General features: G+C 58.4%; 2 protein-coding genes across 2 annotated transcripts; both read right to left on the reverse strand.

Annotated features, from left to right (window-relative positions):
• Positions 1 to 5,375: 5,375 nt before the first annotated feature.
• On the reverse strand, positions 5,376 to 11,104 carry TNFRSF12A (TNF receptor superfamily member 12A). Its single transcript, XM_073346460.1, is given in 6 exon segments — positions 5,376 to 6,650; positions 7,817 to 7,871; positions 8,244 to 8,256; positions 8,258 to 8,376; positions 8,638 to 8,739; positions 10,926 to 11,104. Coding segments are annotated over 5 exon segments (360 nt in total). The 5' UTR covers positions 10,999 to 11,104; the 3' UTR covers positions 5,376 to 6,650; positions 7,817 to 7,818.
• A 1,381-nt stretch (positions 11,105 to 12,485) lies between these two features.
• LOC140913707 (complement factor B) lies at positions 12,486 to 26,357 on the reverse strand. Its single transcript, XM_073350507.1, has 19 exons — positions 26,290 to 26,357; positions 25,686 to 25,863; positions 24,950 to 25,150; positions 24,473 to 24,658; positions 24,105 to 24,278; positions 23,761 to 23,841; positions 22,678 to 22,772; positions 21,500 to 21,626; positions 20,264 to 20,383; positions 19,918 to 19,998; positions 19,602 to 19,742; positions 19,255 to 19,379; positions 19,044 to 19,167; positions 18,749 to 18,893; positions 18,356 to 18,441; positions 18,145 to 18,275; positions 14,167 to 14,254; positions 13,559 to 13,608; positions 12,486 to 12,762 (listed from the first exon to the last, which is right to left on the reverse strand). Exons 2-19 carry the CDS (start codon positions 25,738 to 25,740, stop codon positions 12,640 to 12,642), a joined length of 2,133 nt encoding a protein of 710 aa, XP_073206608.1. The 5' UTR covers positions 25,741 to 25,863; positions 26,290 to 26,357; the 3' UTR covers positions 12,486 to 12,639.
• Positions 26,358 to 69,257: the final 42,900 nt, after the last annotated feature.

The raw sequence follows: 69,257 nt of genomic DNA on the forward strand, positions 1-69,257 counted from the left end.
GAGTTGGGTACCAGGACTCCTGGGTTCTCTCCCCGGCTCTGGGCGGGGACTGGAGGCTCGTGGTTAGAGTGGGGGCAGGGCTGGGAGCCTGGACAGGCTGTGGAAAGCGGGGGGCTGAGAATGCCCCTTCATGGCTCTAGATCACTGGAGTTTTTCCACTTGCTGTTTCCAGCCAATTGGCAAATCCCCCCATGAGACTCGCTTGTCACAGTAACACAGACTAATGGAACCCAGGCGTCCGGGCTCCCAGCCCCCGCTGCTTTAGCCACTAGCCCCCACTTCCCTCCCAGAACTGGGACGGAACCCAGGCGTCCTGAGATCCCAGGGCAGTGATGCCAGGCTGTCACACGCTGCAGGTCGATCCGAGTCAGAGACACGGAGTGATAATGACCCCCCCTTCCCTCCCTGCCCCAGCCAGCCAGGCCCTGCCCCATGCTCTGTTCCTCACCCCCCTGAGCCAGCCAGGCCCTGCCCCATGCCCTGTTCCCCATCCCCCAGGCCAGCCAGGCCCTGCCCCATGCCCTGTTCCCCATCCCCCAGGCCAGCCAGGCCCTGCCCCCTGGCCCATCCTGCCCCCCTGAGCCAGCCAGGCCCTGCCCTGGGGCTGGGTGGGAGCCGGCGCTCCCTGGAGGGGAACAGCCCCTTATGGCCTGTCTCTACACGCCTGCAAAGCGGGGCGATCTCCGCTGTACCCCGCGCCCCATGTCTGGGCTGGCGGCTCAGATGCAAACATGTTTTGTACCCGTGCAGGGCTCTGCCTATGTCCTGGGAACTCGCCAGCGGCTCTGCCTGGCATCGCTAATTAGGAGCCGGGGGGTGGAGGGGTGGGGGGGCTGAGCTGTGTGTCTGGGGCCCAGACTGTCTGACCTTTAAAATCCTCTCTTCTGCTCGGCTCCCGTCCGGCTCCTCGTCTACGTCGTTCCTCCAGCCCCCCCGGGAGCCCTCTGGGGCGCTGACAGGTCATTAAAGCTGGACGGCTTTGAATTTAGCTTTTTCTCAGGAGATGCAGCCATCTCTGGGGTGGGTCAGGGGCTGGTTACACAAGGAGCCCCAGCCTGGCGCTGATCTGTGGGCCCTCCACAGTGGGTGGGGCCGGGCCCACGGGGACCCCTGGCCTGGACTGAGTTGCAGCCACCTCTGGGGAGGGACGCCGGGGGCTGGTGTCCTGGGGTCCCTGGGCGATGCTCTGACCTGCTCCCCAGGAAGCCAGGCAGGACTCTGGGGAAGTCGCCTTTCTGTGAGCAGCCTGTCTGCAGGACACACAGCTCACCCGGCTTCCACCTTCCTGGGTCTGACCGCGGAGCATTCAGCCTCCTCTGCCCCTCCGTGCGCTTCCCCCCAGCGAGTCTACTCAGGTGGGGCTCCTGGGGAAGCCAGAGGGTCCTGCCCCCCAACTCCGCAGTCAGACGTGACTCTCAGCCAGCCAGGGAAACAGAAGGTTTGTTAGACGACAGGAACATGGTCTAACACAGAGCTTGTAGGTGCAGAGAACAGGACCCCTCAGCTGGGTCCATTTTGGGGGGCAGTGAGCCAGACAACCCCCTCTGCCCTTCACTCCATGTCCCAGCCAGCCCCAAACTGAAACTCCCTCCAGCCCCTCCTCCTCTGGGCTTTGTCCCTTTCCTGGGCCAGGAGGTCACCGGATTCCTTTGTTCTCCAACCCTTTAGCTCTCACCTTGCAGGGGGAAGGGCCCAGGCCATCAGTGGCCAGGAGACAGGGTGTTGGCCATTTATATACCCTGGACCTTTGCTCTGCAACAATCACACCCCCTTATCCCACCACCTAGAGAGTTCAGAAATGCCTAGGGGAAACTGAGGCACCCCTACAGTATTCAGAGGAAATATTAAGAACAGTCCCACTTCATCACAGCTGGGCACATGGGGACCCCTGGCCTGGGCTGAGATGCAGCCACCTCTGGTGAGCGATGCGGGTGGGCTGCTTGTTGAGGGTTTTTTCTGTCCCGTTCCCACCCACTCCTCTCCTGCTATATCTGTCCCTCCATCTGGCTGGGTTTATAGCTCCCAGCATAGGATACGGCGTTCTGTCCTCTCCGCCCCTCTGCCAGATTGTGTCCCCAGTTCTGCCCCCCCGCACCCCTGTTGCTGCCCCCATCCCACCTGGGGAGATGAGGCGTCTGTTGCTGGAACCCAGGAGTCCGGGGATCTTGGGCCCAAGCCCAGTGCTGGAATGATGGAGCAGATCCCCCCCGCAAGGCCGCCACTGAGCGAAACACAAGACTCAAGCCGTGACCCAGCGCTGGGCGAGGGGTTCCCACGTGCCCCCCCCCCAGGGGCCTGTCCCGGTGCCGGGCGAGGGGTCCCCGTGAGCCCCCCCCCAGGGGCCTGTCCCAGGGCCGGGCGAGGGGTCCCCGTGAGCCCCCCCCCAGGGGCCTGTCCCAGGGCCGGGCGAGGGGTCCCCGTGAGCCCCCCCCAGGGGACTGTCCCAGGGCCGGGCGAGGGGTCCCCGTGAGCCTCCCCCACAGGGGCCTGTCCCAGGGCCGGGCGAGGGGTCCCCGTGAGCCCCCCCCCACAGGGGCCTGTCCCAGGGCCGGGCGAGGGGTCCCCGTGAGCCCCCCCCAGGGGACTGTCCCAGGGCCGGGCGAGGGGTCCCCGTGAGCCTCCCCCACAGGGGCCTGTCCCAGGGCCGGGCGAGGGGTCCCCGTGAGCCCCCCCCCACAGGGGCCTGTCCCAGGGCCGGGCGAGGGGTCCCCGTGTGCCCAGCCCCCCCCACAGGGGACTGTCCCAGGGCCGGGCGAGGGGTCCCCGTGAGCCCCCCCCCCCAGGGGACTGTCCCAGGGCCGGGCGAGGGGTCCCCGTGAGCCCCCCCCCAGGGGACTGTCCCAGGGCCGGGTGAGGGGTCCCCGTGAGCCCCCCCCCACAGGGGCCTGTCCCAGGGCCGGGCGAGGGGTCCCCGTGAGCCCCCCCCAGGGGACTGTCCCAGGGCCGGGGGGGGTCCCCGTGTGGAGCGAAGGGGAGCAGAAGCTGAAGGACCAGTTGGGGCGAAGCCGGGGCCTTGCAGTAACAGAAAGCGGCCACAGGATGGCGACAGAACCCAGAACGTGCGAACAGAAGAGGGGGTGATTGGCGAACAGTCCTGACCTGTAGCCCTGTGCACAGCTCCTGAACCCAGGCGTCCGGGCTCCCAGCCCCGCCCCCCGCTCTAACCCACCAGCCTCTAGTCCCCTCTCAGAGCCGGGGAGAGAACCCAGGCGTCCGGGCTCCCAGCCCCCCCTTGCTCTCACTCACTCGCCCCCGTTCCCCTCTCAGACCTGGGGAGAGAACCCAGGAGTCCTGGCTCCTAGCCCCCCTCCCCTCCCAGACCTGGGGAGAGAACCCAGGAGTCCTGGCTCCTAGCCCCACCCCCTCTAACCCACTAGCTCCCGCTCCCCTCCCAGACCTGGGGAGAGAACCCAGGAGTCCCGGCTCCTAGCCCCCCTCCCCTCCCAGACCTGGGGAGAGAACCCAGGAGTCCTGGCTCCTAGCCCCACCCCCTCTAACCCACTAGCCCCTGTTCCCCTCCCAGACCTGGGGAGAGAACCCAGGAGTCCCGGCTCCTAGCCCCCCTCCCCTCCCAGACCTGGGGAGAGAACCCAGGAGTCCTGGCTCCTAGCCCCACCCCCTCTAACCCACTAGCCCCCGTTCCCCTCCCAGACCTGGGGAGAGAACCCAGGAGTCCCGGCTCCTAGCCCCCCTCCCCTCCCAGACCTGGGGAGAGAACCCAGGAGTCCTGGCTCCTAGCCCCACCCCCTCTAACCCACTAGCCCCCGTTCCCCTCCCAGACCTGGGGAGAGAACCCAGGAGTCCCGGCTCCTAGCCCCCCTCCCCTCCCAGACCTGGGGAGAGAACCCAGGAGTCCTGGCTCCTAGCCCCACCCCCTCTAACCCACTAGCCCCCGTTCCCCTCCCAGACCTGGGGAGAGAACCCAGGAGTCCTGGCCCCCAGCCCTCCGGGCTTTCTGTGCCCAGCGACTCTGGGCTCCCAGACCCCCCCCCGCCGCTGACTCATCCCCGCTTCACAGAAGCCCTGAACTTAAGAATTTCCCTTTGGCAAAGGCCCTGCCCGCGCCCAGTCCAGGGAGTTAACCCTTTCTGAGCCGACCCTCTGGGCATGGGTCCTGGCCCCCCAGCTGCCCCCACCTCTGGGCGGGGCGGGGGAGATCTGGGCTGAATCCATCTCAGCTGGGGAGCCAGGACGCCTGGGTTCTTTGCAGGGGGAGTGGGCTCTGGTGGTTAGAGGGGGGGGGACTGGGAGCCAGGACTCCTGGGTTCTCACCCCAGCTCTGGGAGGGGGGTGGGGTCCGGTGGTTAGAGCAGCGGGGGCTGGGAGCCCGGACGCCTGGGTTCTGTCCCTGGCCGGAGTGCCGCTGTTTCTATAAATAGCCCCTTTTCTCGGGCTGCCTCCTGCCTTCGCCCGGGCGGGGTTTCTCTGGGTTGCGCCAGGCCGGTGCATTCCTGCGGCGTGACGCGCGGCTCGGGCCGGCGGCCCCCACTTCCCTGCTCCGCCTCCCACCTCCTGCCTGGCACGGGCCGAGTCCTGCTGCGAGCTTCCGCCGGCAGTGCCGCTGCCGGGGGTCTCCCCAGAGCGCTACGAGCGGCCCCCCCAGCACCCAGGGGTCTCCCCAGAGCACTGCCCCCCCCAGCAGGGGGCTCCAGCCCCAGGACGCTCCCTGCACCAGTGACCAGCCAAGGTGCTGTTAACTTCCCCGCAGCAGTGCCCTCAGCTTCTTGGCTCCGGCTGGCTGTGGTCCTGGACTCCCAGGGCGGCTGAGTCACTGGAGGGGGAGGCTGGGGGGTGAAGCAATGGGTCAGGAATGCAGGAGCTGCTGGGGTGAAAGTGAGCAGGGGGGTGAGTCAGAGGTGGGGGGATGGGAAGGAATGAATGCAAAGTAGAAAGCGAGGGAGTGAGGCAGAGACTGAAAGGGAAGAGAGAGGGAACGGGAAAAAGAGGGAAAAGACTGAAAGAGAGGACAGGAATGAGAAAGCAAGGAAGAAAGATGGGGAATGAGAAACAAAGGGAAAGAATTACAGTTTTTCCATGAGGGGCAGAAGGGAATGAGAAAATGAAGCAAAGGAAGAGAGGGAATGGGGAAAGGGGAAGAATTAAAGAAGGGAGCCACTGAGAGAAAGGGAACAAGGCAAAGAAGAGGGAAAGGGAGGAAGGGAAAGAGACAGGAAGGAGAGAAAGAAAGAGGAAAAGGAGGAAGAGGAAGAAAGGGGTGAGAAATGGAGGGGCAGGAGGAGGAGGAAATGAAAGGGAAGAGACAAAGCCCCCACCCCCTGCCCCCAGGGAAGAGACCCCACAGAGAGCTGGGAGAGGGGACATGGGCTGTGTCCCCTCTACGGGGCACCGGCTCGGATCCATTTCCAAGCTCAACGTTCAATTTAAAAATTACGATTTTATTGTAATTCTCTTGAAACCACAAAGTCTGATTCCTTCAGCGCCAGCCAGTTTCCTACTAGAGCCGCAGGTTAAACTCTGTTAGTGCGAAGGACATAAATAGACACATGGGGACGGGGGGCAGCGGGGGGCTGGGAATTTAGGTGGATGCCACAAAAATGGCAGCTCCCAACCCTGTCACTTCGGTGGTCCTGCCACCCTTGGAGCAGCTCGTGGAAGACAGCAGGTGACTTATTCAGAGCTAGAAAAGGACCCCACCCCTGGGATACAGCCCTGGGCCCCCCCCGGAGCTGGGGAGAGAACCCAGGCATCCTGGCTCCCAGCCCCCACCCTGCTTTGAGAATTTAAACTTTTCTCCGACACATTTACACTGTCCCTATATACAGAGAATTCACTCACATTCCAGGGCACAAACTGGTATCTCCGGGGTTGGGGAAAAGGGGGACGCGGGGGGGGGGGGCAGGGATAATAGCCTGGAGAGGAAAAATGCCCCTCCCAGAAATACTGACCCCTTTGGATTTGTGTGCACACACCCACACACACACCCACACACACACAGGTTTTGAGGTACCATTGGTTGACCCCCCACCCCGAGATTAAAATGTTCCTTAGAGTTACTTTACAGGGCCAGGGGCCTGGAATAGAGTGTCCAATTTTGGGGGGCACTGATCTGGGGGGCAGTTCTACCCAAGATTTAAAGGCACCCCAAATCTCACTGGCATTCTCCCAAAGGGACCCCAGATTCCTATACAGCAGCTCAAAATCTGAGGTTTGGGGTCACAGAGATCCACTAAATTTCAGAGGGACCCCAGTTTGCTTGACAGGGAACCTCCAAGATGTGAGCTTTGGGGTCTCGGGGAGGATCCCCTGTAATCTGAGGCAGATCCTTCCTTCCTAAGTCAGGGAAGTGCAAATTTCCATGATTCCGGAGAGGCCCCAATATGGGGCATTAATGGGGAAACCTCCAGCCCCCCATCTCAAGGGCTGGGGCGGGCAGTATTTCAAGTGGACACCCCCCCAATTTTTGCTAGCAACGCGACATGTGAGGGGAAAATTTGGGGGTCTCCAGAATCCCCACCAGAGCTGTGCAAAATAGAACATCCCCTCCCAATTCCAAGAGTCCTTTTTGGGGTGCGGTGAAAATCAGTGTTTGGGGGGGATGTCAGTCAAAGGCTGCTGACGGGGCCCCTGCAGCGACCCAAGAGTTAACGGCTCCAATTCTGCCCCGTGGGTGCCCAGACCGGATGCGTCACCTGCCAGAGAGAGAACGAATAAACCAACCGACTTGCCAGGGCAGAGCCACACAGCTGGGCTGGCGGGGCTGAGGGTCAGGAGTGAGGGGCACCGGCAGAGCTGGGGGGGTTCAGGGCGGGGCTAGCAGGGGGCTGCGGGTCGGGAGTGAGGGGCACCGGCAGAGCTGGGGGGCAGGGCTGGGCTGGCGGGGCTGCGGGTCAGGAGTGAGGGGCACCGGCAGAGCTGGGGGGGTTCAGGACGGGGCTAGCAGGGGCTGCGGGTCGGGAGTGAGGGGCACCGGCAGAGCTGGGGGGGCAGGGCGGGGCTAGCAGGGGCTGCGGGTCGGGAGTGAGGGGCACCAGCAGGGCTGGGGGCAGGGCTGGGCTAGCAGGGGCTGCAGGTCAGGAGTGAGGGGCACCGGCAGAGCTGTGGGGGCTCAGGGCCGGGCTAGCAGGGGCTGCGGGTCAGGAGTGAGGGGCACCGGCAGAGCTGGGGGGGCTCAGGGCTGGGCTAGCGGGGGGCTGCGGGTCAGGAGTGAGGGGCACCGGCAGAGCTGGGGGGGCGCAGGACTGGGCTAGCAGGGGCTGCAGGTCGGGAGTGAGGGGCACCGGCCGAGCTGGGGGGGGGCAGGGCTGGGCTAGCAGGGGCTGCAGGTCGGGAGTGAGGGGCACCAGCAGAGTTGGGGGTGCTCAGGGCTGGGCTAGCGGGGGGCTGCAGGTCGGGAGTGAGGGGCACCGGCAGAGCTGTGGGGGCTCAGGGCCGGGCTAGCAGGGGCTGCGGGTCAGGAGTGAGGGGCACCGGCAGAGCTGGGGGGGCTCAGGGCTGGGCTAGCGGGGGGCTGCGGGTCAGGAGTGAGGGGCACCGGCAGAGCTGGGGGGGCGCAGGACTGGGCTAGCAGGGGCTGCAGGTCGGGAGTGAGGGGCACCGGCCGAGCTGGGGGGGGGCAGGGCTGGGCTAGCAGGGGCTGCAGGTCGGGAGTGAGGGGCACCAGCAGAGTTGGGGGAGCCCAGGGCTGGGCTGGCAGGGGGCTGCAGGTCGGGAGTGAGGGGCACCGGCAGAGCTGGGGGGCAGGGCTGGTTAGCAGGGGCTGCGGGTTGGGAGCGAGGGGCACCGGCAGAGCTGGGGGGCAGGGCTGGGTTAGCAGGGGCTGCAGGTTGGGAGCGAGGGCACCATGGATGTCTCTTACCATCAATCTATCAGTGACTCTTCGCCCGAGTGGCCTCCAGTCTCTTCTATGGGGGCTGGAAAGGAGATGTAGTGAGAGTTACTGGGGGTGTCAGGGGGGAGGTGGGGTGGGAGTCTGCAGAGGTTGGGGGGGAAGTTTGGGGGGTTCTGGGAGGCACATGGGCAGAATCAGGGTGATGGGGGCAGGTGGAGAGGGGGATTGGGTCTGGGATTTGGGGGAGAGAAAGATCTGGGGGGCAGGGGATGGGGTGGATGTGGGGGGCACAGGATGGGGGTTCAGGGAGTTTGGGGGCATGGGGTGGTTCTGGGATTCAGGGAGAGGAAGAGCTGGCAGGCTGGGGATGGGGTGGATGTGAGGGGCATGGGATGGGGGTTCAGGGACTTTCGGGGCACGGGGTGGCTCTGGGATTCAGGGGTGGGTTACTCACTGGTGAATTTCTCCTCTCTTGCGGCAGTGGGCCCATAGCAGGGCCCCCCCCACCAGGCCAAGCACAGCGACTCCCCCCACAGTGCCCCCGACGGCCAGCCACAGCCGGGCGTCCTGGGACTGGGGCTCACCACCTGGGGGCAGACAGGAGAGAGCTGGGTTAATGGGGGGGGAGAGGAAAAGGGGCTTCCCAGCACCCCCACTGGCCCCCGAGTCACCCCAGAGCAGCTGCCACCCAGAGCCCCCCCCAAGAATTGCCCTCCACTCAGCCCCGCACCCCGACACCCCCTCCCACCATCCTTGAGACCCTCCTCCTGCCCCCCAGATCCCCCCACCACCTTGGCCGAGCCCCAGTGCATTGTGGGTGTTGGGGGGCGGGTAGGGCGGGGACGTACATGTGGCACAGAAATCATTCTTGGTGCGCCGGAGGCAGATGGTGCAATCCATGCACTTGTCCAGGTCGGGGCTCCAGGACTGGCCCCCCGGGCAGGAGGCACCTGCGGGGTGGGAAGAAGGGAACAAGGGACCAGGGGACGGAAGAATGAATAAACCCGAGTGAAAGAGGGGACCGAGGGAAGGAAAAATCAGAGACAGGAAAGAAAACGAAAGAAGGAAACAGGGAATGGAAGGAGAGAGATGAAAGAGGGAAACAATGAATGAAGGTGAAAGGCAAAGGAAGGAATAAACCAAAGAATGAATGACCCGGCAGAAAAGGAGGAATAGGCCCCCCCGAGCAGGAGAAAGACGGGGTGGGGTCGAGAAGGGAAAGGAGGAATGGGAAAGGAAGGAAGGGGAGAAATGGAAGGAGAGAGGCGGAGGGCAGCGAGGGAAGGAGAGAAGAGAGAGAACAGAAAAAGTTAAAACTGTGGAAAGTAAAAAACCTGACCAGGGACCCTGTAACGTCGACGCCCCCAGGCTCCTGCCCCCCCAGGCTCTGATCCCCCCCCACATGACAAGGGGCCTATTTCCAGTGGGTGTACGTCAGGGGCAGATGGAGCCGGGGGTCACATTTCACCCCGACTCATGGGGAAGGAATGAACCCCGAAACCCAACCCGGCGGTGCCAGGCTAGCAGGGCAGGGGGCTGCGGGTCGGGAGTGAGGGGCACCGGCAGAGGGTGGGGGGGATCTTCTGGAGAGGTCACTTCGGGGGGAGGGTGGGGGAGAAGAAATGGGGGATTCATGGGGCAGACACTGAGGGAGGGGCTCGGAGCTGGGGGGCCAAAGGAGGATGGGGCAGAGTATTTTGGAGACATGGGGGGTCCGATCTTGGGGACGGCGGATGTGAGGGGGTGTACGGGGCGGGCCTGGGAGGATTTGGGGGGGGGGAGCAGCAGAATTATTCTGGGGCAGGGAACTGGGGGGGCAGCGGATCCTGGGGGTCAGGGCGGCCGTGGGGGATGGTGGGGTGCAAGGGGCAGAATGTTTTGGGGGGCTGCAGCGAAAGGGATTTGGGGGGCCGCAGAGTTGGGGGAGGGGCTGGGGCAGATCCCCCCCCCCGGACAATCCAGAATTGCTCAACAGCCCCGCCCCCTGTGACGTCACGTCACGAGCCTGGTGACTCACCCCCGCCCCCCCCCCGGCATATCCCATGAATGAAATCACCCGCCGCGCTAGGGTTCGTGTCCCCGAGCCCCGCCCCCTGCCGCGCACGTGGGGGGGGGGGCTGCACGGAATCTGGGGGTCTCCAGGCCCCGCCCCCTTCCTTACTTCCCGCCTCCTGGAAGGGGAGGATTTTGGGGGGCTGCGCCTCGGCTTCTGCTCCATGAACCCCGGGTTCCCCAACCCCCCAATACTCCCGCTCCCCCATCAGCGACCCCCCAATATTCCCCCTCCCCCACATCGCACCCCGGGGTCCTTCCAGACTGCGCCCCCACCCGCAAGCGGTGGGCAATGGGGAGGCGGGGAGGGGGCGTGGCCACATGGTCCCATTCATTAGAAAGGAACACGTGGGTCTAAGCCGCCCCCCCCCCGGTACCAAACCAGCCTCCCCGCCCCGCAGCCAATCACACAACCCCCCTCCCCCGCCAACCAAACATCCCCCCCCGCCCCGGGAACCAGCCCCCCCCCCCAACTCCCCAGCCAGTCACCCCCCCCCCGCCCCGCCAGCCACCCCCCCCGCCAGCCAGTCACACCCCCCCCCGCCCCGGGAACCAACCCCCCCCCCGCCAGCCACCCCCCCCACCCCGCCCCGGGAACCAGCCCCCCCCCCGCCAGCCAGTCACACCCCCCCCCGCCCCGGGAACCAGCCCCCCCCCCCCGCCAGCCAGTCACACCCCCCCCGCCCCGGGAACCAGCCCCCCCCCCGCCAGCCAGTCACCCCCCCCGCCCCGGGAACCAGCCAGTCACCCCCCCTGCCAGCCAGTCACCCCCCCCCCCGCCCCGGGAACCAGCCCCCCCCCCAACTCCCCAGCCAGTCACCCCCCCCGCCAGCCAGTCACCCCCCCCCGCCCCGGGAACCAGCCAGTCACCCCCCCCCCGCCCCGGGAACCAGCCCCCCCCCCGCCCCGCCAGTCACCCCCCCCCCCGCCCCGGGAACCAGCCCCAACCTCCCTGCCCGCAAGGACACACCTGACCCCACCAGCACGTCCCAACCCAGCTCCCAGAGCCCCCGTAGCCCCCCGGCCCTGTGCAGTCCCCCCCCCCGGGACCCCGCTCAGACCCGCAGGCCGGGACCCCCCTCACCTCCGGCCGGCTCGCCCCAGGCGCCCCCCAGAAACACGAGCAGCACCATGGCGAGGCCCCCCCAAGTCTCCATCGCTGGCGGCGGGTCCGGCGAGCGGGGTCTGAGCCGGTGACTCGACTCCCCAAACTTTAAACCCTTCCTGGCTCAGCCCGGAGAGACGCCCCCGCGGATCCGTCCCGGCAAGGAGGGGGGCGGAGCCGGGGAGTGGCTGGGAGCCAGGACTCCTTGGGTTCTCTCCGGCTCTGGGAGGGGAGTGGGGTCCAGTGGGTGGGGTGGGGGGGCAGGGAGCCAGGACTCCTGGGTTCTCTCCGGCTCTGGGAGGGGAGTGGGGTCCAGTGGGTGGGGTGGGGTGGGGTGGGGCGGGGAGCCAGGACTCCTGGGTTCTCTCCCCCGCTCTGGGAGGGGAGTGGGGTGGGGGGGGTTGGGGAGCCAGGACTCCTGGGTTCTCTCCCGGCTCTGGGAGGGGAGTGGGGTCCAGTGAGTGGGGTGGGGGGCGGGGAGCCAGGACTCCTGGGTTCTCTCCCCCGCTCTGGGAGGGGAGTGGGGTGGGGGGGGTTGGGGAGCCAGGACTCCTGGGTTCTCTCCCGGCTCTGGGAGGGGAGTGGGGTCCAGTGGGTGGGGTGGGGGGCGGGGAGCCAGGACTCCTGGGTTCTCTCCCCCGCTCTGGGAGGGGAGTGGGGTGGGGGGGTTGGGGAGCCAGGACTCCTGGGTTCTCTCCGGCTCTGGGAGGGGAGTGGGGTCCAGTGGGTGGGGTGGGGTGGGGTGGGGGGGCGGGGAGCCAGGACTCCTGGGTTCTCTCCCCCGCTCTGGGAGGGGAGTGGGGTGGGGGGGGGTTGGGGAGCCAGGACTCCTGGGTTCTCTCCCGGCTCTGGGAGGGGAGTGGGGTCCAGTGGGTGGGGTGGGGGGCGGGGAGCCAGGACTCCTGGGTTCTCTCCCCCGCTCTGGGAGGGGAGTGGGGTGGGGGGGGGTTGGGGAGCCAGGACTCCTGGGTTCTCTCCCCCGCTCTGGGAGGGGAGTGGGGTGGGGGGGGTTGGGGAGCCAGGACTCCTGGGTTCTCTCCCGGCTCTGGGAGGGGAGTGGGGTCCAGTGGGTGGGGTGGGGGGCGGGGAGCCAGGACTCCTGGGTTCTCTCCCCCGCTCTGGGAGGGGAGTGGGGTGGGGGGGGTTGGGGAGCCAGGACTCCTGGGTTCTCTCCCCCGCTCTGGGAGGGGAGTGGGGTCCAGTGGGTGGGGGGGCGGGGAGCCAGGACTCCTGGGTTCTCTCCCCCGCTCTGGGAGGGGAGTGGGGTGGGGGGGGCGGGGAGCCAGGACTCCTGGGTTCTCTCCCCCGCTCTGGGAGGGGAGTGGAGTGGGGGGGTGGGGAGCCAGGACTCCTGGGTTCTCTCCCCCGCTCTGGGAGGGGAGTGGGGTGGGGGGGGCGGGGAGCCAGGACTCCTGGGTTCTCTCCCCCGCTCTGGGAGGGGAGTGGGGTGGGGGGGCGGGGAGCCAGGACTCCTGGGTTCTCTCCCCCGCTCTGGGAGGGGAGTGGAGACAGCACTTTAATTCAGGACAGGAGGTGAGATGGTTTCAAAGATCCCAGACGCTTTATTAGTTCCAGGCACAAAGACCGTGAGGCGCCGGGGGCCCAGCTGTGCCAGGCTCGGACGCCTGGGTTCTAGCATGTCCCAAGGGGGGCAGCCCTTCTCGGGGGAAGGGTGCCCGGCCCTGCGGGGGAGTCACTCGAATCCCAGCTCCGGGACCTTCCTCCTGATCCAGCCCATGAGCCGCGGGACGCTGGTGTAAGCCCCGAGGGCGCTCCCGTCGCACTGCTGGGTGGAGCCATGGCTCACGATGCCAACCTGCGGGGCAAAGACAGAGCTGGGCCACCCCGCTCCCGCCCCCCCGCCCTGCCCCCCCGCCCTGCCGGTGCCCCCCGCTCCCGACCCGCAGCCCCTGCCCCCCAGCCCTGCCGGTGCCCCCCGCTCCCGACCCGCAGCCCCTGCCAGCCCTGCCCCCCCGCCCTGCCGGTGCCCCTCACTCCCGACCCGCAGCCCCCTGCCAGCCGAGCCCTGCCCCCCAGCCCTGCCCGTGCCCCTCACTCCCGACCCGCAGCCCCCTGCCAGCCCAGCCCTGCCCCCCAGCCCTGCCCGTGCCCCTCACTCCCGACCCGCAGCCCCCTGCCAGCCCAGCCCTGCCCCCCAGCCCTGCCCGTGCCCCTCACTCCCGACCCGCAGCCCCCTGCCAGCCCAGCCCTGCCCCCCAGCCCTGCTGGTGCCCCTCACTCCCGACCCGCAGCCCCCTGCCAGCCCAGCCCTGCCCCCCAGCTCTGCCGGTGCCCCCCACTCATAGCATCATAGAATCTCAGGGTTGAAGGGACCCCAGGAGGTATCTAGTCCAACCCCCTGCTCAAAGCAGGACCAACCCCAACTAAATCATCCCAGCCAGGGCTTTGTCAAGCCCGACCTGACTCCTTTCGGAAGGTCTTTAATCGCCCTCTGGTGGTGAATGTGTGTATTACATTTTGTCGTCTTGTGTCCACACTCCTGAGAACAGGCTGGTATTCGGGGGGGCCGAAGGGCTCGATCCGGCCCCCCGCCCTCCCCCGTGTCTGTCGGACCATCCCTGGGAGGGTCCGTCGGTCTGGGAGCGTCTCACCTGTATCCAGTGCTGGTTTCGCTTCACCACGAAGGGTCCCCCGGAATCACCTGGGGGGCAGGGGGATGGGACAGGAGGGTTTAAATCCGGGGGGTGGGGAGCCGGAGCGCAGGAAAGGGGGAGCGAAAGAAGAGGAGCAAGAAAGGAATGGGAGAACGGAGGAAGAAAGGAGAGAACCACGGAGGGGAGAGGTGAATGCGCCAAGGAGCAAAGGAAGGAGGGACCCAAGGAGGGAAAGAGTGAAGGGAGCCGGCCCGAGTGGAGGAACGAAGAGGCTGAATCCAGCGGGGAGGAGGGCAGAGAATGGAAGACCAGAGGGATGAAGCGAAGCGTGAAAGAGAGAAGGAAGGAGGGAAGAAAAGAGAGAAGGGGGGGGATGAATCAAGGAATGGAAGAAAGACAAGGAATGCAGGGGAGAAGGGCGAGGGAAGGAAGGAGGGAGCAGACGGAGGGATGAGGGGGGAATGAATGCAAGGATGCAGTGTGAACGCAGGGCCTGACCAGCAGACGACGGGAGGAGGAGAGGAGTGGAGGGCCCGGCTGCAGAGGGTGTGGGGGGGAGGCTGTGGGGGGAAGCCAGAGGGGGGGGAGCGGGGGGGGGTGCTCACCCTGGCAGGCGTCTTGACCCTTCTCTCCTACGGCACAAAACATGTCGGAGGTGATATTTTTCAGCGCCTGCTGGCAGCGCGAGCGGCTCTGCAACCAGACAGCGGGGCAGGGGAGTGAGGGGTTAATAGACCCCACCGTCCCCAGGGTGTGCGTGTGTGCCCCCTGCCGGCCGGGACGGGCCCCGCTCTGCCCCCTGCCGGCCGGGACGGGCCCCGCTCTGCCCCCCGCCGCCCCCTGCCGGCTGGGACGGGCCCCGCTCTGCCCCCTGCCGGCCGGGACGGGCCCCGCTCTGCCCCCCGCCGCCCCCTGCCGGCCGGGACGGGCCCCGCTCTGCCCCCCGCCGCCCCCTGGCCGGGACGGGCCCCGCTCTGCCCCCCGCGCCCCCTGCCGGCCGGGACGGGCCCCGCTCTGCCCCCCCTGGCCCCCTGCCGGCCGGGACGGGCCCCGCTCTGCCCCCTGCCGGCCGGGACGGGCCCCGCTCTGCCCCCCGCCGCCCCCTGCCGGCCGGGACGGGCCCCGCTCCGCCCCCCGCCGCCCCCTGCCGGCCGGGACGGGCCCCGCTCTGCCCCCCGCCGCCCCCTGCCGGCCGGGACGGGCCCCGCTCTGCCCCCCTGGCCCCCTGCCGGCCGGGACGGGCCCCGCTCTGCCCCCTGCCGGCCGGGACGGGCCCCGCTCTGCCCCCCTGGCCCCCTGCCGGCCGGGACGGGCCCCGCTCTGCCCCCTGCCGGCCGGGACGGGCCCCGCTCTGCCCCCTGCCGGCCGGGACGGGCCCCACTCTGCCCCCCTGGCCCCCTGCCGGCCGGGACGGGCCCCGCTCTGCCCCCCTGCCGGCCGGGACGGGCCCCGCTCTGCCCCCCGCCGCCCCCTGCCGGCCGGGACGGGCCCCACTCTGCCCCCCTGGCCCCCTGCCGGCCGGGACGGGCCCCGCTCTGCCCCCCGCCGCCCCCTGCCGGCCGGGACGGGCCCCACTCTGCCCCCCTGGCCCCCTGCCGGCCGGGACGGGCCCCGCTCTGCCCCCGCCGCCCCCTGCCGGCCGGGACGGGCCCCACTCTGCCCCCCGCCGCCCCCTGCCGGCCGGGACGGGCCCCGCTCTGCCCCCCGCGCCCCCTGCCGGCCGGGACGGGCCCCGCTCTGCCCCCTGCCGGCCGGGACGGGCCCCGCTCTGCCCCCCGCCGCCCCCTGCCGGCCGGGACGGCCCCGCTCTGCCCCCCGCCGCCCCCTGCCGGCCGGGACGGGCCCCACTCTGCCCCCGCCGCCCCCTGCCGGCCGGGACGGGCCCCACTCTGCCCCCCGCCGCCCCCTGCCAGCCGGGACGGGCCCCGCTCTGCCCCCCGCGCCCCCTGCCGGCCGGGACGGGCCCCGCTCTGCCCCCTGCCGGCCGGGACGGGCACCGCTCTGCCCCCCGCCGCCCCCTGCCGGCCGGGACGGGCCCCGCTCTGCCCCCCTGGCCCCCTGCCGGCCGGGACGGGCCCCGCTCTGCCCCCCGCCGCCCCCTGCCGGCCGGGACGGGCCCCGCTCTGCCCCCCCGCCGCCCCCCTGCCGGCCGGGACGGGCCCCGCTCTGCCCCCCCGCCGCCCCCTGCCGGCCGGGAGGGGCCCCGCTCTGCCCCCCCGCCGCCCCCCTGCCGGCCGGGACGGGCCCCGCTCTGCCCCCCCGCCGCCCCCTGCCGGCCGGGACGGGCCCCGCTCTGCCCCCCGCGCCCCCTGCCGGCCGGGACGGGCCCCGCTCTGCCCCCCCGCCGCCCCCTGCCGGCCGGGAGGGGCCCCGCTCTGCCCCCCCGCCGCCCCCTGCCGGCCGGGACGGGCCCCGCTCTGCCCCCCGCGCCCCCTGCCGGCCGGGACGGGCCCCGCTCTGCCCCCCTGGCCCCCTGCCGGCCGGGACGGGCCCCGCTCTGCCCCCCCGCGCCCCCTGCCGGCCGGGACGGGCCCCGCTCTGCCCCCTGCTGGCCGGGACGGGCCCCGCTCTGCCCCCCCCGCGGCCCCCTGCCGGCGGGGACGGGCCCCACTCTGCCCCCCTGGCCCCCTGCCGGCCGGGACGGGCCCCGCTCTGCCCCCCTGGCCCCCTGCCGGCCGGGACGGGCCCCGCTCTGCCCCCCGCGCCCCCTGCCAGCCGGGACGGGCCCCGCTCTGCCCCCCGCGCCCCCTGCCGGCCGGGACAGGCCCCGCTCTGCCCCCCCACGGCCCCCTGCTGGCGGGGACGGGCCCCGCTCTGCCCCCCGCGCCCCCCTGCCAGCCGGGACGGGCCCCGCTCTGCCCCCCCCGCGGCCCCCTGCTGGCGGGGACGGGCCCTGCTCTGCCCCCCGCGCCCCCTGCCAGCCGGGACGGGCCCCGCTCTGCCCCCCTGGCCCCCTGCCAGCAGGGACTGGCCCCGCTCTGCCCCCCCGCGGCCCCCTGCTGGCGGGGACGGGCCCCACTCTGCCCCCCTGGCCCCCTGCCGGCCGGGACGGGCCCCGCTCTGCCCCCCGTGCCCCCTGCCGGCCGGGACGGGCCCCGCTCTGCCCCCCCGCCGCCCCCTGCTGGCGGGGACAGGCCCCACTCTGCCCCCCGCGCCCCCTGCCGGCCGGGACGGGCCCCGCTCTGCCCCCCGCGCCCCCTGCCGGCCGGGACGGGCCCCGCTCTGCCCCCCCCGCGGCCCCCTGCTGGCGGGGACGGGCCCCGCTCTGCCCCCCCGCGGCCCCCTGCTGGCGGGGACGGGCCCCGCTCTGCCCCCACCACGGCCCCCTGCTGGCGGGGACGGGCCCCGCTCTGCCCCCCGCGCCGCCTGCCAGCTGGGACGGGCCCCGCTCTGCCCCCCTGGCCCCCTGCCAGCAGGGACGGGCCCCGCTCTGCCCCCCCGCGGCCCCCTGCTGGCGGGGACGGGCCCCACTCTGCCCCCCTAGCCTCCTGCCGGCCGGGACGGGCCCCGCTCTGCCCCCCGTGCCCCCTGCCGGCCGGGACGGGCCCCGCTCTGCCCCCCCCGCCGCCCCCTGCTGGCGGGGACAGGCCCCACTCTGCCCCCCGCGCCCCCCTGCCGGCCGGGACGGGCCCCGCTCTGCCCCCCCGCGGCCCCCTGCTGGCGGGGACGGGCCCCGCTCTGCCCCCCCGTGGCCCCCTGCTGGCGGGGACGGGCCCCGCTCTGCCCCCCGTGCCCCCTGCCGGCCGGGACGGGCCCCGCTCTGCCCCCCGCGCTCCCTGCCGGCCGGGACGGGCCCCGCTCTGCCCCCCTGGCCCCCTGCCGGCCGGGAGGGGCCCCGCTCTGCCCCCCGCTCCCCCTGCCGGCCGGGACGGGCCCCACTCTGCCCCCGTGCCCCCTGCCGGCCGGGACGGGCCCCGCTCTGCCCCCTGCCGGCCGGGATGGGCCCCGCTCTGCCCCCCTGGCCCCCTGCCGGCCGGGACGGGCCCCGCTCTGCCCCCCGCGCCCCCTGCCGGCCGGGACGGGCCCCACTCTGCTCCCCTGGCCCCCTGCCGGCCGGGACAGGCCCCGCTCTGCCCCCCGCGCCCCCTGCCGGCGGGGACGGGCCCCCGCTCTGCCCCCCGCGCCCCCTGCCGGCGGGGACGGGCCCCGCTCTGCCCCCCGCGCCCCCTGCCGGCGGGGACGGGCCCCGCTCTGCCCCCCCGTGGCCCCCTGCTGGCGGGGACGGGCCCCGCTCTGCCCCCCCATGGCCCCAGCCGGCCGGGACGGGCCCCGCTCTGCTCCCCGCCGCCCCCTGCCGGCCGGGACGGGCCCCGCTCTGCTCCCCGCCGCCCCCTGCCGGCCGGGACGGGCCCCGCTCTGCCCCCCCGCCGCCCCCTGCCGGCCGGGACGGGCCCCGCTCTGCCCCCCTGGCCCCCTGCCGGCCGGGACGGGCCCCCGCTCTGCCCCCCCGCCGCCCCCTGCCGGCCGGGACAGGCCCCGCTCTGCCCCCCCGCGGCCCCCTGCTGGCGGGGACGGGCCCTGCTCTGTGCGCCTGCCCCCTGCTGGCCATGTTGTGTGTGGCCCCCCGGGGGTGCTGCCCATACCTGGATCACCACCTCGGCCTGCTGCAGCATGCTGGTCCCCTGGGGCCGGCTGGCCGTCTTCCCCCAGCCGGTGATGACACCCCGGATTTCTCTCTCCTCCTGCTCCCCGCCGTGCCCCGTCAGGATCCCGCCTGCGGGGAGCCACAGGTCAGGGGGCCAGGCTGACCCCGGGCTTCCTTCCCTCCTGCCACCCACAGCCTCCCCTGCTGACCTTGGTACACGCACGTCTCCTCCCAGCTGGCCGCTGGCAGGTCCAGGATGTGGCTCATCTCCGCGCTGCAGGGGAGACAGACAGGCCTGGGAGGGCACCACAGAGTCAGTCACTGCTCCCCTTCCGGAGCCGGGGGGAGAACCCAAGAGTCCTGGCTCCCAGCCCCCCTGCTCTAACCCACCAGACCCCACTCCCCTCCCAGAGCCAGGTGGAGAACCCAGGAGTCCTGGCTCCCAGCTCCCCCTGCTCTAACCCACCAGACCCCACTCCTCTCCCAGAGCTGGGGGGAGAACCCAGGAGTCCTGGCTCCCAGCCCCCCTTGCTCTAACCCACTAGACCCCATTCCCCTCCCAGAACCAGGTGGAGAACCCAGGAGTCCGGCGGCCGTCTCACCGCATTTTGGGGGTGAAGGCCAGAGGGCGGGTGAGGCTGAGCAGCGCGATGTCGAAGCTGAAATCCGAGAACCCTTTGTACCCCTCGTGGACGATGATTTGCCCCACAGGGAGGCCCAGGGAATCCTTTTGGAGGGTGGTCAGCCCTGGGGTCACAGACATGCCTGTCAGCCCCCCACAGCATGGCGACCCCTGCCCAGCCCCCTGCCACCTCACCCAGCCCCCCGCCTGCTCCCCAGGGCAGAGCACCCCCTGCCGAGGCCCTTGACCCCGGGCGCCCCCAGCGTCAGTCTCACCTACAAGCACAGTCACTTGCTCCGGGGCCATGGCTCGCCCGGCCTCGGCGTCCCAGACGTTGTGGGCCGCGGTCAGGATCCAGGAGGGGGCTACGATCGAGCCCCCTCCCCTATTGTGTTGATTCTGGTGAGGGGGGGGAAAGAAGGCTCAGTGGAGGGGGTGGGAAGACCGGGCGGCCTGGGGGGGAGGGGACCAGGAGGGGCCTCCTACCTTGTCTTTGAACTTCAGAGACACCTGCCAGGGCCACTGCTTCTCCTCCGCCTGCTCCCCACGGAAAACCCGCCCGATGAGCCGGCTCCGCCCCACGCCCCGCACCCCACAGCTGAGTCCTTCGCCTGGAGACACAGAGGCAGGGGCTGAGGGGGGCTGGAGGGATCCCCCTCCCCTCCCAGGGCTGGGAGAGAACCCAGGAGTCCTGGCTCCCAGCCCCCTGCTCTAACCCACCAGCCCCCACTCCCCTCCCAGAGCCAGGGAGAGAACCCAGGTGTCCTGGCTCCCAGCCCTCCCCTCCCTGGTCTACCCACTCCCCTGCCACAGCCGGAGTGCCCCCCACTCACCCAAGCCCCGCACCAGCTGGGTGAGGGCCCCCAGGTCTCCGTAGTTCTGCAGGTAGAAGGATCTTTGGGTTCCTGGCTCCTTCGTGGCGATTCGCTCCATCTGCTCCTTGTGGGCATCCCCGACCCCCAGAGCGAAGATATCTGGGGTGAGTGGGGTGGAGGGGGTCACTAGGGAGTGCCCTCTAGGGACAAGGCCCCACGCCCCATTCCCTGCCCCCCTGAGCCAGCCAGGCCCTGCCCTCTGGCTGGATGGGAGCCGGCGCCCCCTAGAGGGGCCAGGCCCCACACCCCGTTCCCTGTTACCACGTCCACTTACCCAGGTTCTGGTCCGGGTTGGGGATGGCCGCCTGGATTCGCTCTGACACCCTGGCTGGGTCCAGCCCCACATTGTGTCTCCCTGGTGGGGCAGGAAGAGGAACCTGAGCCAAGATGCCCCCAATGGGGTGGGAGTGGGGGGCTGGGCTGGGATCCTATCCCTGGGCACTAGCCCTTGGGTTGCTGGGGGTGCCAGGGAGAGTGGGGGGCTGAGGGGGCATGGGGGTCCCTGGGGGTCCTAGGGCGGGGATGTCTGGGGGGACCCCCAGAGGCAGGAAGGTCTATGGCGGTGTTCACCCCAAATGTGTGCCCTGGGGAGGTTTCTGCCCCATGGGGGGGTGTCTCACCGCTTGTGATCAGAACCACGATGTGTTTCCTGGCGCTGGTTCTGGGCGGCGCCGTCTGGATCAGGGACAGAACCTGTCCCAGCGCCGCCCCCACGTTGGTGCCTCGCTGGGTGAAGCTGCCTGCGGGTGGGAGACGACAAGTCCGTCACCACAACAACACAACCCACACAACCCTGTCACCCCCCGCAGTCCAGTGTAACCCTCCAGCAACACGACACACCACAAGCCCGTCACCACAACAACACAACCCACACAACCCTGTCACCCCCGCAGTCCAGTGTAACCCTCCAGCAACACGACACACCACAAGCCCGTCACCACAACAACACAACCCACACAACCCTGTCACCCCGCAGTCCAGTGTAACCCTCCAGCAACACAACACCCCACAAGCCCGTCACCACAACAACACAACCCACACAACCCTGTCACCCCCGCAGTCCAGTGTAACCCTCCAGCAACACGACACACCACAAGCCCGTCACCACAACAACACAACCCACACAACCCTGTCACCCCCGCAGTCCAGTGTAACCCTCCAGCAACACGACACACCACAAGCCCGTCACCACAACAACACAACCCACACAACCCTGTCACCCCCGCAGTCCAGTGTAACCCTCCAGCAACACAACACCCCACAAGCCCGTCACCACGACACACAACCCAGCGGGCAGCAACCCCATCACCACAGCACATTGAGACAACTCCCCTCCACAACACTGCACAACAGCACAGTGAGAGCGCCCTCACCACCCGGCAACACAACAACACCAGGGCAAACCCGTTACCCTGACAACACAACACACAGTGATGACCCTGTAAACAGAACACAACACACAAGGTCAAGACCATCGTCACAATACAACATCCCTGTCGCCACAGGAAGATGACACAACCCAACATGCAATAACAAAATGACAACCCTGTCAACCTAAAACAACGCACAAGGACGATCCCGTCACCACAACACAATGACACAACACAGCTTACCACACCAGCACAACACTGAGAACACAACAGAACACAACAGACCACAACACACATCAACCCCATCACCGCAGCATGACTAACCAACATACAACAACCTCATCACCACAATGACATGACATGATGCAACAACACAATGACAACCCCATCACCACCACACAGCTACACAGCAGGAACTGCATCACACAGCCACACAAGTTAACCCACAACATAGAACACAACCCAGTGCCAGGACCCACAACTCACTTGTGTTCTGGAACTGCTCCCAGGCCGCCCCCACTTCTGCGGGACTCTGGGTCAGAACCGATACCAGCTGGGCAGAGCTGGCGAATGCCACCACTGTGAACCAGACTTTGTCAGAGACCCGGGTGGCCTGCGAGAGCCCCAGTGTTAGGGTGTCAGGGAGGAAGGGCTGGGCTAGCGGGGGGGCTGCGGGTCGGGAGTGAGGGGCACCGGCAGAGCTGGGGTGGGGCAGGGCTGGGCGAGGAGGGGGCTGCGGGTCGGGAGTGAGGGGCACCGGCAGAGCTGGGGGGGGGCAGGGCTGGGGTAGCAGGGGGCTGTGAGTCGGGAGTGAGGGGCACCGGCGGAGCTGGGGGGGGCAGGGCTGGGGTAGCAGGGGCTGCGAGTCGGGAGTGAGGGGCACCGGCGGAGCTGGGGGGGGCAGGGCTGGGGTAGCAGGGGGCTGCGAGTCGGGAGTGAGGGGCACCGGCGGAGCTGGGGGGGGCAGGGCTGGGGTAGCAGGGGGCTGTGAGTCGGGAGTGAGGGGCACCGGCGGAGCTGGGGGGGGGCAGGGCTGGGGTAGCAGGGGGCTGGGAGTCGGGAGTGAGGGGCACCGGCGGAGCTGGGGGGGGGCAGGGCTGGGGTAGCAGGGGGCTGCGAGTCGGGAGTGAGGGGCACCGGCGGAGCTGGGGGGGGCAGGGCTGGGGTAGCAGGGGGCTGCGGGTCGGGAGTGAGGGGCACCGGCAGAGCTGGGGGGGGCAGGGCTGGGCTGGCAGGGGGCTGTGAGTCAGGAGTGAGGGGCACCGGCGGAGCTGGGGGGGGCAGGGCTGGGGTAGCAGGGGGCTGTGAGTCGGGAGTGAGGGGCACCGGCGGAGCTGGGGGGGGCAGGGCTGGGGTAGCAGGGGGCTGCGAGTCGGGAGTGAGGGGCACCGGCAGAGCTGGGGGGGGCAGGGCTGGGGTAGCAGGGGGCTGCGGGTCGGGAGTGAGGGGCACCGGCAGAGCTGAGGGGGGCAGGGCTGGGGTAGCAGGGGGCTGTGAGTCGGGAGTGAGGGGCACCGGCAGAGCTGGGTGGGGGCAGGGCTGGGCTGGCAGGGGGCTGCGGGTCGGGAGTGAGGGGCACCGGCAGAGCTGGGGGGGCAGGGCTGGGGTAGCAGGGGGCTGTGAGTCGGGAGTGAGGGGCATCGGCAGCACTGGCCTCTGCTTACCTGCTCCATGACGGCGATGATGAATTCCCCACTCATTTTCACATTCTCTGCCCCAACGCTGCCCGATGCGTGCACGACAAAGTATATGTTGGTGCCTGGGGGTGGGGGTGAGTTAGACAAAGACAGGAAAGGAGCCTCCCCCACAGCCCTCAGGGTCCCCAGCCCCCCCACCCCCTGCCATGGCCTTGGGCAACCCTGGCTGGGACGAGACGGCTAGAGGGAAAAAAGGGGTTTTGAGATCAACAGTCAGGGACAACCCGCTAATCTGCATGGGAGCTACCCCTGCTGTCTGCCTGTCCATCCATCCATCCATCCATCCATCCATCCATCCATCCATCCATCCATCCATCCATCCATCCCCCATGTGATCCACCCATCTCATCCATCCCCCCTGCCTTATATCCATCCATCCATCCATCCATCCATCCATCCATCCATCCATCCATCCATCCATCCATCCATTTCCCCTGCCATCATCCATCCATCTCCCCGCCATCCATCCCATCCATCCGTCTGTCCATCCGTCCATTCTCCCATCCATCCCTCTATTCCCTCACTGCCTCTCCCTCATCCACTGTCCTGATCCAGAAGACTAGAGCCCTGCACGGATACAAAAATCTCTCTGCTTCCAATCTGTGGAGCGCCACGGATTTGCAGGGTGCTCCTTACTGGGGCCAGGCTGTGGCTCTGGGGCACCCACCCCCCGGAGCCCGGGCGGGCCGCTGTGGGGAGGCTGGGGCCCTCCACCTGCCCTGGGCAGGGCCCCGAGCAGTCCCCAGCTAGTGTCCGTGCCCCCCAGGTCCCCTGCCTAGGGCAGGTGGAGGGTCTGTGCTGTGGTTCCTCACAGCTGCCCGCCTGGCTCTTACCGTCAGAGCCCTGCGCTGCTCTCCGCAGAACTGGTCTGTGGACGGAAAGCGGAGACCCGCGGATTCACAGGGCTCTGTCAATGCCTGTGGGATGCCCAAGTGGATCTTTGGGGCTGGGCTTGGGCCCCCCAGTCCTTGGGGCTCCTGGCTGAGCATGTTGGGGGTGGGGAGCAGGGGCCGGTGCCCCCAGGATGGGGGGCAACACGCTGACCCTGACCTGTTTGTGCATGCGCCGTGATTTCTTCCGACATGTCCAGGTGCTTGGCCACAGAGCTCACGTTGTCGTAGGCGTAGCGGCCTGGGGGTTCAGAGCTGGTCAGCAGGGGGGTACGGATGGGGGTGGGGTGCAGGGAGACCCCCATGGGATGCGGGGGCCTGGACAGCCACCCCAATGGGGTACAGTACAGACCATCCCTTGGGAACCACGGGAGTGGGCCCAGCGCTGGGTGGCTGGAAGGGGGTTGGATGGATGCAGACATGGGGCGGATGGAAAGACAGACACACAAGGGACAGAAGGACCCCCGGGTCAGGGGGACAGCTGGGGCTCGGCGTGCGACTCACCCTCACACCGTGGCTCCTCCCCCGACCACTGGCCCGAGTTCTGGCAGACGCGGCGGGGAGAGCCCCGCAGCACCAGCTCCTGGAGGCAGGTGAATCTCACGGCTCGGCCTGGCTCGAAGACGTGGCCCTGGCGATGCCCCCCAAGGGGGATGCCTGGCCAGGGGCACAGGGAGTCTGCAGGGAGACAGACCCCAGCTGCATTAACCACCCGGGGTAGGGGCTGCATGGTCGGGAGTCCCCACAGAGTGGGGATAGATGGGAATGGGCGATTCCCGCTCCCACTGCTCTAACCACCAGCCCCCACTCCCCGCCCAGAGCCCGGAGAACCCAGGCGTCCTGGCTCCCAGCCCCCGCCCAGTCCCACTCACCCTCGGGGTCGCACGCGGCCGTGCGGCCGCTCCACTCGCCGTTGGCCAGGCAGGTGCGGTGGGCTGCGCCGAAGAGCCGGTGCCCGGGCTGGCAGTGGAAGGTGATCGTGTCCCCGACCCGGTACTTGTTCTGCCGAGGCTGATGCCACCCGTTCTCGAAGGTGATGTAGCCAGTGCAGGTGTAGGCTGCAGCGGAGAGAGGGGAGGCGCAGGACTCCTGGGTTCTCAGAGCGGAGGGGGGTCGAGTGCGTCAGAGCAGGCGGGGCTGGGAGCTAGGACTCCTGGGTTCTCTCCCCGGCTCTGGGAGGGGAGTGGGGGCTGGGAGCCAGACGCCTGGGTTCTCTCCCCGGCTCTGGGAGGGGAGTGGGGGCTGGGAGCCAGGATGCCTGGGTTCTCTCCCCGGCTCTGGGAGGGGAATGGGAGTCTAGTGGTTAGAGCAGTGGAGGCTTGGAGCCAGGACTCCTGGGTTCTACTCACTGATGCAGGAGGGTCTCTGGGCTGACTCGAAGGCATTCCTCAGAGGTGACCACTTCCCGCTAGACTGACAGACCCTCCAGCTCACAGGGTAGGCGTAGCTGTTCGGGGGGCAGCGATACTCCAGGATGCTGCCATTGGTTCGGATCTTGGGGTACACAACCTCACCCCCTTGGATACCTTCCGCATCCCCACAAACTGCATCTGGGAGAGAAAAAGCAGGGGGCTGCGGGTCGGGAGTGGGGGGCACCTGCAGGGCTGGGGGGGCAGGGCTGGGCTGGCAGGGGGCTGCGGGTCGGGAGTGGGGGGCACCTGCAGGGCTGGGGGGGCAGGGCTGGGCTAGCAGGGGGCTGCGGGTCGGGAGTGGGGGGCACCTGCAGGGCTGCGGGGGCAGGGCCGGGCTAGCAGGGGGCTGCAGGTCGGGAGTGAGGGGCACCTGCAGGGCTGCGGGGGCAGGGCCGGGCTAGCAGGGGGCTGCAGGTCGGGAGTGGGGGGCACCTGCAGGGTTGGGGGGGCAGGGCTGGGCTGGCAGGGGGCTGTGGGTTGGGAGTGAGGGGCACCGGTAGAGCTGGGGGGGCAGGGCTGGGCTAGCAGGGGGCTGCGGGTCGGGAGTGAGGGGCACCGGTAGAGCTGGGGGGGCAGGGCTGGGCTAGCAGGGGGCTGCGGGTCGGGAGTGAGGGGCAGTGTCAGAGTTAAGGAGGGCCCAGGCCCCCGGGGAGGTGGAGGAGGAATTTCTTACCACACAGGCCGTGTCGGAGGAGGAGGAGGAGGAGGAGGAAGGGGACGTGTTCCATGGCCCCAGAGTCTTTGGGGGGTCTGAGCAGTGGGGAGAACGGAGGCTCCTTTCCAAGCTGGGCAGGAAGGTGGAGTGGGGGGAGGAGCGTGGGAGCTGATATTTTGGTCTCTGAAACCTCTAGCTGGAAAGAGGAACTGGCATGTGGTTCCCAGAATATGATGCTGCTTTATCCCTCCCCAAGCTAGGAGAGAACCCAGGAGTCCTGCCTCCCAACCCCCCCACCCCCACTCTACCCACTAGACCCCACTCCCCTCCCCAGGCTGGGTTAGAACCCCGGTGTCCTGCCTCCCAGTCCCTTCTAACCCACCAGACCTCACCCCCCTCCCAGAGCTGGGGAGAGAACCCAGGAGTCCTGGCTTTCTCTGCACCCTCGATCTTGGCTACCCTCCCCCTTTTCCCCACTTCCTCTGTCTCTGAAACAGAAAAACTGAGTCAGAAAACCTGGTCTCCCCCTCCCTTGAGCCAGCCAGTCCCCCGGTCTGGGGCCAGATTGAATCCCATGCTGCCCAGATGGGACAGGCCCCGTGATCCACCCGCCCCCCCGTACCTGGCTGGAGCTAAGCTCAGAGCTGATGGGGCTGGGGTTGGATTCTGTCGGCTGATCTCCTCTCTCTCTATATCTAAACACACACACACACACCGTGTGTGGAGGGAGGTGCCCGGCCTGAGCCCAGCCCCACCTAGATATCGATTTTATGGGCACACTAACCATCCTGCTACACATCCTGTACTCCTGGGTTCTCTGCCCAGCTCTGGGAGGGGAGTGGGGGCTGGTGGGTTAGAGCAGGGGGCTGGGAGCCAGGACTCCTGGGTTCTCTGCCCAGCTCTGGGAGGGGAGTGGGGGCTGGTGGGTTAGAGCAGGGGGGACTGGGACTCCTGGGTTCTATCCCCGGCTCTGGGACGAGTGTGGGGACGAATGGTTAGAGCTGGGGGGCCTTGGAGCCAGGAATTGTGGGTCCTATCCGAGCTCTGGGAGGGAAGCAGGGTCCAGGGGTTAGAGCAGCAGGGGCTGGGAGCCAGGACTCCGGGGTTCTCATATCTGTGCAGGGGGCTGGGTGCAGCTGCACGGGAGTTGATGAGTTGATATTTTGAGTTGATATTTTGGGAGCTGGTTCCCTGCACGGGGTTTCACTTCATGTTTCCTTTTTGCTGTCCTGCTCTGGGCGTTGGGGGTTCAGAGAAATCACAGCCCCTCAGGTGACCAAAAAAGGGAAGGGGGGGTGGGGTGGAGGCAGCTGGCTGGAGGGAGGAACTCTCATCGATCAGAAGAGAGGATAGCGGGGTTGAGACACAGAGAAAGAAAGAGAGAAAAAGACGCCGGAGTAGGTAGGCTCTGGGGGGTCAGGGCAGAGGGCCCAGCTACCTCAGCGCCCTCCCCAGCCCCAGCCATGAGGGGCTAAGTAGGGGCTGGTCCCTTGCGGGCAGCAGAGGGGATGGATCACTAGACCTGATGTGGGGCGGGCAGGGGCAGGGTGGGAGGATGGGAATTGGGGAGCATGAGGCGGGGTGTGAGGTGTAGAGACAACAGAGGAGCTGAGCTGAGGAATGGGAAAGCAGGGAAGAAAGAAATGAACGTGGGAAAGAAAGCCAGGAAAGAGGGAATGAGAGAAAGGGAACAAGACAGACAAGGGAGTGAGAAGGAAGGAAAGGAAGCAAGGAGGGAGCAATGAGTGAACTTTAGGGGCCCTGCTCCCAGCTATAGCTCTAATCCTCCCTCCCCACAACCCCGCAGATGGCTGCCGTTGTTGCTGCCCTGGCCCGTCTCCACCCGGCACTGGCCATCCTGGGCAGTGATGCCCAATGCCACAGCCTGGCCCCCTGGTATTTCCTCCTGGGCCTCCGCCTCGTTGCTCTCTTTGTGGCTGATGGACCGTGGGCTTCGGTGAAACCAGACCTGGCCTGTAACTGGACCTCGGTCAATGGGGACTCCCAACCGTTCTGTGCCGCCCTGTGCTACAACCAGCACTTCCGAGCCCCCATCTCCTCATTCTGGGGCTTCGCCTTCCTCGCCACCCTGCTCCCCATGGGCCTCATGCTGCTGATTCATGCCCAGTTCAGCCGACGGGCTGCGGCCAGAGGGGACAAGGAGTCAGCAGGACCAACTGATGCAACCAATATGGCCGCCAAACCCAACATGGCTGCCAAAACCAAGCTGGCTGGAGAGCCCAATATGGCCACTGGAGCCAACTGGGTTGACATAATTAATATGGACTCTGAGTCCCAACGGGCTGGCCAGTCCAAGATGGCCACTCCAGGAGCTAAGATGGCTGCCAGCTCAGCCTGGCGCTCCCCAGCATTTGGTTTATGCGTGGTGCTGCTCCTGGCTATTGAGCTGGGCTTCTTGTGGGCTATGCTGGCCCTACAGTTACCCTTGGTGTCAGGGGCCTACTTCCAGTGCCGCCCTGGGGCTCCCCCCTGCCCCCTGGCCCTGGAGTGTGTCCTGTCGGGGCAGGCAGACAAGAAGATGGCGCTGGTGACTCTGGCCTTCACAGCCTGTGTCAATATAGCCTCCTGTCTTGCCTATGGGATCATGAGGCTGGGGAGGGCGGCCCAGTGCCAGGGGAGATAGGGGTGAGGGAATGAGTGTGGGAAGAAGGGGAGTAGGGAGTGGGGGGAAGAGGGACTGGTGTCACGGAGTCCCTGGGCGATGCTCTGGAGCTGCTCCCCATGAAGCCAGTCAGGACTCTGGGGCAGTCGCCTTTCTGTGAGCAGCCTGTCTGCAGGACACACAGCTCACACAGCTTCCACCTTCCTGGGTCTGACCTCGGAGCCTTCAGCATCCTCTGCCCCTCCGTGCGCTTCCCCCAGCGAGTCCGCTCAGGTGGGGCTCCTGGGGAAGCCAGAGGGTCCTGCACCCCAACTTCGCATTCAGACGGGACTCTCAGCCAGCCAGGAAAACAGAAGGTTTATTAGATGACAGGAACATGGTCTAACACAGAGCTTGTAGGTGCAGAGAACAGGACCTCTCAGCTGGGTCCATTTTGGGGGGCAGTGAGCCAGACAACCACGTCTGCACTTCACTCCATGTCCCAGCCAGCCCCAAACTGACTCCCCCTCCAGCCCCCCTCCTCTGGGCTTTGTCCCTTTCCCGGGCCAGGTGGTCACCTGATTCCTTTGTTCTCCAACCCTTTAGCTCTCACCTTGCAGGGGGGAAGGTCCAGGCCATCAGTTGCCAGGAAACAGGGTGTCGGCCATTCCCTGTGTCCAGACTCCTGCACACACCGGCCCTCTAGGGCTCTGCAATGATCATACACCCTTACCCCACCACCTAGATACTTAAGAACTGCCTAGGGGAAACTGAGGCACCCCCACACTATTCAGAGGAAACATTAAGAAGAGTCCCACTTCGTCACAAGGGGAAACTGAGGCACCCCCACAATATTCAGAGGAAACATTAAGAACAGGCCCACTTCGTCACATCTCTCCCCCCTTCGAGATCGAACTGAGCGGGGTCACTTTACCCGGTGACCTGGGGAAGTTCGAAGCCACCAATGTTCCCATGGATGCCCCAGCATCTCTCCCATTCCTTGGTAGGAGTTACACCAGGCCCTTCCAGTTTCACGCCCTCCCTTAGGTCGGGGGTGGTCGATAGCACTAGCAGGCTGCATGTGGGAAGGTTTCTGCAGCCCATGCCCTTTGGCCACCCCAAAACCCCAGGGGGTCAAACTGGGATTGGGTTTTCTCCCAGAGCTCCAGTCTGGAGGGCTGCAATTCGGGCTCTCTTGGTTAAGGGCCCCCATCTTGACCTGGGCCACATACTGTTCACTTACAGAACTAGAATGGAGACATCCCTTTCTCCACAACCTTGTCTCCCCAACAAGCTGGCCAAACACAGCCACTTGGTTATAGGACGGTATACCTTTCTTAACAGCTTTCACTCCATCTGAGACCTTCTCAAAGCTATCCACACTGGATCTTTCAACAGGAAAGTCAGTGGATCCATTCACAACAGAAAATTTCTGGCTGTTAGGAACTGAAACTTTCTTGATTAAATCATTTTCACACCCTTCAGTTGCAGTAAACTGCTTGCAAAGACTCCATGAGGATTCCTTTCCCTAGGGCTTTTCTATGCAACAATTCACCCCTCACAGAAATTCTGCTCTTACCCTCTTTACCTAGGGCTTGCTCTAGGGGAACACTTTCCTGAGCAACAACAGACTCTTTCTGGGTCTCCCTTACATCCAGAATCACCTCTGGCCCATCAGGCGGATTCCTACACAATCTCCTTTCAGGCAAACTTACAGACTTCCTAGATAAAAGGTTAGAAGCATTCTCCTTCCCTTTGCCACACACAAGTTCAGGAATCTTTTCCTCCTTGCTACAGGTTTCCACACCCTCAGTAGGTAACACAATCACACACTTTCATGCTCTCCTTGTGCCCTGGCTAGGATCTCACCCTGATTAGACAGAGTTGCTCCACCCTTTCCAACAACACACTAGCAACAGGCAAAATACAAGCACCAGAATTGTCTGGTCTCGGGGATTTTACATAGACCCTAACTGGATGCGACCTAGTTACAGGGCCATTCTCCCGAGCAGACACAAACTTAGGACCCTTCCCTTCCTGGGCTTTAGCTGAATCCAGAACCAGCTCTGAGACAACTGCACGACCCTCAACCATCACAGGCTGAAAGGCCCCTTCTGTCTGCTCCACAGACCAAGAAGAGCCGGACACACTTTCTCCTTTACCAGACACACAGGTTGGGATCTCATTCCCTTTGTCCCAGCACACAAGGCTGGTCACAGACAACTGCTTGGAGATCAGGGTAGCTCCCTCCATAGGCAAGTCAATACCCCTGACAGACAGAGACCCATTTCCTTCACTGTCCCAATTCTCCACCCAGCTAACAGGTAAGGTCCAGGGACTCTCATCTTCCACTCTCCTCGCCTTCCCACCCTGCTGATTGGACACAGCCATCAGATCACAAGGCTGCCTAGGCTCATCCAAACTTTCCTTACCAAGCACCTTGCCACTCCCCACAGATCCCCTGCCCTGCCTGTGTCTCCCCCCACTCAGCTGGGGTCTCAGCTCCCACTGTGCTCAGCACTGCCCTTGCTGTCCCAGTGGGAGCAGGCCACTGCTTTCCTCAATGCATCAGAGCCAGCGAGAGTCCCCACTCTGGTGTGCAAGGGGGCAGGGAGCATCTCTCTGTCCCACCCAGCCCCAGGGGTCTGGTCACAGGCAGGCAGGTAGCCTGAGCCTAGCCGCTCCTCCCCCCTGCCAGCCAGGTCATCTGCATTTTCACTGACCATTTCCCTCTGCACGGATTGGTTCCCTGGATTCAAATTCAAACCCTTGGCAAAAAGAAAAGGAGTACTTGTGGCACCTTAGAGACTAACCAATTTATTTGAGCATGAGCGCCTGGATCGTGTCCCAAAGAGACACAGTCACCCCACAACAGGGTCTCGCAGCTGGTGTCCTGGGGCACCCCAACGACAAGCCAGCCCCACCCCTCCTGGGTCTGCACAGGGATCTGGGCCATAGGCAGGGCGAGGGGCTTCGTCCCTGGGACCCTCACCCAGCTCACCCAGCCCCTCAGCCTCTGAGGCTGCACCACCCAGGGCCTGACACCAGTTCTCTCTGTCCCAGGATCTCGCCACCCCAGGAATGTCTCCCCATTGACCATCACCTTCCGCTCCCCCGGGGGTCCGAGGGGCCTGGCCCCAGGAAACTCCACACAGACATAGAGGTTGGGACCAGGAGTGGGAGCGTGTCCACCTCCCCACCCATCGGGCTGATGGAGTCTGTGGCCTTGGGACCCAGCAAGGGAGCTAGACACCGGGGCTTTTCCGCAGGGTCCCCCTGGTTCAAATCTCCTGCCTGCTCAAAGGCAGTGAGGTGGCATCCACCCCCCCACCCTTAACCAGGGGCAGCGATTTAGTCTCGAGGTTCCCTGTGGAACTGGCCCCCCGGGGTCTATCCCCACTCACCCCGGGGAGGTCCCCTAGGCCTCTCCGCTCCCCCACCGCCAGTTCATGCTGCTGCTGCTTCTGCAGCTCTTTCTCGGGCTCTCGCTGTCTCTCACAGTCCTCTTGCTCTCTCGGACTCAGCTCCAATCCCGTCCGTCTCCGATCCCCCGATGGGGAACCCGATCGTGAAGACCCCCGTCTGGTCGGAGGAGTCTTGGGGATGCCTGGCTCCCACTCCAGCTGCTCCCAGATCCTGCGATAGCCCCATTTGAGTCAGGAATCTGTTCCTTAGAGCGGTCATCCTCCTCCAGCTGCACGATTAACTCTGCTTTGGTGAACTTTCCAACGCTCAACCCTCTCTTTCTGTACAGGGTTACAATGTCCTTCTTAAGGAGACGGTGACAGACCATCACTCCGCTCCTCCCAAGTTGTTGTGGACTCACAGGCCCGTGTGTTCTCAGCTCCCCACGGTTTCCAGGGAGAACCCCTAGTGTGCCAGCCCTTCTCGAGGTCACCACCTCTTTGCCAGGGTCGAGCTGCAGACTCCTCCGCCCCTTGGACTGGTCGCTGCAATCCCCAGGGGAACCCTGTTACTGCAAAAGTCCTTCTCTCTCCCCGCGCCAAGCTGCAGGCTCCTCCGCCCCTGAGACTGCTCACTGCAGTCCCCAGGGGGACCCCATTACTGCACAGTCCTTCTCGCTGGTCACACACTCCCAGGGGTTAACCGCCCCCCGAAACCGCTCCTCTCTGAGCCTTCAGCAGGCCTGGTCCTCGGCAATCCCCCTTCGTGTTACTGCTCCCCAGTCACTTACTGCAGGAAGCGCCATCCACGGGGTGCAGTACATCCCACCGCTGCCACCAGTTGTCACGGAGTCCCTGGGCGATGCTCTGGAACTGCTCCCCATGAAGCCAGTCAGGACTCTGGGGCAGTCGCCTTTCTGTGAGCAGCCTGTCTTCAGGACACACAGCTCACACAGCTTCCACCTTCCTGGGTCTGACCTCGGAGCATTCAGCATCCTCTGCCCCTCCGTGCGCTTCCCCCAGCGAGTCCGCTCAGGCGGGGCTCCTGGGGAAGCCAGAGGGTCCTGCACCCCAACTTCGCATTCAGACGTGACTCTCAGCCAGCCAGTAAAACAGAAGGTTTATTAGACGACAGGAACATGGTCTAAAACAGAGCTTGCAGGTGCAGAGAACGGGACCCCTCAGCTGGGTCCATTTTGGGGGCAGTGAGCCAGACAACCACCTCTGCACTTCACTCCATGTCCCAGCCAGCCCCAAACTGAAACTCCCTCCAGCCCCTCCTCCTCTGGGCTTTGTTCCTTTCCCGGGCCAGGTGGTCACCTGATTCCTTTGTTCTCCAACCCTTTAGCTCTCACCTGGCAGGGGGGAAGGGCCCAGGCCATCAGTTGCCAGGAAACAGGGTGTCGGCCATTCTCTGTGTCCAGACTCCTGCACACACCGGCCCTCTAGGGCTCTGCAATGATCATACACCCTTACCCCACCCCCTAGATACTTAAGAACTGCCTAGGGGAAACTGAGGCACCCCCACACTATTCAGAGGAAACATTAAGAAGAGTCCCACTTCGTCACAAGGGGAAACTGAGGCACCCCCACAATATTCAGAGGAAACATTAAGAACAGGCCCACTTCGTCACAACTGGTTGAAAGATTCAACATGGCTGCCCAGCCCAAACTGGATGGTGTATCCATGACAACTGTCCAGCCCAAGCTGGTTGACGTATCCATGGTGGCTGCCCAGCCCAAAGTGATTGGCGTATCCAAGATGGCCGCCCTGCTCAAGGTGATTGGCGTATCCAAGATGGCGGCCCTGCTCAAGGTGATTGGCATTATCCAGGATGGCAGGGAAGGGGAAGGAAAGGAGGGAACCTGTAGAATCATGGAATATTGAGCAGACCCCTCTCACAGAGCAGAGACCCCCATCTATCTACCATCAGTGACATGGGTGTGGGCATGACACAGAGGGAACCTGGACTGACCTTATGGGAGGGGTGAACAAATTCCTCTCCCCTCCCACAATGCACCTCTGCTACTGTGTATGCTCAAAGATGGCCAAGAATGCAGCCACCTCTGGAGTGGGGCATGGGGGCTGGTTATAAGGGGACTCCTCACCTGGTGCTCAGATGTGGTCTTCTCTGGGGTGAGGTGCAGCGGCTGTTTATATGGGGACCCCTCGCCCAGCACTGAGATGCGATCACTTCTGGGGAGGGGTGTAGAGGCTGTTTATATGGGGACCCCTTGCCCGGTGATGAGGTCAGCACTGACTACTAGGGGAGAGCACCCGTACTGAGCCTCCCAGTACAAATTCCTTTCAGAATTGGGTCCTATAGGGCTGATTTGTTGTGGTTCAAACATTTATCAAACTGCTTATTTTGACAACTGGTTTATAAAAGTTATGATTGTCCCAATATGCTCAAAGTTCAACTTAAATACGAGAGACTGTGGAATGGGAGCTGGGGCGGGGGAGGGATGGGAGCCCAGACTCCTGTGGGAGGGGAGTGGGGTCTAGTGGGTTAGAGCAGGGGGCAGGAGCCAGGACTCCTGGGTTCCTTCTAGCTGCAGAGGAAGCTGTGAAGTGCTGGCAAGTTTCCCTTTGGTGGATTGTGTTTTGAGGTCACAACATGGACTGGGGCACAAGGTGGGTGGGGGGCGGAGGCAACTGGCTCGTGTTGTGACTCTCCCAGAAGGAAGGAAGGAAATAAGAGAGGGAGGACGAACAGAGAGAGAGAAAGAGAGACTCAATGAGCGGAACAGGTACTGGGACACAGGCTGCAAGGGTGGGCGGTGGCTGGAAATCCAGCAGGGGGCGTTGTGAGCTGCTGTCACAGTGTTGCGCCCCCCAGGTTGGCGTAAGAGGGTTGGGGTGCTGGGTGTGCGTATCATGGCCCGGGCAAGGGGATGGGGAGCTGGAAAAGTCAGGAGAGAACTCCTTGTCTGGGTGGGGCCAGATGCGGTTGGACTGGTTCTGGATTGAGTCAGAGCTGCAGGAGAAGTGGGAGAGTGAAAGGGAATGTGGGATGGACTAGGGTGACATGGAGAAAGGAAAATGGGAATAAGAAAGAAATAAAGAAAGAGGGAACAAGGGAAAGAAAGAAAACATGAGAATGGGGAAAGAAAGAAAGAAAGAAAGAAAGAAAGAAAGAAAGAAAGAAAGAAAGAGGGAGAGTCAGAAAGAAAAAAGAAAGAAGGAAGGAAAGAGAAACAGAATGAGGGAATCAGAGAGAAAAAAAAACAAAGAAAAGAAAGAAAGGTCTGAACAAGGAGATAAGAAAGAAAGAAAGAAAGAGTAAGGCGAAGAAAGAAAGAATGAATGAAAGAAAATGAGGGAATAAGGGAGAGAAAGAAAAAAGAGAATGAGGGAATGAGGAAGAGACAGACAGAAAGAATGAATGAAAGAAATGAAGGAATTATGGAAAGAAAAAGAAAGAAGGAAGGAAAGAGAAACAGAATGAGGGAATCAGAGAGAAAAAAACAAAGGAAAGAAAGAACGGTCTGAACAAGGGGATAAGAAAGAAAGAAAGAAAGAAAGAAAGAAAGAAAGAAAGAAAGAAAGACAAGGATGAGAGAATGAGAAAAAAATAAATAAAATGGAAGGAGAGAAAGGGGAACCAGGGAATGAGAAAGAAGGAAAACAGGGAAAACGAACACAAGACAAAGAAGGAGTGAGTGGATGAGAAAAGAGAGAGAAAGGAAGAGTGGCATGAGGGAACAGGAAAGAAAGAAAAAAGAAACCAAGGGGAGCAGAAAAAGCAAGGAAAGAAAGGAATGAGAAAGACGAGGAAGGAAAGATTGAGTGAAAGAGGGGAATAGGAAGGAAGAAGATGAGGGACCGAGGACGGGGAAGAGCGAGGGAGCCAGACAGGCAGTGGAGGGTGCTCTGGCCTCTCTCTCTCCACAGATGGCGGCCATTTTTTCTGGCGTCTCACGGCTCTTCCAGCCGGCCTTGGGGTGCCTCTCGGTGGAAACCAGCTGCCAAGGCCTGACACCCTGGTACTTCCTCATTGGCCTGCGCCTGGTGACTCTGGTCCTGGCCAGTGGGCCCTGGGACTCGGACCAGTCCTTCCTAGCCTGCGACTGGCTCTCGGAGAACACTGGGCCCCAGACCTTCTGCAACGCGGTTTGCTACAACCAGCACTTCCCGGCCCCCATGTTCGGCATCTGGGGCTTTGCCTTTTTGGCCACCATCTTCACCATCGGGCTGATGCAGCTCGTACGGAGCAGGAACGTCCAGGTGGTGGTAGTGGACAAGGACGTGGAGGGGTCGGCACCTGCTGGAACATCCAATATGGCCGCCAGACCAAACGTGACCACCGACGTCAAGCCGCTCAAGGCACCCAATATGGCCGACAATGCTAAGCCACTTGACCAATCCAAGATGGCCTCTAGCGAGCCCTGGCGCCACCTGGTCTTTGGCCTGTGTGTGGGGCTGCTGCTGGCCACGGAGATGAGCTTCCTGTGGGCCGTGCTGGCCCTGCAGATGCCAGCCATGTTGGCAACCTCCTTCCGCTGTGTCCCGGGGAGCCCGGCCTGCCCCTCCGTCCTGGAGTGCACCCTCCCGGGCCGGGCCGACAAGCACATGGCACTGGCCACCTTGGCCTTCACGGCCTGCATCAACATGGCTGCCTGCCTGGGTTACGGGATTATGGCGCTCAGGAGTAGGGCCTGTTGCCAGGGGCAACAGGGGGCAGGGGAAGGAGAGGGTTGTGGGGAGTGTGGGGGAGAGGGGGACTGTGGGGTGTGTGTGGGGAGCTGTGGGGGGAAGGCAGAGGCTGTGGGGGGAGTGGAGGGGGAAGGGGCGATAGTGGGGGAGACGGGGTGCTGTGGGGAGGGTGGAAGGGCCAGGGCAGAGGAGGAGAGTAGAGAGGACAGGGGGGCCCATAGAGGAGACAGGGGGGCCCATAGAAAGGGCAGGGGGGAGGGGTGGGGAGGGGGGATGGAGATGCAGGAAATAGATGGAGGGAAGGAGGAGGGGAGGCTCCTGAGGGGGGACTGGGAGGGGGGTAATGAGGAGAGTGGGGAGCTGGAGGGAGGCATGAGGTGGGGAAAGGACTGGGGGGTGAGTTTGGGGGAAGGGAGGAAGTGGGGAGAAGTAGGGAGGGGAGTGGACAGAACAGCAGTGATGGAGGGTGCCAAGATTGTTGTGGAGAGGGGGAAAGGAGGCTTCTACATGAGGGGTAAGGGGAAGCTCTTTGTACAGGGTCCCCTCGCCCGGCACTGGGACACGGCCCCTCTGGGTTGGGGTGTGGGGGCTGGGCACACGGGGACCCCTTGGCTGGAGCTGGGACATGGCCCTTCTGGGGTGGGGAACTGGGGCTATTCATAGAGGGACCCCTGGCCTGGTGCTGGGACAGGCCCCTCTTGGGCGGTCGGGGGCTGGGCACACGGGGTCCGCTCACCCGGTGCTGAGACAGGCCCTTCTGGGATGGGGCGCGGGACTACTTATATGGGGACAACTCACTGCCCCTCTCCTGGCACTGAGTTGCAGCCACTTCTTGTTCTTTACTAAGTGGCCATTAGGTGGCAGGTTCGCGCTGCCGTTCTAGCTCTGGATATGTTCCCAAGGGCCCCATGCCAGGGGCCGCATGCACCCCCCGTTTCTCCCTCACCTCCTACCAGGGTCCCCCCCATTCTCCCCCTGGATGCCTGGGCTCTGTTCATCCCCACCCCCCTTGATTTCCGGGACGTATGTAGATATGTAAATAGGCCAGCCTGTCTCGTTCCTTGTTTGCTAAATTATTTCTCTGCTGTCTGTCTGGCAGATCAGCAACTCCACGCACCAACCTGGCACACGCCACAGCACTGTGGGCGCAGCTGGGCCGGAAGGGGCTGTTATACTGGAATCTGCTAATTCCAAGCCGCAAGCGGTACTTTGATCTAGAGACAATTGCAGAGGCGTTTGAAGCTGCTGACTCAGCTGACAGAGGCCGGTGGGGGAGGGCTGAGTGTGTCCCCCATTTTCCCCATATAACTTTCCTGATTCCCCCCCAAATCCATAGAGCTCTACCCATCGATGCTTGGAACGTTCCCTGGAATTTTGGAACCAATGTGAGGTGGTGTTCCAAAGTTATCACATTATAAAGGGACCCCTGGCCCTGTGCGGAGATTCTTCTGTCTCCGGGGTGGGGCATGGGGGATGTTTATCCAGGGATCCTTGCCCAATGTGCAGATGCAGCCACCTCTGGGGAGGGGCAGAAAAACAGAGGAGTGCTATTGTGTCAAGTGATTGGCCTTTCCTTTGTTCTGTCAATAAAAACCTACATGCAAATTTTTTCTGAGTCTTCATATTTTGACTTAAAGTTTAGAGCCTGGGATCAGATTTAGGACTCAGGTGTCTCAATAGAAATCAAATCATTTGGTGCGGGGCAGGGGCTGGGAACCAGGACGATTGGGAACCAGAACTCCTGGGTTCTATCCCGAGCTCTGGGAGGGGAGTGGGGTCTAGTGCTTCGGGGCTGGGAGCCAGGATTCCTGGGTTCTATCCTCAGCTCTGGGGGGGACTGGGGGTTAGAGCGGTATGGTTGGGAGCCAGGACTCCTGGGTTCTCTGGGGGTGGAGTGGGGTCCAGTGAAGCTTCCTATCAGCCTGTATTGAAGCTGCTAAACTTGCCCCAAGGAGCCGCCCAGGGCGGTAATTTCTTCACCAGTCCCGAGCTTTTACGACCTTCCAGAGAACGAAGCACCAGGGGTTGTCATCCTGCTTGGCTGAGATCATCTCCTTTGGAGGAAGCCTTCCCCAACAACCTGAGCTCAGCAGCCCCTCCTTCATTCCTGGAGCTCATCAGGAAAGTTTGGAGCACCCTAAAGGAGTCAGCCTAAAGTCTCGAGAAGACACATGAAACCGAGACTAACTTTTCTGGAAGGGTCATGAGCAATTGGGGCCGCTGCTGAAGGAAACTGCAGATGCCTCCTTCCAACACACGTTAGGTCGCCTGGCGCTGCGGGATGATCCCATAGTTCCATCGGTTCTCGCTCATTCCAGAGGACTCTTAGAAAGAAGCCTACATCCGAACCCAAGCTCTATGAAAGCTAATCTCCTTGAGCCCACCACAGCCTGATTAATAAATTTTAAGACCAGATGGGCCCCCTATGACCACCTTGTCTGATCTCCCATATAACCTAGGTCACAGGTCTGCCCTCAATTAATTGCTCTTGGAACTAGAGCTTTTAGAAAAACATCCCATCAGATTTTTAAATAGCCAATTATTAACTATCCACTATGCCTTATTCCAATGGTTAATTCCCCTCACTGTTAAAATTTTATGCCTTGTTTCTAGTCTGAATTTGTCTAGCTCCAACTTCCATCTGTTGGGTCTGGACTCAGCTTTGTTTGCTAGACTGAAGAGCACATTAGCAAAGCTTTGTTTCCCATTGTAAGGGACCAGGGCGTGGATGGTATGGCCTAGCAGTCATTGCTGGGCTGGGGTCCACACATGAAGGATGGTAGTTGGTGAGCGGGGTTGAGGAATTGCTAGACCTGGGTTCAAAAGCAAGAATCAGGGTCAGAATCAGGCTGGGGTCAGGGACTGGAGATCAGGAGACAAGGTGAGGTCTGTAGTAAGAGCAGACCAGACATCTGTGTAGTTATCCAGACAACTTCTGGGGCCACCTTCCAGGGATAAAGAGTGCGCTTGACCAATGAGAGATTGCAGGGTACTGTCACTCTGGGTCCTTTGGGCGGTACTTCCCGTGGTGCCTACTCACTGCAGGGCTCCCGGAGGTGACTCTGCATGCCCTGCCAGTGGTACTGTGGGAGTGTCACCCGTCCCTGGCTTTGCAGTCCCCATGTGGGATCAAAACACCCTTTAACCGTCTCTCTGTTCAGCTAAACAGATTGAGCTCCTGGAGTTTCCCATGATTAGGGGTGTTGTCTAACCCTGCAATTGTTCTTATGCCTCTCCACTGAACCCCTTCTTCTCTGAAGGCCAGGACATGGAGCTGAAGCTGCTTTGGTGGCATCATGGATGATCTCCTGCTATCAAGGGATGAAAGCTGACATCCATGCTGATCCTGCTGGACCTTTCTGCACCACTCGACCCTGTCACATGTGCTATTCTGACAGCTGAAGGCCAGACAGGACCATCAGATCACCTAGTCTGGCCTCCTTATACTACAACCCGTTACATTTCACTCAGCCCTGTACTGAGCCGGATAAGTTGGGTTTGGCTGAAGCGTCTTCTAGAAAGACATCCCATCTGTCTCTGGAGGCCCTGCACTTTAAGAAAGATGCGGACAGATTGGAGAAAGTTCGGAAGAGAGCAACCAAAATGTTTGGAAAACATGAGCTATAAAGAAAGGTTGAAAGAATGGGGCGTGTTCAGTGTAGAGAGGAGAAGACTGAGAGGGGATAGAACTGCTTTCAAATACGTCAAGGGCTGCTCTAAAGAGGATGAAGAAAAAGAGCACTTGTGGCACCTCAGAGACTAACAAATTTATTTGAGCATAAGCTTTCGTGAATTACAGCTCACTTCATCGGAAAGCTTAAGCTCAAATACATTTGTTAGTCTCTAAGGTGCCAAAAGTACTCCTTTTCTTTTTGCGAATACAGACTAACATGGCTGTTACTCTGAAACCTGTCTAAAGAGGATGGTGATGAGTGGAGCTGCATGTCCGCCAGTGGGAGAAGAAGACAAAATTGGCTCAGTTTGCAGCAAGAGAGATGTAGGTAGGAAATTAGTGAAAACTTTCTAACTCTAAGGTAGCTCGTCACTGGGACAGGTTACCCAGGGAGGCTGTGGAACCCCCTACCTGGCCTTCATGCGAGCAGACCACTCTCATAGGCCGAGAGGAAACTGGCCGTATTGCCCCGTCATCCAGCTCAATAGATCCTTCCCTTAGACCTCTAGCCCTCAACTCCCTTGGAGTGAGATCCTGCAATGTTCTCCTTCCAGACGTGCAATTCCCTCAGCAGATCTGACATCAGCACTGACCCTGACATCCTGTTCGCTCTGGTGGCCAGGACTGGCTTAAACTCATCAAGCTAAGTACCATTGGTTTAGAACAAAAGCATCCTCACAGCAAGGAGATATCTTACGTAAGACCATATGGTCTGAGCTCATGAGGTGTCACTCACCTTCCACCCGGAGATCCTGGCAGGTCTAAAATCCTTCAGACCACCTATAGGGCCTGGTTCTGTTGGTGAAAGTGTCTGGTCCTTCAGTTCTTAGATGGTGTTTCTCTGCCTAGATCCATAACTGTTACTTTATCCAGGTTCAAGTCCTCTGTCTGCTAAGGCCTTGGGACCAGGTCAGACCAGTCTGGGGGTTGTTTCCCCAGCGGGTGAAATGTCTAAAGACTTGTTATCTGCCTTAGGGATTTGCATTAATTACATCCATTGCCGTTAGTTCCTGTAGGGACCATTCTTATTTCACCCATTGTGTCAGGAATACAATCACTACTGACCAGAAAGTTATATTTATACAGTAATCCTTGATTTGTCCATAGTCTCTGTCTAAACCCGGGCAAATGCTCTTTGGGTTTTTTTTTAAGTTTAGTGGCCAAACTGGAAAACGAGAAAGAAAAAAATATTCTGTATTTCTCAGCAAAATGAAACACCAGAAAATGACAATTTGGGCAGAAAGAACTGTTTCTTTCTGGGTGCTTTGAATGCCTTTTTTGATTTTGGCTAAATTTGGCTAAATTTTAAAACAAAAGGTACTTCGGAAATGAGAAGTTGAAGTATTTCATAGTGGGGGGTTGGGGCATTCTTTATTTTTATTTTGTGTGGGATTCTTTGTTAAATCTGGCTACATCTTGAAACAAAATGTTGTTTCCAAATGGGAAGCCAAAATATTTTGGTTATGGGTGATTTTTACCCTTTTTGGGTGGTATTTTGGGAGGTGAAATTGGTTACAATTTGAAACTGAACCTTCATTTGGAAACCAAAAGTCAGAATATTTCATTTTTGGGTTTGACCCCTTTTTTGTGCTTGGTTTTTTGGTTCAATCTAGCTGAACTTCTACCCTTTGGTGTTTTTTTGGAATTCTCCACATTGGCGAGGAGCTTCGGTTGCCTGAAAAATGTATTTTTGGGGGCAAATAAATTATTTGTGGGAAATAATCCACCCAGCCCTGCCTCGGTTCTATTGCTATCGAAGGGTCTCTGAGTACCCCGTGTGTCTGTGGCATTACAGTGTTGCTGTAATCACAGACAAGGTGGCTGAGCTCTGGGAGGAAGGATCAGCTCATGGAGGAAGAATAGCTGAATCTGAGGAAGATGGGGTGAAGCTGTGGGAGAATGGAAAGCGTATGGAGTAGTTTGAAGCCACAGTGCTGTCTGCTTTGGTTCAAACTGCAGACCCACTATTAGTCAGGTCTGAGATGTGGCTGTCTCTGGGGTGGGGCATGGGTGCTATTTATACAGGGGCTCCTTGCCTGGCATAGGCATGTAGCCACCTTTGGGGTGGAGCAGAGAAATGCCATTGAATTGAGTGTGCAACCTTGCTTTGCTCTGTCAATAAAAACATAGGCATAATTTTTTCCTATTTCCTCATAATTCAATTTAAGATTTTCTATCCCCAGCTCTGGGAACAGAGTGGGGTCTAGTGGGTTACAGTGCGGGGGCTGGGAGCCAGGACCCCTGGGTTCTATCCCTTGTTATGGGAGGGGATTGGGGTCTAGTGGATGGAGTAGGGTTGGCTGAGATTCTGGACTTCTGGCTTCCACTTTCACTCTTGGGTTCTATCCCAACAGCGATCCTTCCCAGAATAGGTGGAGCAGACAATCCCTTTGCCAGGTAATCTGGGAAAGGGCGGGGAGTCGGGTGTCTGGGAAGATGTTGATGTCTTTGTGACATATCTGGCATTTCTCTCTGTCTGCGGCTTTCCTGGGATGTGGAGCCCAGAGAGATAGAGGATCCCAGGACGAAGGAGAGAAAAGAGTCACAGAGAGTGAGAGAGGAGAGAATCTCAGACAAAGGTATCAGGGAAATGGGGTGTCATGCGGGGGGATGGGAATGGTACTGGAAGCTGGGCTGAGCTGAGACAGAAAGTATGGGGGAATGAGAAAGAAAGACTGGGGGTTCTTGGGGGCAGGGACTGCCACTCACTGTGCGTCTGCACAGGGCCCGGGGAGACGGGGACCCTGATCTTGGCCTGAGGGGGGTGGAGGGGTGTCTGCACAGGGCCCGGGGAGACGGGGACCCTGATCTTGGCCTGGGGGGGGTGGAGGGGTGTCTGCACAGGGCCCGGGGAGACGGGGACCCTGATCTTGGCCTGAGGGGGGTGGAGGGGCGTCTGCACAGTGCTCAGCACAATGCAGGACTGGACCTTGGGCTAAAGACGGAAAATCAGTGCAGCACCTGGAGCCATCGGGGCTCCAATCTCGGTCCAGGTCTGTAGGTATGGCCATAATCGCCATAATAAATAACGATTACAATAATGGGAAGAATGAATGTAACAAAGGATGAAAGGAAGAAGAAGGCGAAATGAAGAGAAGAAGGGAAGGAGAAGGAGAGAAAGGAAGTTTAAATGGGTATTAATTCAGGGCTGTTCTCTGGCCTATGGCATTCAGGAGTCAGAGTAGGTGACCCCAATGGGCCTCCTGGCCTTAGAATCTCGGGCTCCGAGGATTGTCTGGAAAGGCAGGAGTGTCGCAGCTGTAACTCCTCCGGGTTTACGTGACTTGCGCCCACGGGAGGGTTCCCCTGTGGACCTCGTGAATCCACCTCCCCGAGAGGCGGCAGCCAGGCGGAGAGAAGATTCTGCCGTTGACCTCGCGCTGTTTACACCGGGGGTTAGGTCGGCTTAATTACACCACTCAGGGGTTTGCAGCTCTGCCGGCGTCAGGTCTCAGCGGAGCCCAGCCCTGGGACAGACAGACAGACAGAAGCCAAAGGAATGAAAGCCCGGGAGCTAGCTCTGCTGCAGGTGGCATGCCGGTTGTGTTCCCGTCCCTCCTTGTCCCCCGTGTCACTCCATGTCACGCCTGTCTCCCGGCAGATGTTGGTCATCGTCTCCACGCTGGTGGGCCTGCTGCACCCGGTGCTGTCGGCGCTGTCGGGGGCTGTGCAATGGCAGGGCCTGGAGCACTGGTTCTTCCTGCTGGGCCTGCGACTGCTGGCCCTGTACTTTGCCAGTGCGCCGTGGGAGAGCGCGCAGCAGGATATGGCATGTGCCTGGAGTCCCGGCCAGGATGAGGAGACCCGGCGCTTCTGCACCTCGGTCTGCTACAACCGCCACTTCCTGGCACCCGTCCTGCCCACCTGGGGCTTCTCCTTCCTCATCGCCCTGCTCCCCATCACCATCATCAGAATGCTGTACCCCAAAAAGGATCCTCACGCCAAGGGGGGGCAGGAGGTCGCTGCATCGGCCACATGCCACAGGGCCACTGAGCACAGGTTGGCGGGAGAATCGCATGTGGCCGCCAGACCCAAGAGGGGAGGGCAATCCAACAGAGCCACTAAATCCAACGTGGCTGCCGTGGCCCGGGAGATGGGAGACTCCAACATGGCCGCCACCCCCAGGCTGGTTGGCGCGACCAATGTGGCTGCCAGAGCCAACACAGTTGGGGTCAGTGGTGTGACCGGCTCCCCGGCAGGACCCGACATGGCCGCCCAGCCAGCCTGGTATGCGAGCGTCATCACCGTGTGCATCGCCGTGCTGCTGGCCACTGAGGTCGGATTCCTGTGGGCCTTGCTGGCCTGGCAGCTGCCCATGGTGTCAGGGCCTTCCTTCCCCTGCTTCCCCGGCCCCCTGGCCTGCCCCAGCGTCCTCGAGTGCGCCGTGCGGGGCCAGGCCGACAAGCACATGGCGCTGGTCATCTTGGCCCTCACGGCCTGCTTCAGCATCCTGGTCTGCCTGACCTATGGGGGCGTGTGGGTAGCCTTGGCCACCTGTTGCCGTGGGAGACAGGAGGGGGAGCGGGCCCTAGAGGGGGAACACCTGAGGTGCTGTGAAGGGTGGGAAGAGAGGGGGATGGGGGAAGGCAGGGTGCTGAGGGGGCCCTGGGAGTGTGGGGAGTGTGTGGGGGATGCCTGGATGGGGCCTACTGGGATAGGGGAGGGGGCTGGGTAGGGGGGCAGGAGGGCAGCAGAGGTGTAGGAAGGGAGTGGGGATGGAGGGGGGAATGGGTGTGGGAGTGGGGGGCTACAGGGATTGGGCTGAGGTGGAAGGAAAGTGGATGGGGAGATGGGAGTGGAGATGGGGTAATACTGGGTGACAGGCAGAGAAAAATATTCAACCAGACCTTTTTTGGGGAGAAAAGTTTGTCACTAGCTACAGAGATCTGAGTCTCGTTGGCCGGGAAGGACTTGAAGGTTCACAATATAATTTTTGAAGGGCCTGAAATTATTCCAGGGAAGATGCCCCATTAGCTAGCATTATTAGGTCCAGGATTTCCAAGGCTGTTTCAGTGGGACTGGAGAAGTTTATCTGTGGGGAGTGGGGTCTAGTGGGTTAGAGCAGAGGGGGCTTGGCTCCAGGACACCTCGGTTCTATCCCCAGCTGTGGGAGGCGAGTGGGGTCTGGTGGTTATGTTACCCGGGGTTCTTTCAACCCAAAGCTTTTGGTAACTTTTGCTCTGTGCGAGGTGGTGTCAAGAAATAAATCAGGGGAGACACGGCCATCCGACTGATAGATGGCTGGCACAAAGAGGACAACGCAAGAGTGCTTTCACTTAAAGCTAAACTTTACTTAGTCTCAATCACTTACACACATCTGCAAAAGGTTAGTAAGACACCCCCAATCCTCGAGAATTACCAAAGCTGAGTGTGGCTCTCGCGTGGCCAAATCTTCCGTCTGCTGGTGGGGACTGCAAGACGTATCCAGAGGGAGAGTCCAAAAAGAATCCAACTACCTCAAACTTTCTCACCTTGTTTATACATTAGTAATAGAATGGCATATCCCTTAGAGAAAACTTGTTAAGTAAGAAGTTTCAATAGTCAAGCAAGAGGTTCCTTCTGATTATCGATTAACCAGGTGTGGCTTTTTCCAGAATTTGCAGCCTTGAGGCGCCCAGGAGACATTCCTGGGGCAAATCCTGCTCTTCTAAAATGCATGCATCAGCCACTTCAACACAATTCTTATCAGGAAGGACGCGGGGGGTCAAGCTGCTCTCTCTGTGGCACCCAAAGACCCTCCTCCCCTCCTGCCTTGGTTAAGCTAAGCATGATGACTTGGTCAATTTACAGCCCGCTGACTTGGCTGCTTTTAGCAATAAGCCATAGTGGTTTCCGGCACTTTACTGGTTTGCCAAAGCCTCCCTATACAGTTAGAGCAGGGGGGGCTGGGATCCAGAACTCCTGGGTTCTCTCCCTGGCTTTGGGAGGAGAGTGGGATCTAGTGGGTTAGAGCATGGTGGGCTGGGAGCCAGGACTCCTGGGTTCTCTGGGAGAGGAGTGGGGTCCAGTGAACCTTCCTATCAGCTTGTATTGAAGCTGTGAAATTTGCCCCAAGGAGCCACTGAAGGAGGTAATTTCTTCACTAGTCCTGAGTTTTTAAGACCTTCCAGAGAATGAAGCACCAGGGGTTGTCATCCTGCTTGGCTGAGATCACCTCCCTTGGAGGAAGCCTTCCCCACAACCTGAGCCCAGCAGCCCCTCCTTCATTCCCGGAGCCTAAAGTCGCATAAAGGCCCATGAAACCGAGACTGACTTGGTGTCCCTGGCTTCCAATTGGAAGAAGGAAGTGACGTTCCACCACTGAACGGAGGCTAAAGGTCAGATGGCGTAAAAACCAAATGGGCAGGAAAGGGGTGTAAACAGATCGTAGCACGGTTTGGTCAGCAGGACGTAGGCTAAAGGTCACCTAGGAGCATTGGTGGGACAGAGAGGTGCTAAACAACAGTGACTGACGTATGACTGTGAGCGAATAGCATGTAAGCAAGTCTAAAGACAGAACGGGCAGTTCGCCCATAGGAGGTGAAGAAGTGGGATGATGTCACGTGCCGAGGCTGCTTGCTGGGGTGTCCAGTGCCCCCCCAGCAGTCGCTTGGGCAGGGAGAGGACAGGGTGGGGCCAGAGCCAGATAGGAAGGGGCGGGACCCAGACAGGGGCTCCCGGGAAGCTGGCTACACTGTGGGGAGCAGCGAGTGGGAGCGGCTCTGTCCCGCTCCCTAAGCCAGGCCTGGCTGCCGGGGCGGGCGGCCGAACGTGCCGGGGGCGGGAGCCGGCGCAGCGGGTGGACAGAGCCCCTTGCACCCACAGGTAATGTGGGGCAAGGAGAGCGCAGGGGCGCAGGCCTGGGGGCAGGGCAGAGAGGAGACATGTGGGGAGGTTACGTGCCCTCCCTTTACCTGGTGCCCCCCCAGCGTGGGGAGGCCCCCGACGCCCCATGTGTGAAGATGGGTTGGAGGGAAGGGTATAAAAGCGAGTGTCTGGCCGTGGGGGGTCGGCGGGTGCGGGGCTTCGGAGCGGGGCGGGGGCAGTGCGGGGGAGCAGACAGACCGGGGGGTTTATGGGGGCACCGCCGGGGAGACGGGGCGGGAGTGGAGCAGGCAGCAGATCGAGCGAGCCTGTCGGTTAGCACTGTAGTGCGGACACAGGACAGTGTAGTGTTAGCGGGTCTCTGTGTGTGCCTGGGGTCATGAAGTGTTACGTGTGGGGGTGGGGGTGGGGAGAGGGGGCTGTGAGAGGGATTTCGATGTGTGACACTTAATGAACAGCTACGCACCGCTGTCACCGCCCCGTGAACAACTCATCACCGTAAGCAGGGCGCATCACTTCGCCAGCCGCAGAAGTGCCCTAAAGGGGGGGGGGGGCATGTCACAGGCATCAGAACCGTGGCCCCTGAGGCCCTGCCCCCACACTGCCCCTTCCCCCAAGCCCCCTTCTCCCCAAGGCCCCGTCCCCCACTTACAGCTCTCCACCCCTTCCCCCCGTTGGTCCACCCTATGGCTGATAAGACGTGGGAGGGCATAGCCCCCTGCTCTCCCCTGTTCCGGCCCCCCTGCAGCACTGAGTGTCATTTCAAACAGTATATGGGAATGTGGCTTGAAGTACTTTAACTTGTAAGGGAATCGTGTTTCGATTGTTACTGTGCCAGGAGTTGTTACTTGGAGCAATAAAAAGGGGCCCTGCCTTGGAAGAGTACTGTGTGTGACCATCACGGATGGAGGGGTGTAGCCGTGTCCTCCAGGTATTCCTTACCCACCCTGCAGACCCATACCTCAGGAAGAACAGATTAAGAGGGCAATAGGTGGTGTATTCATGGGGCACCCCAAAACCTGATTTATGGGATAACATGTGGAAGCTAATATCCTAGCCCCCAGCACAGCCTGATTCATAAATGTTAAGGTCAGACGGGACCCCTGTGACCAGCTCGTCTGTCCTCCTGTGTAACCCAGACCATGGTACTGCCCTGAATTAATTCCTTTTGGAAGCAGAGCTAATAGAAAAATGTCCCATCTAGATTTAAAAATGGCCAGTGATGAACTATCTACGACGCCCATCATGGGTGACACATGAGCCCCCACTTTGGGGAGGCTAGCCATGTGATCCTGCTCCTTCCACCTGAGGCCCCAACCCTACCACTCCCCATTTGCCGGAGCCCCAAGCCACCCCACTCCCGGGGCTGGAGGAGCTCCAGCTGAACTGACCTGAGCCGCTGGCCAGCCCCAGCTCTGGGCCACCAGCCGGCCCCAGCACTGGGTCATCCATCAGCCCCAGCACTGGCCCCAGTGCCTCATCAGCTGCCAGCTCCAGTGCCGGCCCTCCAGCCAGCCTCCATTACCTGCTGACCTCCGTCCGGAGCTGAGCCCCCACTGGCTTCGGGGGAGAGGGCAGAGTGTGGGTTGGCCAGTCTCCTCTGGCCTATTATACCCTCAATCTACGGTTATTCCAATGGTTAAGTCCTCTCACTGTTAAAACTTTGTGCCTTATTTCCAGTCTGAATTTGTCTAGCTCCAACTTCCAGCTGTTGGATCAGGACTCACCTTTGTTTGCTAGATTAAAGAGTCCATTATAGAAGCTTTGTTGCCCTTTCTAAGGAACCAGGGCTTAAGTGGTCTGGCCTAGCAGTCACTGCTGTGCTGGGGTCCACACGTCCGGGAAGGTAGTTGTTGAGCAGGAGTCGGAGGAATCACTAGAGCTGGGTTCAAAAGCAAGAATCGGGGTCAGAGTCAGGCTGGGGTCAGAGGCCGGAGGTCAGAAGTAATGCCAGGCTGGAGTCAGAGGATGGAGACCAGGAAACACAGCAAGCTTTGGAGTCTCAGCAGGCCAGACGTCTGTGTAGTTACACAGACAACCTCCTGGGGAGCCCTCCAGGGATAAAGAGTGCGCTTGACCAGTTAGAGGGTGGCAGGGTACTGTGACGCTGGGTCCTTTGGTGCCTACTCACTGCAGTGCTCCCAGGAAGCGGCTCTGGGGCGCTGTGGGAGTGTCGGCCATTCCAGGCTTTACAGCCCCAGGTTCTAGTACAGGGGTGGGCAAACTACGGCCTGTGGGCTGGATCTGGCTCCTCAGGGCTTTGGATCCGGCCCGTGGGATTGCCACCCCCGTGGCGCCGCGGGCCCTGCACCGCTCCCAGAAGCGGCTGGCACCACGTCCCTGTGGCCCCTGGGGGGACGGGGGGAGAGGGCTCTGCACCCCTGCGGGTACCTCCCCTGAAACTCCCATTGGCTGGGACCGTGGAACTGCGGCCAATGGGAATTTCAGGGGAGGTACCTACAGGTGCATGGAGTCCTCTGCATCCCCTCCCACAGGGGCTGTAAGGACATGGTGCTGGCCATTTCCCGGAACGGTGCGGGGCCGGGGTCAGGGCAGGCAGGCAGGGAGCCTTCCCTGGCCCCGGTGCGCGCCGCTACCGCCCTGGAGCTGGTAAGCGGGTAAGTGGTGCCCTTGCCCCAACCCCCTGCCACACCCCGTGCCCCTCCTGCACCCCAACCCCCTTCCCTGAGCCCTCTCATACACTCCGCCCCATCCTCCTCCCCAACCCCTTGCCCTGAGCCCCTTTCTGCACACAACACCCCTTCTGCACCCCAATCCCCTGCCCCAGCCCTACATTCATGTCCCTGCATGCAATTTCCCCACCCAGCTGTGGCCCAAAGTTTGCCCACCCCTGTTCTAGTGCATGGATCCTTATGCCCATGTGGGATAAAATCACCCTTTTACCGTCTCTCTGTTCAGCTAAACAGATTGAGCTCCTGGAATCTCTCATGATCAGGGGTGTTGTCTAACCCTGCAATCATTCTCGTGCCTCTCCACTGAACCCCTTCTTCTCTGAAGGCCAGGACATGGAACTGAAGCTGCTTTGGTGGCATCATGGATGATCTCCCGCAATAAAGGGGTGAGAGCAGACATCCATGCTGATCCTGCTGGACCTTTCTGCACCACTCGACCCTGTCACATGTGCTATTCTGACAGCTGAAGGCCAGACAGGACCATCAGATCACCTAGTCTGGCCTCCTTATACTACAACCCGTTACATTTCACTCAGCCCTGTACTGAGCCGGATAAGTTGGGTTTGGCTGAAGCGTCTTCTAGAAAGACATCCCATCTGTCTCTGGAGGCCCTGCACTTTAAGAAAGATGCGGACAGATTGGAGAAAGTTCGGAAGAGAGCAACCAAAATGTTTGGAAAACATGAGCTATAAAGAAAGGTTGAAAGAATGGGGCGTGTTCAGTGTAGAGAGGAGAAGACTGAGAGGGGATAGAACTGCCTTCAAATACCTCAAGGGCTGCTCTAAAGAGGATGGTGATGAGTGGTGCTGCATGTCTGCCCGTGGGAGAAGAAGAAATTAGCTTAGTTTGCAGCGAGGGAGATGTATGTAGGAAATTAGGAAATTGTGCCCTCTGTAGGTCAGTCTGTAGAGGTTTCCCCCCTGGCTCTTAGTGATTTTCAGCTCTCAGAGATTGTCAGCGCCTAGTGGAGGAAGTTCATTGCGGAAGCAGGCTGGGCAAAAACACTGTCCTGCAACAATTGATTTCTGCTCTAGTGAGCACTTAACAAAACAAAAGACTCCTAATGGAGCCCTACTTAGCTCTGTCTTTGAACAGTGGGGAGGGGCAGGTTGAACCATGCCTGGGGTGCTGAGATAGCACCCACATCTCCTGGCAGGGACACCTGACCCCACCCTCTCTTACTTTCACAGTGGTCTGCCTCCAAGCCCCTGGCTTAGCAAGTTCATTTCAGTTGAGGGTGATCCCCTCATTCATGACATGCTAAGCACAGTTCTGCTCCCCTTTACTCATACAATAAAGATAATATTAACAACAACCTTTCACTACCCCAGCGTTCAGTACTAAAGTGATTTGTAACCCAACACCAGCCAAAGTTGCTCAGTTCGGTCTGTGGCATACGTAGGCAGAATAGGTGTGTTCATGTAAACACAGTCTGCTCCTGAAGCCTTTTCCTCTCAGATAGCTATCGGGGAGAGCTCATTCAGACCCTGCTTACACAGGTACCCCTTTTTCCAGCGCTGAGATGCAGTCACCTCTGGGGTGGGGCAGAAGAATGCTATTGAATTGAGTGTACAGCCTCGCTTTGCTCTGTCAATAAAAACATAGGCATAATTTTTTCCTATTTGTTCATAATTCAATTTAAGATTTTCTATCCCTAGCTCTGGGAACAGAGTGGGGTCTAGTGGGTTACAATGGGGGGGGGGTGCTGGGAGCCAGGACTCCTGGGTTCTATCCCTGGTTGTGGGAGGGGAGTGAGGTATAGTGGATTGGAGCAGGCTTGGCTGAGATTCTGGACTTCTGGCTTTTACTTCCACTGTTGGAGTTGGGGCAGGACTCTTGGGCTTTATCCTACCAATGATCACTCCCAGAATAGGTGGAGCAGAGATAATCCCTTTGCCAGCTGCTCTGGAGAAGGGCGGGGAGCCAGATGTGTGGGAAGATGTTGATGGTTTGATGATAGCTCTGGCATTTCTCTCGGTCTGCAGCTTCCCCTTGTCTGGCTGTCTGACTTGACGTACGCTAGTCCTGCAGGTAGAATCGTAGCTCCCCCCACCCCGGGTCTGGATCCCATAGACCGGCGAGATAGAGGATCCCAGGACGAAGGAGAGAAAAGAGTGACAGAGAGTGAGAGAGGAGAGAATCTCAGACAAAGGTATCAGGGAAATGGGGTGTCGTGAGTGGGGATGGGAATGGTACTGGAAGCTGGGCTGAGCTGAGACAGAAAATACGAGGGAATGAGAAAGAAAGACTGGGGGTTCTTGGGGGCAGGGACTGCCTCTCACTGTGCGTCTGCACAGGGCCCGGGGAGACGGGGACCCTGATCTTGGCCTGAGGGGGGTGGGGGGGTGTCTGTGCAGGGCCTGGGGAGACGGGGACCCTGATCTTGGCCTGAGGGGGGTGGGGGGGTGTCTGTGCAGGGCCCGGGGAGACGGGGACCCTGATCTTGGCCTGGGGGGGGGTGGCGGGGTGTCTGCGCAGGGCCCGGGGAGACGGGGACCCTGATCTTGGCCTGGGGGGGGTGGCGGGGTGTCTGCACAGGGCCCGGGGAGACGGGGACCCTGATCTTGGCCTGAGGGGGGTGGGGGGGTGTCTGCACAGGGCCCGGGGAGACGGGGACCCTGATCTTGGCCTGAGGGGGGTGGGAGGGTGTCTGTGCAGTGTTCAGGCCAATGCAGAGCCAGACCTCTGTCTAGGGAAGGAAAATCGGTCCCTGGAGCCATTGGGGCCCTGAACTTGGTCCAGGCCTGTAGGTGTGGCCATAATCGCCATAATAAATAACGATTACAATAATGGGAAGAATGAATGAAACAAAGGATGAAAGGAAGAAGGCGGCGAAATGAAGAGAAGAAGGGAAGGAGAAGGAGAGAAAGGAAGTTTCAATGGGAATTAACTCAGGGCTGTTCTCTGGCCTGTGGCATTCAGGGGTCAGACTGGGTGACCCCAATGGTCTCTTCTGGCCTTAGAAACTTGGGATCTGAGGGCTTGTAGTGAAATACTGCAGTGTCGCAGCGGTAGCTTCTCCAGCGTTGACGTGACTTACAGCTGCGGGAGGGTTCCCCTGTTGCCGTCGTTAATCCTCCTCCCCGAGAGGCGGCAGCTCGGTTGACGGAACAATTCTGCCATTGACCTAGTGCTGTTTACAGCAGGGGTTAGGTTGGCTTAACTACGTCACTCAGGGGTTTGCAGCTCTGCCCGTGTCAGGTCTCGGTGTAGCCCAGCCCTGGGAAAGACAGACAGACAGACAGACAGACAGAACCCAAAGGAATCCATGTCCCCCGTGTCACTCCATGTCACGCCTGTCTCCCGGCAGATGATAATTATCTCCACGCTGGTGGGCCTGCTGCAACCGGTGCTGTCGGCGCTGTCGGGGGCTGTGCAATGGCAGGGCCTGGAGCACTGGTTCTTCCTGCTGGGCCTGCGACTGCTGGCCATGTACTTCGCCAGTGCGCCGTGGGAGAGCGCGCAGCAGGATATGGCGTGTGCCTGGAGTCCCGGCCAGGATGCGGAGACCCGGCGCTTCTGCACCTCGGTCTGCTACAACCGCCACTTCCTGGACCCCATCAGGCCCACCTGGGGCTTCTCCTTCCTCATCGCCCTGCTCCCCATCACCATCATCAGAATGCTGTACCCCAAAGACGATCCTCACGGCAAGGGGGGGCAGGAGATTGCGGCGTCAGCCACATGCAACAGGGCCACCGAACACAGGTTGGTGGCAGAATCCTACATGACTGCCAGACCCAAGAGGGGAGGGCAATCCAACATGGCCACTAAATCCAACATGGCTGCCATGGTCCAGCCGATGGGGGACTCCAACATGGCCACCAACCCCAAGCTGGTTGGTGTGAACAATGTGGCTGCCAGAGCCAACACAGTTGGGGTCAGTGGTGTGACCGGCTCCCCGGCAGGACCCGACATGGCCGCCCAGCCGCTCTGGCATGCTGGAGTCTTCACCATGTGCATCGCTTCAGTGCTGGCTACCGAGATTGGCTTCCTGTGGGCCTTGCTTGCCCAGCAGTTGCCCACAGCATCAGGAGTTTCCTTCCACTGCTTCCCCAGCACCCCGGCCTGCCCCAGTATCCTCGAGTGCGCCGTGAGGGGCCAGGCCGACAAGCACATGGCTCTGGTCGTCTTGGCCCTCACGGCCTGTGTCAGCATCCTGATCTGCCTGACCTATGGAGGCATGTGGCTAGGCAGGGCCACCTGTTGCCATGGGAAAGAGGAGAGGGAGCGGGCCCCAAAGGTGGCACACATGAGGGAGGGAAGCATGTGCTGTGATGGGTGGGAAGAACAGGAGATGGAGGAAGGCAGGGTGCTGAGGGGGGACTGCGAGAGTGGGGAATGGGATGCCAGGATGGGGGTGAATGGGGAAAGGAAGGGCTAGGAAGAGGTGGACAGGGGACTGGAGGATGAGGGTGGGGGGGCCAGGAATGGGGCCCACTGGAAGGAGAGGGGAAGAGGCTGGGTAGGGAGGCAGGAGGGAAGCAGAGGTGTAGGAAGGGAGTGGGGATGGAGGGGGGAATGGGCGTGAGGAGTGGGGGGGTCTACAGGGATTGGTTTGAGGTGGAAGGAAAGGGGGTGGAGGGATGGGAGTGGAGGCAGGGGGCAATATTGGGGGATGGGCAGAGAAAAATATTCAACAAGCCCTTTTTGGGGGAGCACATCTTGTGACTATCTACAGAGATCTGCATCTCATCAACTGGGAAGGACTTGAAGGTTTGCGATACAATTTTTGAAGGGCCTGAAATTATTCTAAGGAAGACACCCTGTTAGCCAGCGTTACTAGGGCCAGGATTTCCAAGGCAGTTTTGGTGGCATGGGTGGGACTGAAGAAGTGTGTTTGTGGGGGGAAAGGTTGGCTGAGCCCCCCATAGGGAAGGGATGGCCGGGCCAGATGTGTCGGGGGACAGCCTGGCACATGGGGTCCCAATGCCACAGAAATGTGGCTCGCTCCGAAGAGGCTGTCATTATGACAGCTAGCTCTGGTCAATAGCTAACGGGATCCCACTTATGCACCCCGCTGAGTGCAGGTCATGAAAAGCGGGGGGAATGATCCTTTGGGCTCCTGTCTGCAGAGCCTCTGCTAATCCCCTTAGTCCATTCTGAGTATCCATGTGGGCACCTATCGACATCTTCAGCTGGGTGGACTCTGTAGGATGGGAGTGGGGTCTCGTGGGTTACAGCAGGGCAGCTGGGAGCCAGGAATTCTGGGTTATGTCCCTGGCTCTGGGAGGGGAGTGGGGTCTAGTGGTTCAGAGCAGGGGGGGCTGGGATCCAGGACTCCTGGGTTCTCTGGGGGTGGAATGGGGTCTAGTGAACCTTCCTATCAGCCTGTATTGAAACTGCCAAATTTGCCCCAAGGAGTCACCCAGAGCAGTAATTTCTTCACCAGTCCCGAGTTTTTGTGACCTTCCAAAGAACGAAGCACCAGGGGTTGTCATCCTGCTGTACGCCTAAGACTGGATTAAACTCCCCCCACCCCCATATTAAACCAGCCTTGTGTGAAACTCAGGGAGTTCACCACTAAAATTAAAAAAAGAAGAAGAAGAATGTTCTGCTGTTGGTAAAGCCCCCCACCTCAGGAATGTCCCTAACGAGCATTACGCCCACCAAAGTGGTGAAGTGGAGATGCCAGGTGCTGGGAAATTAGGGAGGATATGGAAAGAGACTCAAGAGATGGGAAGATAAGCTCTGACCAGCGTTTTATGCTGACCTTCTGCACCAAGAGAGAAGGTCACAACTAAGTTACCATTTGGGCATGAAAGATAAAATGTAAAGAACGTGGGCAGGAAGAAGGACACATAGGTGCCAGTGTGTAATTGGTTAAAATTTCTGTAATTTAGGGGTGTGGGATATTGTGACAGGTTTAGTAAATGTGAAGGAGGGAGCTAGTTTTACCTGTATAATGTAAATGAAAAGCAATGCTCCTTGGGAACCATTTCCGGATTGCAGTTCAACATCAGGCTGCTGGAACTCTGACTCCTCTGCACGACCGAGATGTGCAGAGGCATCGCCGGGAACCCCCAGATGAATGAATCCTGACTGGCCATGGGCTGAAATTTGTCTGGATATTGGGAGTGGTGAGCATAAGAGATTTGCTTGGTATATGTGTGTTGCTGATAAATAGATATTTAGAGCACAACTGTGTAAGGCTTTTGCTGGGAAAAGTTTCCGCAGACCTGTAGAGCCCTGAGCCCCAAGGGAAAGGGCAGGTACTTAAATTGACCAGGTTTCTTCCTGAGCCCCATGGGTAAAAATAGGTGCCTTACAGCCTGAGCCTTTGGTAGGGAAAGGGTGGGGGTGCCTAAATGGATTGGGTCACGCCTTGAGCCCTCGGAAGGGTGTAGACAGGGTGCCCTAAATTGACCAGGTCACGCCTTGAGCCCGTGGAAGGGTATAGGTGGGGTGCCCTTAACTGAGCGGGCAACAGACTGGTGGAGAATGCGAGCAACCTAGGTTATTTGGAGCAAGCTGACTGAGCCTTATACAGCAGCTGGACAGAATATTTGTGCCCCTTCTGTGAAGAAGGAACTGCAGCCTGTTTGACAGAAGGAACACTCTAGGGAATAGGGAGAGTGTGAATCCGAAGTTGAAAAGCCAGGAGGGGTGGAAATTGGCAGAGGAACCAACCTTCCTTGCAAAGTGGGTAGCAGACCGCAGTCTATGCCCATAGGAAGATGACCCTTTTCAAGGAAAAATGCATTGGAACATGCATGTAAAGGGTTTGAAGCATCTTGCAATAATATGAAGCCTAAATTAAATAAGAGGGCTGTGAAAACTGCATCTGGGTGACTATGTAAAGTGTCTTGCAATCTCTCAAGGTTAGTAACATCTCAGGAGAACCAGTTAGGAGACGGTGAGTAGGAATTGGGTAAAGGATCCCTTGAATCAGTATAAATCCTCCCAGCATGTCTGTGCAGCGTCCTCTTCTGCAAGGTGCTGCTGCACTAAAGGAAAAGGGAGGGGAGTCCGGTCCCTGTCTATGCTGTATTCTGATAATTCAGCAGTCAAAAGGACATCCTATCATGTAAATGAACAGGGAATATCTCAGTATTCACCTCTCTTTGAAATGCACTGGGAATGGTGGAGGAATAAGCAAATGGCTTTATAGTAATTTCTTAATATTAAGAAAAAGGCCCCAGATCAGGAACTGAAAAATCTGTTAATTGCCAGTGATAAGGAAGCAGAACCAGCGTAAATGCTTGCGGTGAGAAACCAGGAGCTCGAACTTGAACAAAAGGAAAAAATAGCTGATATGGAAGGAGAAGCTGCTGAAAGAAAACGCCTGTTTTTTGAACATGAACAGAGAATGGCATATATTCTATTGCAGGAACTAGAAGCTAAGGCAAAAGTGGACAGATTTAAGCTCCAACTCAAGAGAATAAAGGAACAACAGGAACTGTATCATCCTGGAAAGCCACCTCCTCTCAACAACGAAGATGGGGATAGAATCTATCCAGTTTGTAACGACGTTTATACGTTGTTTGACTCTAAGCAGTTGTTTGTGTGTAACCAAATTTACCCCAACACTGTCACCTTTTATATAAATGCGCTTACTGTGAGCTGGGGTGAGTCTTGGTGAGTGATAAATTGCTGGCTAGTAAAGCTTGGGGAAGTAAGCCTTTAACCCAGGTAAAAGTGATGTGCTTAAAGTACCTCAGTGTAAAAAGACACTAATGGTGGAAAACAGCAGTTTATCTGTTAAGGGAGGGGAAGGCAAAGAAAGTTTAGATGAGCCTAGGCAGCCTTGTGAGCTGATGGCTTTGTCTAATCAGCAGTGTGGGAAGGCAAGGTTAGGGGAATGTGAGTATCCCTACACCTTACCTGTTAGCAGTGTGGAGAATTGTGACAGTGAAGGAAACGTTCTTGTATCTGTTTGGGGTAATGACTTGCCCATGAAGGGAGCTACCCCAATCTCCAAGCAGTTGTCTGTGAATAGCCATGTGTGCTGGGACAAGGGAAAGGATATCCCAAGCTGTTTGTCTGTTAAAGGGGAATGTTTCTCCAGCTCTTTTCTGTCTGTAAAGCAGACAGAAGAAGCCTGTCAGCCTATGATGGTTAATAATTTGTCAGTTGACCCAGAGCTGATTCTGGATACAACGAAAGCCCAGGAAGGAAGTGGTCCTGAATTTGTGTCTGCTAGGGATGGTGACATTGTAACTAGGTTGCATCCAGTTGATGTCATAAATAGCTCCCAGAGACCAAGCTACTTCTAATAGGCTACTTCTATTTTGCCTGTTGCTAGTATGTTACTGGGGAAAGATATGACAACCTTGTCTGATCAGGGTGATATCATAGCCAGGGCACAAGGAAAGCACGAAGGTGATTTGACCATGTTACTCACTGACAGTGTGGAATCTTGTAACGAGGAAAAGAATGCTTCTAATCTTGTGACTAAGAAGTCTAGCAGTTTATCTGAAAGGGGGGTTTGTGAAAATCCTCCTGATGGGGCAGATGTGATTCTGATTTAAGGGAAACCCAGGAAGAGTCTGTTGTTGCTCAGGAAAATGTTCCTTTACAGCAAGCCTTTAGGTGAAAAGGGTACGGGCAGAATTTCTGTGAAAACTGGGTTGTTGCTTAGAAAGATTCCAGAAGAGAAAAGTCTTTGGGGTAGTTTTTGCAAGCAGTTTGCTGCAAGTGGTGGGTGTGGAAGTGATTTGATTGAGTTAACTCAGGGTGAATCACTGTATAGAGAAAACAACAGTTTGTTTGGGAGATTTGTTCCAGATCCTAACTGCGAGCGTCTTTATGAGGTGTACAGATCCACTGACTTTGCCTTAGAAAGATCCTGTATGGATAGCTTTGAAAAGGTTTCAAATGAAATAAAGATTGTTAGGGAATTTAAACAGCCCTAGAAGCTTAACGAGCTTGTCGTGGAGACAATGGTGTCAGGACAGGACTGTCTCCATGTTGGTTCTTTGAGTAAACAATCTGTATCTCAGGTTCAGAGGGATGACTGGACAGCAGAATCTGCAGAGCAGGAGGACAGGAAAACAGGGGAGGGCAGGTAAACTCTCATCTCTAGGTATTTTGGATCTGTTTTGTAGTCTCTTAGTGGCCTTGACCTCTGATTCCATGTGGAAGCAGAGGTTGGTAATGGATGGACAAAGGAACCTTGAGTCGAACATACTAGTGGAAATGGATAGACAGAGTCCAGCCTTAGAATTGGTAAAGCCTGAGGATCTGAAAACTAGTAAACAAGCTCGTGTCTGTGTTGATGCAAATTACCTGACTGACTGTGGGGAAACAGACTTGCCTGTACCTGTTAGCAAAAAGGACACACCCAGCCAGTCAGTGGATTCTGTTAAGCAAAAGAGCTCAGATTTTGGCCCTCCAGAAAAGGAAGGGAAAAAGTTTATTATGCTAATGGAAGCCACAGGGTGATCCCTAAAATACCAAAACCCCAAGGAAGTGGCTAACCTAAAAATAGATGTTAAGGAAGACGCTAAGGTCAAGAAAAAGCTACAAAGGTTCAAAAGGGATATTGGACAAGCTGACCTGAAAATTATGCTGCTTCACTGAACAAGAACACACTTTGTATTAAAAAGCCTAATGATGTTAAGATTTCACAGCTAATACATAGACACATTGCTAAAATTTTCCACAGCAGAAAAAGCACAACAAGTTTGAACTGCTGTGCACAAAGGGAAACTGAGGTATAACACTGTGACTTTGCACTCCATATGTTTTATGGAAATATGCGTATGAGTGTGAATATGATGTAACTGGAATATGCTTTATGCAAAAGGTCTCTTGTAAGGTATCATTACAAAGGTTATAACCTACTGAATATATTCCTCCTCCTTGTATGCATGTATCATTCTTGTATCTGAAGTTAGACATATGAAGTATAACTCTGAGGTCCTAATGTAATTATGCAAAGTGTGGGCCATTAAAGGGTGGTTTAGAATCTTGATGGCTCCCATTGACTCAGACAATTGATTGTAAATGGTTTATTTACCTGCAAAGCTTCCTGTGTATGTGTGGGCCCAAGGAAGAATGGAGACCAGGGGTCTTACAGTGACATGTGACCATGTCACATGATATTGGAATCCATCTTAATCCCTGCACTTTTCCATTGATGAGGCGGTGGTGGGGAGAAGCACAGACAAAAGATTCCTGCCTTCTGCCAACGCTATAAAAGACACGCTGGGGGGGGCACAGGGTGGGGGATGGGAAGCAGGACAAAAGAGGTGGCCAGTCATGAGAAAACCCCTGCTTACCGCCTGAGATGTCTGCCGGAGCTAACAAGGACTGTACCGGGGAAAGGATTGGGCCCAGACTAGGAAGGTGTCTAGTCTGTGAAAGAAGCTTATTGGAAAATCTTTGAGGGTGAGATATTATCTGTAATCAGGTTTCAAAGTGGTAGACGTGTTATTCTGTATCAGCAAAAACAATGAGGAGTACTTGTGGCACCTTAGAGACTAACAAATGTATTTGGGCATAAGCTTTCATGGGCTAAAACCCACTTCATCAGATGCATGGAGTGAAAAAACCAGTAGGCAGAATATATATACACAGTACATGAAAAGATGGGAGTTGCCTTACCAAGTGCAGGGGGTGGGGGTGGTCAGTGCTAACAAGACAATTCAGTTAAAGTGGAAGTGGGCTATTCTCAACAGTAGAATACCAAGGGAGGAAAAATCACTTTTGTGGTGGTAATGAGGCTAATGTAATTAGAGTGGCCCATTTCAAACAGTTGACAAGAAGGTGTAAGTAACGGTAGGGGGAAATTAGTATGGGTAAATTAGTTTTTGTAGTGACCCATCCACTCCCAGTCTTTATTCCGGCTTAATTTGATTGTGTCCAGTTTGCAAATTAATTCCAGTTCTGCAATTTCTCACTGGAGTCTTTTTTTGAAGTTTTTTGTTGAAGAATTTGCCACTTTTAAGTCTGTTATTGAGAGTCCAGGGAGATTGAAGTGTTCTCAGACTGGTTTTTGAACGTTATGATTCCTGATGTCCGATTTGTGTCCATTTATTCTTTTGCGTAGAGACTCTCCAGTCTGGCCAATGTACATGGCAGAGGGGCATTGCTGGCACATGAGGGCATACACCTTGGTAGATGTGCAGGTGAATGAGCCCCTGATGGTGTGGCTGATGTGGTTAGGTCCTATGATGGTGTCCCTTGAATAGATATGCGAACAGAGTTGGCAATGGGGTTTGTTGCAAGGATTGGTTCCTGGGTTAGTGTTTTTGTTGTGTGGTGTGTGGTTGCGGGTGAGTATTTGTTTCAGGTTGGGGGGCTGTCTGTAAGTGAGGACTGGCCTGTCTCCCAAGGTCTGTGAGAGTGAGGGATCATCCTTCAGGATAGGTTGTAGATCCTTGATGATGAGTTGGAGAGGTTTTAGTTGGGGGCTGAAGGTGACAGCTGGTGGTGTTCTGTTACTTTCTTTGTCATAGAGGGCTAACAATTTATGAATTTACCCTTTATACAGAGTAAATCAGATTTATTTGGGGTTTGGATCCCATTGGGAACTGGGTGTCTGGGTGCTGGAGACAGGTGACCTGCTGAGCTGTTTTCAGTTAAGTCTGCAGCTTTGGGGGCGTGGACCAGACCCTGGGTCTGTGTTGCAGCAGGCTAGTGTGACTGGCTCAACAAGGAAGGGTTATGGAGTCCCAAGCTGGCAGGGAAAATGGGCTCAGAGGTAATTGCAGCACATCAGGTGACAGTCTGTGATGGGTTTGGTCACAAACATCTCACAGCTTTCATGGCTGAATGCCAGAGTAAGTGCTCTTTAAAAAAATTAATGGGTAAGCTAACACATAGACCAAATCCTGGAATTACTAAAGTGTTTCACAAAGTATGGGCTAAATTTTTGGCTGGGGCCAAAGCATGCATCAATAATTTGGCCTTACAAAGAATTCAATGTGAACACAGCTCATACCAATGTTGGAAGGTCATTAAGGTGTATCCAGGAGCTCCAATTTTGCCCTTCCACACCAGTCTCATGTTGGGGGTGTGACGCATGACTAGAAAAGATTAAACATCCTGCAAAATAAATAACCTATAGAAGACATGTGGGGAGATAATGTTGTGATTTACATATGTATGAGGGAGTATCACAGTATCTAAGGAAATTTGCAAATGTGCCCCATATATTCAAACCCTTCCTACTGGATGGGCTTCTTGGCTGAAGTTATGGTACATTAAGGAAACAGCAAGAAAAAGGGTCTCTAGAGATATATTGGGAACTGCATTGGATGGGACCAGCCTTGGGGTTGTGATACAATATAAAATTGTTGGCAAATAAATTAAGTTACGCCACCACTGAAATCTGGAAATTGGGAAAGCCCATTTATGGGTCATTATCAAAAATGGGGATGGAAGAAAGCCTTATATCTGAAATAGAGCCCATATGGCATAAAGAAAAGGAAAATAATTTGTTGATACTAACAAAGAACACACAAGCAATACAGGATAATATATCCCTGGCCCTGGCATGTACACAAGCTCAAAAAATGAGCCAGCAATTTGGTTTTTCAAGTAATTCAAAAGGATATGCAAGAAAGACTGCCCTTAGAAATTAAAAAATTACTGTGGGAAAATGTCACTGAAGAAAAAAAAACAATTTGGTGGCCTGGTAAAAATTGGTAATTTTTACCATTTACAAGGGTCAAATGGCTATTCAAGCGTATGTTATAACTGTCTACCCTAGCCGTACCATCAATATATACCCAATACTATCTATAGGGATTCAGGTAACAAAAAATTTAGTAATGCATTCAGTGGGTTACCACGCATGGGCACACCAAATATACAAATGATAAAAAACCATAGATGTATCCCAATGTATAGCTTATAAAGATTCAGGATATGTACATAAGAAGCAAAATTTGCAAATAAGGAGTGAGTGCTTTCACACAAAACCCAAGGGCAATCGAAGGTGCATGTTTAATGGGTTTGCAAAACCAAAATTCTCCATAATTTACGCAGGCAAAGGCGGTGTACATGTAAAAACTCAGTGTCTGGAAATTATTGTAAATAATAATGAAATGTATTTTATAACATATTTAATTAATAAATGTTTTTGTAAATGTTAGTAAAGTTAAGGGTTGTGATTTTAAATATGATGTACCCCTTTGGATTGTAAAATATTTGCAGTATAATGTCCATGTATTTAATGATATAAGACCTGTGAATGGAGGTATGAATATAAGTTTGGTTCAACAATTGCAAATTCATCCTATGCTGCAAGACCATTTGCGATGCATAAAACACATTGAGAACCAAATTCGCATCGAAGTGCAGCACAACAATCTACAGGGAACTAGGTTTTAAAAATGATTGTGTAAATTGGATATTACGCTTGGTGGGAAAAATTGCTGGGATGGTCGCCAACGGCGACTGGAGCTTTTAATATAATAATTCACCCTATTGGCTTTGCTTTTAGGCCTGGTGATATTGGTGGTGTGGGTGAGAAGAACCATCTGGAAGGTACAGATGGCCAACATGCAAGATTAACTGAAACTGTTGCTGACCGTACCCGGGAAGCACACCCTAGTAATGTAGTAGAGGTATCCTGTGGGAATGACGACTGCTCTGGTGAAATCGTCATCATGGAGGTGAATTGCAGGCCTTAGACCTGCTCAACCCCCCACATATTAAACAAGTCTTGGGTGAAACTCAGGGAGTTCACCACTAAAATTAAAAAAAATTAGAGAGAATGTTCTGCTGCCCCCCACCTCAGGAATGTCCCTAACGAGAGTTATGATAGGTGGACTGTGGGCCAAATCTAGACCTCAAGAGGCTTTTGAAGGGACCCTGAAATCTTTTTATTTACTCAATATTGTTGGGTTTTTGTTTTTTGTTTTTAATTTTCTCTGGAGTCTGGACGTTGACTATCCGTTGACCAAGAAATTTGGACCTTGACAAAAAATAATGGACTACCCCGAGTGCAAACAAATCGTAACACGGTGAGGTCAGCAGGACGTAGGCTAAAGGTCACCTAGGAGCACTGGTGGGACAGAGAGGTGGTAAACAACAGTGATTGACGTATGACTGTGAGCGAATAGCATGTAAACAAGTCTAAAGATAGAATGGGCAGTTCGCCAATAGAAGGTGAAGAAGCGGGATGCTGTCACGTGTGTGAAGATGGGTTGGAGGGAAGGGTATAAAAGCGAGTGTCTGGTTGTGGGGGGTGTCGGCAAGTGCGGGGCTGTGGAGCTGGGCAGGGGCAGTGTGTGGGAGCAGACAGACTCGGGGGTTTGTGGGGGGCACCGCTGGGGAGACGGGGCAGGAGTGGAGTAGGCAGCAGACTGAGTGAGCTTGTCGGTTAGCACTGTAGTGCGGACACAGGACAGTGTAGTGTTAGCTGGTCTCTGTGTGTGCCTGGGGTCATGAAGTGTTACGTGTGTGTGTGTGGGGGGGCTGTGAGAGGGATTTCAATGTGTGACACTTAATGAACAGCTACGCACCACTGTCACCGCCCCGTGAACAACTCATCACCGTAAGCAGGGCGCATCACTTAGTATCATTTCAAACAGGGTAAGACAATGTGGCTTGAAGTGTCTACCTTGTTGTAAGAGATTTGTGTTTAGATTATTATTGTCTCCAGAGTTGTTACTTGTTGTGACCCGAGGTGCCGGGGGAGCCCACACTGGAAATGGCAAGGGCAGGGCAGGCTGCAAAATGGAGAGCAGATACTTCCAATGACTGGTGCGTAACACTGAAATTAGACTCCCCAACCCATCACAATCTGAGCTCCTGATCCCCCACCCTGGTTAACGAGAAGCTGAAAAAAGCAATCACCCAGCCCCCTTTACTGCATTCCAGGTCTCTGGCTCCCAACCAGCACCTGGGTCCAGTGCAGTGAGAAGTTATCTAAAACCTCTGCTCATGCTACAAAATGTTCTTCTGACCCTACGGCCAGCCATATTGCCAATATTAGTTTGGATCTTACCCAAAATACCAACCTGCCGGCCAGTCCTTTAGTCTGTAAAACTAAAGGTTTCTTAGAAAAGAAAAGAACAGGAAGAAAGCTGTTGAATGATAAAGCACTCAGATACATACCTAAGACTTCAAATCCATAGATCAGGTTCTTAGCAGATTTGGTGAGTTTGCTGGCTTGAAAGTTCCACTGCGGGGGAGAGATAGCTCAGTGGTTTGAGCTTTGGCCTGCTCAACCCAGGGTTGTGAGCTCAACCCTTGAGGGGGCCATTTAGAGATATGGGGCAAAAATTGGGGATTGGTCCTGCTTTGAGCAGGGGGTTGGACTAGATGACCTCCTGAGGTCCCTTCCAATCCTGATATTCTGTGATTCTATGATAAGACATCCAAAGCTTGGAAGGGTCATTCAGTCCTTTATTTAGTGCTTTAATTTGTAGAAAAGTTCCTCCAGAGGTAAGAAGCAGGATTGAAACAAACTGGACATGATGCAGCTGCCTTTTTATATCCTTTTCCATGTGTCTTGTACATCCTCTGTCCCAAACACAAACTCACAGCACATGGGCATGGAAAAGCTCTTGGAGTCCCCTGTCCATAGGTGTGTCTCTACATGTCCTGCTGACTCATAGGTGTAAGCATGGCTTCTCTCAATGGGTTCATTGTACAGCTGATTGCCTTTGATAGGCCATCAAGCAGGCTGGATAGTGCTTATGCCAATCTGTCTCGGGCTGTCACCCAGATACACAGCACAAGTTGGACATACAGATATACCACACATAGTTATAACTCACAATACCAAGATGATATGTAGCTATAAACATGATTATCCTATTTAGCAAATTATAACTTTTCCACTGATACCTTAGAGGGCATATCTGGTAAGATTCATTGCCATTTTATAATATTGCTATCAATAATATCATAATAAAGTGTCTCATATATTCCATACAGCATCACACTTGTATCAATAAAAAGGTGCCCTGTTTTGGAAAGGGTATTGCATGTGACAATCATTTATCAGAGGGGTGTATTCGTGTCTTCCAAGTATTCCTTATCCACTCTGCTGCCCCCTTCCAAAGGGAGAACAGATTAAGAGAGCATTAGGTGGGCTATTCAGGGGGCATCCCAAAACCTGTTTTTGGGGTAAGATGTGGAAGCTAATATCCTAGTCCCCAGCTGTCATAAATATAAAGGGAAGGGTAAACACCTTTAAAATCCCTGTGGCCAGAGGTGAAAACCTGTAAAGGGTTAAGAAGCTAGGATAACCTCCCTGGCACCTGACCACAATGACCAATGAGGAGACAAGATACTTTCAAAGCTGGAGGGGGGGAGAAACAAAAGGTCTGGGTCTGTCTGTGTGATGCTTTTGCTGGGGACAGAACAGGAATGGAGCTTTAGAACTTAGTAAGTAATCTAGCTAGAGACACGTTAGATTATGATTTCTTTAAATGGCTGAGAAAATGAGCTGTGCTGAATGGAACGGAGATTCCTGTTTTTGTGTCTTTTTGTCACTTAAGGTTTTGCCGAGAGGGATTCTCTATGTTTTGAATCTAATTACCCTGTAAGGTATTTACATCCTGATTTTACAGAGGTGATTCTTTTTTACTTTTTCTTCTATTAAAATTCTTCTTTTAAGAAACTGAATGCTTTTTTCATTGTTCTTAAGATCCAAGGGTTTGGGTCTGTGGTCACCAATGCAAATTGGTGAGGATTTTTATCAAACCTTCCCCAGGAAAGGGGGTGCAAGGTTCTGGTGAGGATTTTTGGGGGAAAGATGTTTCCAAACGGGCTCTTTCCTAATAAAATAAACCCGGTTAGACATTTGGTGGTGGCAGCGAAAGTCCAAGGGCAAAAGGTAAAATAGTTTGTACCTTGGGGATGTTGTAACCTAAGCTAGTAAAAGTAAGCTTAGGAGGTTTTCATGCAGGTCCCCACATCTGTACCCTAGAGTTCAGAGTGGGGAAGGAACCTTGAAATGGTGGCAGAGCGGTGGGATTAACTTGAAATCATTTTGAGATCAATTTGAGATTTTTTGAACCAGAAGCACAGATTTGAAAAGGAACATTTTTGTTCCTTTTGGGCTGCTGAAAAGCAGGGTTTTGGCTGAAAGCAGTTAGTTTTTTTTTCTGCTTTGGGGCCAGAGCAGAGACAAAAGGGAATTGTCTTTTTTGAGCTGGAGTTTTCTCTACCTAAAGGCAGAGTATTTAACCTCCTGCAGGGAAATTCACAAGTCTTCACAGACCTGAAGTTATTTTTTACCTAAAAGCAACTAGAGGGGTTTTCTGCCTATTCACCTGGAGACAAAGGTGTTAGGGTTTTTTTTTTTTTGGATTTGTTGTTGTTGGTTTTTTTTTCTTTTTTCTGTAGGCTGACAATCACTATCAGAGAATATAGGTATCATATTACAACACAGCAGAATTTTACAAGCCAAGTTTTTTTTTTGTTTGTTTTATTTCTGACTCTTGGGCGTAAAGTTAGTTAAAAACAGAGAGGTAAAGATGACAGAAACCAAGACACGACACAGATTGGAGTTAGCCAGACTGGAGGCAGCGAAAGAGGCAGAAAAATCCCTAGAAGCTGCCCACAGGAGAGAAATGGAGGCAAAGGACAAAGAAATGGAGTCAGCGAAAGAGGCAGAACAACACCAAGAGGCTGCTCACAGGAGAGCTAAAGAGCCAGAACAACACCAAAAGGCTGCTCACAGGAGAGCTATGGAGGCAGAAAAAAACCAAGAGGCTGCCCACAGGAGAGCAATGGAGGCAAAGGAAAAAGAAATGGAGGCAAGGGCCAAAGAACTGGAGGAGAAGGAAAAAGAGAGGAAGCATGCACTGGAGATGGAGAAGGCAAAGGCTCAGCAGAATATACCAACAAACAGTAGCAATCCTTCTCCAGGTACCACTTCCCATCTGTCAAGGTTCTTTCCCCACTCTGGACTCTAGTGTACAGATGTGGGAACCTGCATGAAAACCTCCTAAGCTTACTTTTACCAGCTTAGGTTAAAACTTCCCCAAGGTACAAACTATTTTACCCTTTGCCCTTGGACTTCCACTGCCACCACCAAACTTTATCTGGGTTCTTGAGAAACCGTTGTTTGGAAACCTCTTTCCCCCCAAAATCTTCCCAACCCTTGCACCCCACTTCCTGGGGAAGGTTTGGTAAAAATCCTCACCAATTTGCATAGGTGACCACAGACCCAAACCCTTGGATCTTAGAACAATGAAAAAGCATTCAGTTTCCTTAGAAGAAGACTTTTAATAAAAGTAAAAAAGAATCACCTCTGTAAAATCAGGATGGTAAATACCTTACAGGGTAATTAGATTCAAAACCTAGAGAATCCCTCTCGGCAAACCTTAAGTTACAAAAAAGACATACAGACAGACACAGACCCTTTGTTTTTCTCCCTCCTCCCAGCTTTTGAAAGTATCTTGTCTCCTCATTGGTCATTTTGGTCAGGTGCCAGCAAGGATACTTTTAGCTTCTTAACCCTTTAGAGGTGAGAGGATTTTTCGTCTGGCCAGGAGGGATTTTAAAGGGGTTTACCCTTCCCTTTATATTTATGACACCATCCCAGAAAGTTCCCCACTTACAAGGCAGGCGATGATACCGAGGCCTTCTTGGAAAACTTTGAAAGGGGCTGCCTTGGATACAGCATCCATGGTAGAGCTAAGGCCGCAGATCAGTGGACCCTTAGCTGAGGTGGCAGCTGAAATGCCTAAGGACCACATGAACCAGTATGAACTGTTTAAAACCAAGGCGAGAGTCAGAACGGGGCTAACACCCGAGCATTCCTGTCAGCGATTCAGAGCCCTGAGGTGGAAACCAGATGTGTCATTTACCCGACTTGCCTACCACATTGTGAAACATTGGGATGCCTGGATATCAGGAGCAAGTGATAAATCTCCAGAAGATTTGCCCTTCCTAATGCAAATGGAGCAGTTCTTAGAGGGTGTTCCTGAGGAAATAGAAAGATACATCCTAGATGGGAAGCCCAAAACTGTAATCAAGGCAGGGGAGATTGGAGCCAAATGGGTGGAGGTGGCAGAAAAGAAAAAAACTGGTCGCAGTTGGAGCGGAGACCAGAAGGGACAACCTCAGAGCACACCCTACTACCGGGGGCAGCCCAAGGCCCCACCGACCCCCCCCCCGGAACCGTCCAGCCACCTTATCGTCCTGCTACACTGTTCTCCAGCAACCCACCTTGCCCCAGTGACCTGTCAGCTGGACGATGTTTTAAATGTAATGAGCCAGGGCATGTAAAGGCCAACTGCCCCAAGAACCCCAACAGATTACTGTTCATTGCGCCGGAATCACACCAGAGGTCCTCAGGCCCAGATAACTCCCAGATACCCTCAGAGTGGAGGGAAACTGTGAGTGTGGGCGGGAAGAAGGTCACCGCATGGAGGGACACCGGAGCACAAGTGTCAGCTATCCATGCTTCCTTAGTGGACCCCAATTTAATCAACCCAGAGATCCAAGTGATGATTCAACCCTTCAAGTCCAACTCTTTCAATTTGCCTACAGCCAAGTTGCCTGTCCAGTACCAGGGCTGGTCAGGAACGTGGACTTTTGCAGTCTATGATGATTATCCCATCCCCATTCTGTTGGGGGAAGACTTGGCCAATCATATGAAGCGAGCCAAGAGGGTGGGAACGGTCACCCGCAGCCAGGCTAAACAAGCCGTGGGGCCTAGCTCTGTTCCGGAAACTTCTACCAGGACCCAGTCAGAGGTGATGGACCTGGACCTCAGGCCAATGTCTGCAACAGCAGTAATGGATCCAGTCCCAGAGACCCAGACAGAGCCAGTCCCAGAACTGGAACCGGCGGAACAACTAGTACCAGACCCCGTGCCAGCACTGAATCCAGCACTTGCGACC

This window comes from Lepidochelys kempii, chromosome 6 (assembly GCF_965140285.1).
Source record: "Lepidochelys kempii isolate rLepKem1 chromosome 6, rLepKem1.hap1, whole genome shotgun sequence".
Lineage (NCBI taxonomy): Eukaryota > Metazoa > Chordata > Testudines > Cheloniidae > Lepidochelys > Lepidochelys kempii.

What these genes read in the sequence shown, in the direction of transcription:
- LOC140913707 (XM_073350507.1), bottom strand. Translation starts at nt 25,740, where the DNA reads ATGGAACACGTCCCCTTCCTCCTCCTCCTCCTCCTCCTCCGACACGGC. An exon ending in GGAGGAGCCACGGTGTGAGG is followed by an intron (nt 23,842 to 24,104) that starts GTGAGTCGCACG and finishes CTGAACCCCCAG; the next exon opens with GCCGCTACGCCTACGACAAC. An exon ending in GGGTCAAGACGCCTGCCAGG is followed by an intron (nt 13,609 to 14,166) that starts GTGAGCACCCCC and finishes CCTGCCCCCCAG; the next exon opens with GTGATTCCGGGGGACCCTTC.